The sequence below is a fragment of the Muscardinus avellanarius genome, assembly GCF_963383645.1.
Source record: "Muscardinus avellanarius genome assembly, chromosome: 3".
Classification (NCBI taxonomy): Eukaryota; Metazoa; Chordata; class Mammalia; order Rodentia; family Gliridae; genus Muscardinus; species Muscardinus avellanarius.
Genome location: NC_137788.1, coordinates 61,528,122 through 61,600,210, shown reverse-complemented (window position 1 = coordinate 61,600,210; position 72,089 = coordinate 61,528,122). Strand labels below are relative to the sequence as shown.

Sequence of the window (72,089 nt, the reverse complement as noted above, 5' to 3'; positions counted from 1 at the left end):
TGCCCCTGGATTCCATCCTCAGTACCACAAAAAAAGGCAATTTTTAATTTGTAACATTTTATTTGGTAGTTGTAATTATATTATATTTTGGAGATGTATGTAGAATTTTTCCTGCGCTCCCCTTGTCACAATACTAGAAATCCTCCTTGGCATGCCCTTTTTGATTTGGAACAGAGCCAGTGAAAGAGAAAGATAGGCAAGTCCATTTTATCCCCAAACCATCTTATATTCTGAAGTAAGCAATCAGATGATGCTACAGTCCACTTCAACCAATACAATAAATGCAAACAGCGTATTTTATTGGCATGAAATCTGAGAATGAATGGCTTAATCTCTGAAAACTGACTGTTTATCCATTCACTTATTCTCTTGTAATCAGCAGAGGTGATCCTATTCCTAGTGTCACCTCCCTGAAGATTGGGTTTAAGAAAGGCAAAAGTCCCTGGGTCATGGACAGCTTCTCTCCCTAGTGTGACCCGAGGATGCAGAACTGTCTGCATGAAACATATCAGCAATAACTTTTGTCAATGTCAAATGCTCCAGGTTTATACCAGCACTCAGAGAGCAATTGAAAATCGGTTATCCCCTTATGAAAGACTTTCTCCAAGTGCTACTGCAATTTCCTTCTCATCGACTTTACGGAAATTGAAATGTCACCAGGAACCTCTTTTTCTTTTTTCCACTAACTTTCATGATTGATGAAAGATGAGGCATAAAGTGCACAGTGTTGACTAAAAGCCAGCCCAAGTTACAGAACTTAGTACATCACACATTCAGTAAAAACGTAATTTTTTACCAGATGAAATAAATGCAGTGGTCCAGGTTATCTACTGCAATTCTGTCAAGGTTATTCAACACTTCAGAATACAGAATCTATGCAATGGTGTGGGACTGTGGGACCATAGAAACATATTTAGACTTTGTCCTGGATTCTGATACAAAGCTCCTAAAACTCTAGGATTTTGTGAATGATAAGTTTGATAGGAGCATCTTGTATTCTAATGAAGCAGTTCTTGGCAGGCCCCTAAATAGCTTCAGGATGGGAACTGGTTTCTGGAAAGATAAGACCTTGTTAGAAACTTGGAAGCCAGGCATGGTAGTGCACGTTTGTAATCCCAGCATTTGGGACACTGAAATAGGAGGATTATGGTTTGCAGCAGGCAGCCTCAGCTACTTAAGAGGCCCTTTGCAACTCAGTGAGATCCTGTTTCAAAATAAAGAATAAAAAATAGGGCTGGGGGTGTCACTCAGAGGTAGAATGCCCCTGGGTTTCATCTCCAGGACCACAAAAAAAAAGAAAGAAAGAAAGAAAGAAAGAAAGAAAGAAAGAAAGAAAGAAAGAAAGAAAGAAAGAAAGAAAGAAAGAAAGAAAGAAAGAAAGAAAGGAAGAGAGAGAAAGAAAGAAAGAAAGTTGGAGATTTCAGCTATACCTCTCTCTCATTATGCAGCAGCAAGAGTAGAAAGGCTAGAGATTGAGTTTGTGACCAAAAGCCACTGATTTAGTCAATCGTGCCTAAACAGACAGGCCTGATTTGTGATTTGATTTAATGCTTTGATATTGCAGTAGTACAAACTCATACCCCTACAACCATTCTGTTTTTTACTTTCAGGACAATGTTCAATAAATTACATGAGGCATTTGACAATTGGTTATAAAATAGGTTTGATGTCAGATGATTTTGTCAAACTGTAGGCTAATATAAGTGTTCTGAGCATAAGGTAGGCTGGGCTAATTTATGATGATTCTTAGGTATATTAAATGCACTTTCAATTATAATATTTTCAACCTACAGTGGAATTATTGGGATGTAAAACCATTGTAAGTTGAGATATCCCTGGATAATGAGATTGTAATTTAAAAAAAAAAAACAAAACAACAGAGTTCAGAGAGCTTCCAAACTGATATCAAAGTGTGGGAGGATGGCACCCTGAGAGGGCACAGGAGCTCTCCACCTCCCCCTGTGTGTCCCCCCTCCCTTGCCCTGTACTTCTCTTCCATTAGGTTGTTCCTGAGCTACATCCTTCATAATAAGCCAGCAAGAGTTACATCAGGTGCCCTTCTGAGGTCTATGAGTCATTCTATAAGGTCATCAGACCCCTAGAAGAAGATCAGTGGAAGCTCCAATTTAAAGCTGGACAGTCAGGAGTGCAAATAGCCCAGGATTCATGATGGCATCTGACGTGGGAGCAGCCTGGTGGATCTGAGCCCTCAAACTCAGGTCAGAGATTAAGTCCAGGTAGATTGTATCTGAATTGTTAGACACCCACTTGGTATCCAAAGATTTAGAGAACTGGTTGATGTGAGGAAACATACACTTACACACACACATGCGCGCACACACACCCTCAATCAGTCTTCACTACCGTTCTTCCTTGCTCGTTTCTCTTGTGTCCCCAGCCACCTCTTGCCATTCTTGCATTTATAACTGTGGTCTAGGTTTGGCCCAACCCAATACAAATAAGTCAATTTAGGTAGAGTTCATACACACACACACACACACACACACACACACACACACACACAGAGTCCAAGCACACTTGTGAATATTGTAATTTTTGCACCATTTAAAAGTTTATAATTTTATTAAAAATTGCACTGGAAGGATAACTATATGTCCCAGAGTCTTCAGCCAACTCACCGGTTCTGCCTCTCACTTTCCACTCTTAACCCCCTAAAACCAGGATTTGCTACACACGTTCTTGCCTGCAGCTTGAGATAAAATGTCAACCCTCTTGCCCTAGTTCTGAATCATTTTCTTTGGGGCACAAGTTAGGCTATATTATGTACTATTTCAGCCACTCCTGGAATTAAGAAAACCACATTTTTTTTCTATTTTTTTCGTAGATAAAGCAGATCCAACTACTTAATTTATCAATTTAATGCAATAGGAAATAGCAAACTCACAATTCTCACACTTAGTATTAAATCTCAAAGTACCTTTAGAGCTAACTATCCATTCAGAAAGCTAAAGCACTATTATGCTATAAATTATGCTACTACCTTAACTTTTGAAAATTGAGTATAAAAGCTCAGATGTTGGGAGAAATAACATTTATTGTATAATGTAGGCTGTGTTATACACGTCGATGTGTTTGTTCTAAGTTGACTGCTTTCATGAGAAATGTTCTCTCAGCCCCACTGTTGCTATGGGAACAGACATTCTGGGAGCTGCCTCATATTATCTGATGAAAGCTGATTTTTAGCACCTCTTCCAACTCCACCAGCAGAGATATCACCTTCTTAGCTTGAAATTAGCAATGTTGAGAGTGTATGTACACCACAAAGATCCGCAAACACCTCAAATTGGCACACATGTCCTTCCCACCCCAAGAGCCAATTGTTAGAAATTAGGAGCACAGCACTGCACTTCCTGGGCACACTGTCCCTCTAGCCAGAGTCAGTTCCACTGCCAGACTCCAGCTAAACCAATTCATCCTTTTCCCGTAATTTGTGAAGCAGGAACTGAAAATAAAAACCAATTTATCTCCAGTGACTGAAACAATAGTAATAAAATCTTGGGAAAAGTTGGAGAGAAAGGTGAAATGTTTCACACACACACACACACACACACACACACACACACAGGCCTAGTAAGAGAGAAAGAAAAATAAGATAGATGTACAGAGGTGAGCAGAGATGCTGGTATTACAAGCGTGCACCACCACACTGGCTTATTTTTAAATGATAATTTGTTTTCCAGAGGAAAGCAAAACCAGGAGGAGTTTGAAGGAGAAATAAATAACAGGGAAGGAAAAAAATGTAATGGGCTGAATTACAAATGTGTGCCACCATGCGTGGCTTCAAATAAGATTTCTGAACCTTGCAATCTAAAAGAGTCCTAATTAAGCCAGGCGTGGTGGTACACGCTTGTAATCCCAGTACTTGGGAGGCTGAGACTGGAGGATAGCAATCTGTGGCCAACCTCAGCTACTTAGTATGGCCCTCCACGACTTAGTGAGACCCTGTTTCAAAACAATGAATAAAAAAATAGAGCTGGAGGTGTAGCTCAGAGGTAGAATGCTTCTGATTTCAATCCCCAGTACCACAAAAAAAATTAATAAATAAAATGAGAGACAGAGGAAGAATAGAAGGGAGGGAGGGAGGAAAAGATTGAGAACATGTAATATTAATACTTAGCATTATTTCTGGAGATGTTTAGGAAGTGGCATTTCTGTATTTCATATATATAGCCATGAAAACCTGGTTTGTTATTCTCCCCAAGACAGGCTACAAAACCTAGACTTTTCCTTCAGGCATGTTGTAGAAACTCTAATCATCCCTGTCTTTCTATTTTGGAACTAGCCATAAGGAAATTCTCTGACCGCCCTCATCTGATAGTACAACATAATGCCCTCATGTCAGAAGAGGTTCTGCCCTGTGCCCGGGAGGAAGGAATGCTGCATGGAGAAGCCGGGAAGAATCTGAACAGACAGGCCTCGCTGGGTTTCCCTGCTGAGTCTGTTACACAATCACATTTCTACCTGGTTGTCCATGCCTAATCATGCTTCTGCAATAAGGTCCTTATAAAACCCCAAAAAGACAGGGATTAAAGAGCTTCTCAACAATAGAACATTCGGAGGTTTGCAGGACAGTGAACAAGAACTCATCTGCCAAGCCGGGCGTGGTGGTGCATGCTTATAATCCCAGCGTTTTAGATGCTGAGACAGGAGGATGACGGGTTCAGAGCCACCAGCTACTTAGTGAGGCCCTCTGCAACTTAGTAAGATCCTGTTTCAAAATAAAGAATAAAAAATAAGGCTGGGGTGTAGCTTGAAGGTAGAATACCCCTGGGTTCAATCCCCGGTAACACACACACACACACACACACACACACACACACACACACACACACAGAACTCATCTGCCTACCAAGAAGATAGTGAGCTCAATCCCAACTTCAGGAGGTCAGAAGCTCCTGCACTCAGCACCCTTCCAAACCTCACTTTAGATATCTTTTCCGCTGGAGGTCTAGTTGTATTCTTTAAAATCTTCTTTATAATAAACCAGTAAACATAAGTACAGGACAAAAAAAAAAAAAAGACATTGACCTAATGTCTCTGAATCTCTCTAGCAAATTAATCCAGGCTAAAGAATGAGTTGTGGGAACCCCAAGTTGTAGCCAGTCAGGCAGAGGTTCAGAAGCCTGGACTTGTGACTGGGGTCTGGATTGAGGACATTCTTGTGGGTCTGGGCCCTAGAGCTGAGGGATCTGATGTATTTCCAGGTAGATACTGCCACAAGTGAACTGAATTTGAGGATGCCTGGCTTTGTCCACTGCAGGACTGATTGCTTGCTTGCTGGTGGGGAGAAATATCCACACCTTTTGGAATCACAGAGGCGGTCAGTATTGTGAGCAGATAGTAGAGAAAACTGGGTCTGTTCCCCTCTCTATTTTCAGAGCAGCATTTCTCAGGCTCTTTGAATCAAATATATGATATTTACAAATAAGTTCAGTCCTGGAAGTCAATTGTTCATTTAACTAAACAGAAAAATATATGTATTTCAAAAACAGAATTTTTCAGTAGGAGTAGTGTTGCATGCCAGTAATCTCAGTACTTGGGAGGCTGAGACAAGACAATTGCAAGTATGTAGCCAGTCTCAGCAACTTTACAAGGCCCTCAGCAACTTAGTGAGACCCTGTTTCAAAATAAAAATAAAATAGGGCTGGAGGTGTAACTCAGAGGTTAAATGCCCCTGGATTCAATCCACAATACCTAAAAAAAAATTCACAACAAGCAATAAGCCTTAAAATACCTTTCGAAATAATGTCTCTTAAAGGGCTACAAAAATGTGATTAGCTCTTAAAAGGATACGACACACAGAACTGGATAGGAAGAGGGCAGATGGATTAAACGATCAGTAGCACTAAATTATTGACAATACGTATTTGTTAGTTTGATATGAGAAACTCTTCAGTTAATCCTTGTGTGGCATTAGCTGATAGGTGTGGTAGTAACATACCACAGCAACATGTCACATTTCTATTCTTTTCATGAGTTAGAAAATATCTTTTTTCTCTCTTTTTACAGTTTCACATCTCAACTTTAAATGTGTACTCAGGTGACTATTTGTGAAATTGTATCATATGGGCCAATCTCTTCATTTAAAAGCCAAGGGCCGGAAGAGAAAGAAATAAGAACTGGGGTACCTGGTTTTGTCATTACAATTTGTGTAAATAGTCTACTAGCCCACTGAAAATGTACCTTGACTAAAGAAACTTGGCAAATAAAAATGCATGTCTTATCAGAAAGTCATCACTCTTTTTTGGATTCTGAAGACAAAGGGTAAGAAATAGGACTCTGAAAAAAAGGTTGAGTTTCTGCGTCAGCCCAATCATTTGCCTACTGTGTGATTGTGAAAAGGAGCCTAACCTTTACAAGCTTCCACTTCTTCATCTGTAAAATAAAGACGAAAGTAGCATCAGCCCCACAGGGCTCTAAAGAAGAGTTAGTCTGACAATGCATGGAAAGCTCTTAGCGCAGAGTGCAGGCAGCCAACATTACAAAATTGACGTTATTAGACTTGTAAACTCCATCATCTTCATGACACTTGCAAGCCTTGACTACCCTCCTTGGGTCTAGCTTTGCCACTTCCACTTCCAAAACCCTCCTAAGGACCATTTATAAATTTTTAATCAGTCGTATACCTAACTCTAATGAGTCATTCTTTGACTAAACTGCCAGCCTTTAGCCTGCCATTCATGACCTTCACTAGGAGGCCCTCAACTGCCCCCCAGGACAGTTCGCTAATACCCTGCCTCATCTACATGGGGCCCTTCCCTATCTACCCTTGGTGTCTGGCAGCCACTGCTGTTGCTCATTCTTAACCTTTTCACTAAATATGCCACCATCCCCAGAAACCCTCTTCTGCCCATAAAGCTGGGCATGATGGCACACGTTTATAATCCCAGCATTTGGGAGACTGAGACAGGAGGATCAGGGTTCACAGACAGCCTCAGCTACTTAGTGAGGCCCTTTGCAACTCAGTGAGACCCTGTTTCAAAATAAAGAATAAAACATAGGGCTGAGGGTGCAGCTTGAAGGTAGAATGCTCCTAGGTTCCATCCCTAATACCAAAAAAAAAATTTTTTAAATGCTGCCTATATTCATTTTCTACTACTGCTGAAGTAAATTATCACAAGTTTAGTAGCATAAACAACAAAAACTTATTATCTGCTATCATTTGCTCCAAAAGGTTATGTGCTAGAAGTTTCATCCTCAGTGCAGCAGTGTTGCAGAAGTGAAAACTTTAAGAAGTGAAAGGCAGGTATAGCAGTGCACGCCTGTAATTTCAGTACTTGGAAGGCTAAGACAGGAGGATCACAGGTTCAAGGACAGCCTCAGCAACTTAGTGAGATCCTGATTCAAAATAAATAAAAATGGACTGAGGGTTTAGCTTGGAGGTAGAATGAATGTCTCTGAGTTCAATCCCCTGTATCAAAAAAAAAGAAAAGAAAAGAAGAAAAGGAAGAAAGAAGAAGAAGAAAAAGAAGAAGGAGGAGGAGGAAGAGAAAGAAGGGGGGAGGAGGGAGGGGAGGAGGAGGAGGAGGAGGAGGAGGAGGAGGAGGAGGAGGAGGAAGCAGAGTCTATGGAAAGGTAATTAGATGATAGGGGACCCACCCTCATGAATGGATTAGTGCTGGCCTTGCAGGAGTGGGTCAGTTCTCTCTAGAACAGGTTGTTGCAAAATTATATCACCTCACATGCTTGGCCTCTTCTGCACAAGGCCATTTCCCTTTCTGTTTTCTGTTCCATGTTGTGATATAGACAGAGACCCAGGCCAGGATGTCAGCACCATACTTTTAAAACAATTTTTTATTGGTGCATTGTAGTCATACATTTTGATAGAGTACAAGATGGTAGAGGCATACATGCACACTTCACTCAATTAACCCTTCCCTCATTCCCATCCCATCCTTCCCCCCTCCCTTTTTGGACACTCCAGTCACCAGAATCAGGAGCCAAAGAAACTTCGTGTGTGTGTGTGTGTGTGTGTGTGTGTGTGTGTGTGTGTGTGTGTTACTAAGGGTAGAACCCAGAGGCTTTCTACTTCCGAGCTATACTCCCAGGCCTATTTTATATTTTAGAAACAGGGTCTCACTGAGTTGCTGAGAGCCTCACTAAGTAGCTGAGGCTGGCTTCGAACCTGTGTGTTCCTCCTGTCTCAGCCTCCCAAGCGCAGGGATTACAAGTGTGTGCCACCACACCCAGCTAAGAAACTTCTTTACAAGTTACCCAGTCTTGGATATTAGCCTGTAACAGCATGAAACTTACTAAGACTTCATCATATGATTTTTAGGACAGAAGTCTGACATGGTCTTGCTGGGCTAAAATCAAGGAGCTGAGACATTCTGGAAACTCTGGAGGAAAATCTGCATTCTCTTATCTGGTGTCCAGAGGCCTCCTGCATTCCTTGTCTCATGGTTTTCAGAGCCAGCCACATCATATCTTTCTGACTCTACTCTGTCTTCTGTTATCACTGTCCTCTCTGACCATAGCCTTTCCCCATCTCAAGGTCCTGAACCCTAATCACAACTTCAAAACCCCTTTCACCAAGTCACAGAACACAGTCACATTTTTTAGGACCCAGAATCCATGTGTATTTGGGAAGAGGTCAATATTACGCCTCCCTCATTGCCCATTCACTTGCAGTCTTGGCATTCTACTATGTAATTAGTGGTATTAGAATTGGCAAATTAATTTTAAAAAGTAATTTCAAGCATACAAAAATTAATTTTTATTTTTTTGCAGTACTGTAGATGGAACCCAGGGGCATTATACCTCTGAGCTATACTCCCAGCCCTAGTTTTTAGTTTGTTTATTTTAAAACAGGGTCTCACTAAGTTGTGAAGGGCCTTGTTAAGTAGCTGAGGCTGTCCACAAACTGTGATTCTCTGGTCTCTGTCTCCTGAATGCTGGGATTACAAGCGTGCACCACCACGCCCGACAAAAATTAACTTTTTATAGTACATTTTCTTTAACTACTTGTAACTCTACATCTGTAAAATCTATGCCACAAAATGCATTTATTCATTAAGCAGAATACTGATTGAGAATATGTTACACTCCAGGTATTTTTATAGTTGCTAGGATTGAAGAGAAAACATTTATTCTCAAGGCACAGTTCAAAAAGGAGTTCAAGAAGGCAATGAATAACAAGCAAATATGAATTATACTAAATAGTAATAGCTTTTTTCAGTTGATTGAATCAAATCTTTAGTCTTTCTTGACCCACACCTCATATCTAATTCATCAGCAAATTCTATCGGCTTTATTTTCAAAATATGATGGGATCCAACCATTTCATGAGTATAAATATACATTTACAAAAATGCTTCTTAAGACAAATCAGACAAGCAAGATGTCTACTACCATGTCATATATATGACATGTATCTGGTATAGTCTAGCCAAAAAAATTGCAGTTGCAGCAATACACTGGCATATCATTGATGCTTCATATTTAGCAAGTTTTTATTATTATATAGATATTTTTATACTGTTCCTGAAGACATATTCTACTACCATGATTCCTGGTGGACAGATCAGGAAGCTTAATGAGAAATGGGAAGCCATGTGTGGCAGTATACAAACTGCTAAAAGTGATAATGTTTTAGTATCTCTGTAACGATAATAAAACACTAGCTAGAGTGATAATGTAACATTAATATGGCACCAAGGAAAAAATCTCATATTTACTGAAACACATATAAAACTTTATTTTTAAACATGCAAGCAAATCCAGCCAGGACCATACATACATGTGGATGTGGACAAACTTATCCTATGAATAGCCGGTTGCTAAGTATTTTAATCTTTGCAGGCATAGGCCATTTGGAATCTGTCACACTTGTTCAGCTCTGCCATTATGGCACAAAGGTAGTTAGATGATCCATAAACAACTGAGCATAGTACATTAGGTTAGCTTTTTTATCACTAAAACAAAATAGCTGAGATACTTGTGAGGAAACGTTTACTTTGGCTCACAGTTTGGGAGGTTCCAGTTCATGATTGATCAGCTGTCGCTTTGATGGGAGCATGTGGGGGAGTAAAACTACTTACTTCATGGATGGGAAGTATATAATTTTATTTGTAAAATTTTTAATATGGACTTCCAAAAAATAAGCAATCACATAAGAAAATAGAACTGCATTTGTGGTAGATGGTAGGCCAGGGGCTATAGTGCACTGATCCTTGGCTCTAACCTGTTTTATTCAAATATAATTTTCTGAGGTACTAGGAATGGAACTCAGGGACATTCTCCCTTTGAGCTACAACCCCAGCCCTATATTTTATTCTTTATTCTTGAAACGGGGTCTCACTGAGTTGCAAAGAGCCTCATTAAGTAGCTGAGGCTGTCTGTGAACTGCAATCCATATGTCTCAGCCTCCCAAATGCTGGGATTACAAGTGTGCGCCACCATCAAATGTAATATCTTTTCATCATAAACTATATAGCCCAAGATGAATTAAGTGCAATCTAATCATATTGAGTGTGCCCTAAAACATTCCCCTATTTAAAAGTGTGCTGCCATAGAGTTCAGCCCCACCCCAGCCCCCAAGTGGCCTCTGCATACACAATCTTCCTCCTGAGTACTTGCTGCTATGATTCAGAACAGTAAATGTCATGAGATAGGAGCCAGTTCTAATCCTCAGAATCCATGTTCTTTGCCTTCCTTTCAAAGTAACAAAATTTAATACCCAGATACAATGGATGTTGGGGTTTGGGCGGTAGCTATAGGGCAGGCACACCAGAGCATATGAAAATTATTGGAATAGAAGCTGACTTTTTACCTCACTCAGTAGCTCAGTCTTATTTACTATGATCTACTAATCTTATTCAAACCCTAATGTGACTGCTGAATTTGGGGCTGCAAGATTATTTTTTTTTAGTGACAAGTGAATGGATCAGAAATTTTATTGACCTCCACAGTTTTGACCTAAGAGCCAGTTCAGTAAACAAAGGCACACAAAGCAAATTAGACATTTTAAATCATTACAGAAGTTGGACAAGGATCAAAATTCCCGGAGGGATCTCATATTAATTTCATTTTACCTAAGGTACACTTCAAAGCAAACAGGCATTGAAAGTAAATATCTTGACTGAATAATAGCTATAATTTTCTACAGGGGTCATTGCTAGGCCCTCAGAGACAATTGTTTGTCTTTTTCCAGTAAGATAAATGAGAGAACAAGGGCCCAGGGAGTATCATGTTTGCAAAATTTCTCTCTCTCTCAGCCGGGCGTGGTGGCACATGCTTGTAATCCCCCCACACACACACCGCTTGGGAGGCTGAGACAGAAGGATCGCACAGGTTAAAAGCCAGCCTCAGCTACTTAGTGAGACCCTGTTTCCAAATAAAATATAAAATGGGTCTGGGAGTATAGCCCGGAGGTAGAAAGCCTCTGGGTTCCACCCCCAGTACCACCAAAAAAAAAAAACAAAAAAAAAAACCTCTCTCATTTTGTTTTGTTGTGGAGGAGAAACTGGGGATTGAACCAGGGATGTCCTACCTCTTGAGCTAGACCCCACCCCAGCTCTATTTTATTTTTTCAGTTTAAAATAGGGTCTCACAGGCCGGGCGTGGTAGCACACACTTGTAATCCCCATGCTTGGGAGGTGGAGACAGGATGATCGCCCTGGTTCAGAGCCAGCCTCGCTGGCTTAAGAGACCCTGTTTCCACATAAAAATGTTAAAAACTAGGTCTGGGAGTGTAGCCCGTGGAGTGTAGCCCGGAGGTAGAAGGGCTTCCAGGAGCCCCAGTAACCCCCCCCAAAAAAAATAGGGTCTCACCAAGTTGCTGAGGTTGGCTTTGAACCTGTGATCCTCCTATCTCAGCCTCCAAGTTCTGGGAGTACAGGCATGTAGCATTAATGCCTGGCTAAATTCTCTTTTATCACCCACATTTGAGCATTTTCTATCTTCCTGATAGAAATATCCACATACATTTCTTCAGCTCTTCTTATAGGCATTTGGAGCATTGATGTTGCCTAGGACTCTTACTCCTTGCTTTGCAGAATTAATCAGAAGATAAAGGATTTCCAAAATAATACTGGTGTCTTGAGTACATAGGTTTGTTACCGTGTGTGTGTGTGTGTGTGTGTGTGTGTGTGTGTTATGTGTGGTACCAGGGATTGAGTCCGGGGCATTCAACCTCCAACTACATCCCAACCAACAGGGTCTCCTTAGGTTACTAAGCGTCTCACAGCATCACTCCAGCCTGTGATCCTCCAATCGCAGCCTCTCAAGTGCTGGGATTACATGCATTCACCACTATGCATGACTTTATTATCCTTTTGACACAGTGAATTCCATTTTTAACCACAGGCTTGCAATCCACCCTGGATCCCTACTTCTCTACTCTTTCTGTGCAGTCCTTGGGTTAACCGTTTCATGTCACTAATGTACCCGAGGTCCTCCTGCAATATTACCTCTCATGACCAAGGTGTTTCATCATGGGCAACTCATGTTTATGTCCTTGTTTTCTGCAAAAGAGGAAAAGACAAAGCAGCCAAGCCATCTACATGGCAGCTGAAGGGAAATAGGGGAAATAGATACGGTTACCTAGTAGCAACACACACACACACAAACACTTCAACAGTGTGTTCACCAACTTGACACCAGCATCCAGCCTCTCTCTCTCTCTCTCTCTCTCTCTCTCTCTCTCTCTCTCTCTCTCTCTCTCTCTCTCTCTCTCTCTCTCTCTCTCCTCTCTCTCTCCCCCTCTCTCTCACCTTCTCAACACTAGCATTTTAAAAATACACTTCCGAGATTCTCTAAACCACAAAATCATCCCTATATTTTAATAAATAAGAGTCACCCTCTCTGATCTAAATTTTCTCCTCTCTTCCCCAGTCTCTAAAGGCAGGGGAGCTGCATAGAGATTGTTTCCCACTGATAAGGATCATGTGCCACCCCCTATGTAGTAGAAGCAGCTGGGTGACTGTTTACTTCAAGTTACTTTTTTCCCGTAGGATTATGCATCCTTTCATACTAAGTTAACAACTGGGTTAATGTGCTAGAACTATCTCTCAAGAGATCTTTCTTTTCAAGAGACTATTAGGTTTTCAAAAACAGGAAACAAGCCTTATTGGTTTTTTTGTTTGTTTGTTTGTTTGTTTGTTTGTTTTTACTGTTTATTACAGGAAAGAGCCCTTGGTACCCAGGATGCAGCTTCAATAATTATAAATTTATGGTCAGCCTAGCCACCTATATTCCACTCCTTTATTTCCCCAACACACTTTTTTTTTTCCATACTAGGGATGGAACCCAGAGGAATTCTATCTCCAAGCTATATACCTCCAGCCCTATTTTCTATTCTTAATATTGAAACAGGGTCTCACTGAGTTGGAGAGGGCCTCATTAAATAGCTGAGGCTGCAAACGGTTATCCTCCTGTCCCAGCCTTCCAAATGCTGGGATTACAAGCATGCGCCACCATGCCCAGCACACAAACACACTATTTTTTAAAATCCTAAATGTCATAAAATTTTATCTTTAGCAATTTTGAACAGGTCAGGATGACACATGCCTGTAATTCCAGTACTTTGGTGACTGAGACAGGAGGATCACAGGTTTTGAAGCCAGCCTCAGCAATTTAGTGAGGTTGTCAGCAACTTAGCAAGACCCTGTTTACAAATAAAAAATAAAATAAAATAAAAATAAAATAAAATAGGGCTGGGGGTGCAGCTCAGAGGTACAATACCCCTGGGTTCAATTTCTAGCACCACACACAAAAAAATAAAATTTAGTATGGGAGCTAGAGATTATAGTTTGGCAGCAGAACACTTGCCTAGCATGTGTGAAGCCCTAAATTCAATCCCAGCACTACAAAATAAAACTAATATGGATATCTGAAAGATAAGGACTCCCAAGCCAGCGTGGTGGCACACACTTATAATACCAGCATTTGGGAGGCTGAGACAGGAGGATGGAGATTCATGGACAGCCTCGGCTACTTAGTAAGGCCCTTTGCAACTCAGCGAGACCCTGTTTCAAAAAAATAAAGAATAAAAAAAAATAGGACTGGGGTGTAGCTCAGAGGTAGAATGTCCCTGGGTTCCATCTCTAGTACCACACACACACACACAAAAAGGAACTCACTTAAAAATAATAGCATCCTATAAAAAGCAATAGCACTCTATTAAAAAAAACATTCATTTAATCCTTTGATTTTTTTCTTTTTTTTTTTTTTGAATTGGGGGGATATTGCAAACTGAACTCAGGGGTATTCTACTGAGCTGCACCCCCAGCCCTATTTTATTTCTATTTTGACACAGGTTCTTGCTATGTTGCTGAGGGCCTTGCTAAATTGCTAAAACTGGCCTCAAACTTATGATCCTCTCTCAGCCTCCCAAGTACTGGGATTATAGGTGTGCTCTGCCACACCCAACTATGATTTTCTCCTTAAGTCTCTACTCTTTTATACAGGCCCTGGCATATAAAAGCACCTAATCACTGTCTTAAACTACTGAACTCTCAGGATATTTCTGTTTGAGGATGTGACACTCAATCTTTCTCCTCTTCTCCTAACAAATTCTCCAAACTGTTCAAAATTATGTTAAATTTGACCTACTCTATGAAGAGCCCTTAATTCTCACAAGCACCATTAGTGACTTCCTTGAGGGCTTTTATAATACATCATTCACATCTCTAATATGGACCCAAATAGTAGGTATTGTAATTGTTCATTTAATTATCTTTGTCCTCAAATTGAGGCATTTATAATGCAGCGGTTACTTATGTGTTGTGGTAACCTTGGCTGGCAGGGATCTTGACGATAGGAAGAGTCCTATAACCCATTTTATTCCTGTTGAGTTTATATGGATAGGGAATTTTATTTGTCTCACTTAGTATCTTAATTCTAGACCTAGAATAGTGAATTTAATCAGCACTTACTGAGTAAATGGAGAGAAGGTCTTAGCTCTACCTAAGAGACTGGTGAATTGGATTTGCATTCATAAGTTAAAATGCTTACCATACCATGTCTTTTGTTGTTGTTTTTTTCATTGTTTGTTTGGTACTAGGGATTGAACCCAGAGGCATTCTACCTCTCAGTTATCCCCTGGCCCTTTTTATCCGTTTTAGTTTGAAACAGGATCTGACTAAGTTGCTGCGGCTGACCTCAAATCTGCACCCTGTCTTAGCCTCCCAAGTACTGGGATTACAGGCATGCACCACCCCATCTGGCTCTGTGTCATCATGTTTAGTGGTTACTTGTTTTCTTTTTACAGACTTCTCGGATAAACTAAGCATTTATGTAAGCAGCCAACTTTTGTGTTTCATCCAGAATGCATTTCTCTCAAAAGTATATACTATTTATATTTGCTGCTTTAAAGAAAGGCCTAACTAACTACTAATATTCATATGGGAACTTTGTTTCAGTGCAAAAGCCTCTAATGTGATCTGTGCCTTAAGCTGCCCACTCAAAAGGCATATGGCATATCTGATGGAACTTTGGGCAAATGGTGAATCAAAGGACAGAATTCTTGCTCCTTCTTTCAGGGTCACTGGATCCACTACCAGATCCAGCTGAAGAAGCATGTAGCAGGTAGGCACATACAGATAATTTAATTTACCGAGATGGAAATTACATTCTCCTCCTTATCCTTGGCTCAAGAGCTGAGCTGAGTTTACTCTGGCCTAGAGATATTATTCATGTACTTCTTATGTCAAGGAGCTGTAGGCAATGGAACAGAAGCCTGTAATGAATTCTATTGGTTTCCTTTGTCCAACCTAATAGTCATTAGCTCCAACAGGTACTCAAGGACAAGTCACTGGACCTACCTTTTTAGAAGACAAATATCCATAACTTCCATGATGAAATTGCCAAGTTTCTATTATATCTGGGTATTTGGCCCAGACCTGTCAAGTACTTGACACTTGTGAGTCTGAAATGAGAGAATGTCAGAGTAGTGATAAAATATAGGAATGAAGTAGGTGATGTCCCAGTCCACGTACCTCCTTTACACCTGTCCCTGAAGGCCTACCTTCCTTTCAGGGGCTCTACTTTCCCAGAATGTTCCAAGTTTTGACGATGCTCAGATACTATCCTATCTATTCTGTAGTAAAAACAATCTAATAAGTCTAGCACAGTGGCACACGCCTGTAATCCCAGTACTTAGGAGGCTGAAACAGGAAGATTGAAGGATAGAAGCCAGCCAGAGCAAATAGAGATACTCTCAGCAACCTAGCAAGATCTTGTTTCAAAATAAAAATAAAAAGGGATGAGGGTGCAGCTCAGAGGTAGAATGGCCTTGGGTTCAATCCCCACTACCATACATACTCACACACATACAAAAAAAATACTACTAATAAATTAATTCATGCCAAGACTTTAAAGTCAGTATACTACTTTATTTTATATGTACATACAGGCATGTCCACACACAACTTTTTTTAACCAGGAAAATTCTAATTCATCCTTCAATTCTCTGCTTAGTAATCATTTCTCTGAGTTCCCTTCTATGCAATAAATATTTTGCATCTCTCCCCGCCAAATCCATATATGAACCCCTAATCCCCATTGTGATGGTACTTGGAGATGGGACCTTTGGGAAGTAATTAACAGTTTAGATGAGATAGTGAGGATGGAGCCCTGTTAATGAAATTAGTGCTGTTATAAAAGATGAAGAGATCACATCTCCATCTCTCTCTCTCTCCTTCCCTTCTCTCCCTCCCTCTCTCTCATGTGATTACAACACTAAGAAGGTGATGCTCTGTAAACCAAGAAAGGGACCCTCTTCCAAAGCCCAATCTTGCTGGCAACCTGATCTCAGACTCCTAGTCTTCAGTACTGTAAAAAGAAAATGTTGTTTAAGTCACCTATTGAATGGAATTCTGTTACAGCAGCTGGAATTGACTAAAACTTTTCCTGTGACTGAAAAAAAAATATCCCTTCTCATTAGAATTAAAATTATAGAGATAGAAAATCAGCATATGAAAAATGGCCATCACCTCTAGTCATTAAGAAATGTAAATCAATCTAATATTAGCCAAGAGTGATGCCTCATCCTTTTAATCCCAGTACTTGTGAGGCTGAGACAGGAGGATCACAGATTTGAGGCCTGCTTTGGCTACTTGATGAGGCCCTCTGCAACTTAGTGAGACCCTGTTTCAAAATAAAGAATAAAAAATAGGGCTGGGAGTGTAGCTTGGAGGTAGAATACCTCTGGGTTCCATCCCAAGTACCACAAAAAATAAATAAATAAAAAATAAAAATAAAAAATAAAAAATAAAAAATAGGCTGGGGTGTAGCTTGGAGGTAGAATGCCCCTGGGTTCACTTCTCAGTACTGAAAAAAAAAAAAAAATTAACCCAGTACTGAGATAAAACTAGGAAGCTACTGGGATGCCTACAAACATTCTCCATACTAAATGTTGTTAAGGATATAGAGTGAGTGAAACTCTCATGTACTGAGTTGTAGGAGAGTAACATTCCTTTGAAGACAGTTTTGCAGTGTTTATGCTTGTGTTTTGTTTTGTTTTGTTTTGTTTTGTTTTGTTTTGTTTTGTTTTGTTTTGTACTGGAGTTTGAACCCAGTGGCGTTCTATCACTAAGCGACATCCCTAACCCTTTTTACGTTTTTTATTTGAAACAAGATTTTGCTAGGTTGCTCAAAGTCTCAGCTATGTTGCTGAGGTTGCCCTTGAACCTGTAATCTTCCTGTCTCAGCCTTCCAAGTACTGAGATCACAGGCATATGTCAACATGCCCAACTAACAGTTTCTTAAGACTAAGCACATAGCTACCTGACACAGCCATTCTATGCCTAGGAATTCACCCAAGGAAAATGCCAGTATATATCTACTCAAAGACTTGTGCACGAATTACCATAGATTTATTTGTAACATCCAAAACAGGTATACATTCAAATGTCCACTAACAAGTATGAGGATAAGCAAAGATATCTGTACAACTGAGTACTCCCTGCAGTAAAAAGCAATAAGTACTTATACACGCAAATATACAATAAATGAGTCAAAAAGTAATTACACCAAGTGAAAAAAGTCAGACAAAAAAGTACATACAGTATGCTTGTTAATATAAAAGTTTTTAAAACTGCCAAGTAAACTATAGTGCTAAAACTAATTTCTCCCACTCCAAATTACAAATTACCTATTGAAGACCAAGATTTGTAGTTCAGAAGCCAGTATCCAGGAATTTGAGTACAATTTGAAATATCTTGATTAAAATCACCTCTGGAGAAGTCTGTTTTTCAAAGTTTTGGACAGGCTGGGATGCTGCCTAATTTTATTATTAGATAAATTAAGTAAGGAAAAACAATGACTCATAGAAAGAGAAGAAGTCATGAGACCTCTAATAGTTTTAGAAAGCACAGTCTCAGGACAAAGCATTTATGTAGAAGTTGTTCATGCACCAATAGAAATATTCCTGAGGTTAGGAAATGTCTAAAAGTTTAAAATCATGAATAGGAGATCGCTGGATAAATTAATTCCATTTCACAAACAAATGCAGGTAACCTAACCCTATGTCCCAATTTGCATCTGTTGTTTTCACATAACTACTAATAGTATCCCTTTTGCTCTCAAGCTGTCTTGATTTGGACCATAAATTATATTGGAACATACCCTAGAAATTAAATACATACCATGTGCCTGGTATGCTAAGCAGTAACCAAAAATGTTTTAAATAAATAATTAAAGGCTGGGCTTGGTGGGATGTGCCTGTAATCTTAGTTTTTTTTTATTTGGTGGTACTGGGGTTCCTGGAAGCCCTTCTACCTCCGGGCTAAACTCCCCGACCTATTTTATACATTATTATTATTATTATTATTATTATTATTATTATTATTATTAGAAAAAGGGTCTCTTAAGCCAGTGGCTGGCTTTGAACCTGCAAGTACCTCCTGTCTCCACCTCCCAAGCGTGGGGATTATAAACGTGCGCCACCACGCCTGGCTATTTGGTCTTCTGAGGTACTAGGAGTGATACCCAGGGACTTTCAACCTCTGAGCTACATGCCCAGGCCTATTTTATTTGGAAACAGGGTCTTACTAACTTGCTGAGAACCTCACTAAATTGCTGAGGCTGGCAGCGAACCTAAGATTCTCCTGCCTTAGCCTCCCAAGTACTGGGATTACAAGCATGCACCATTATGCCCAGCTGTAATCCCAGTTCTTTAGAAGCTGAGACAGGAGGATCACAGGCTCAGCAAGACCCTATTTCTTTTCTTTCTTTCTTTCTTTCTTTCTTTCTTTCTTTCTTTCTTTCTTTCTTTCTTTCTTTCTTTCTTTCCAGTGCTAGGGATGAAACCCAGGGGCTTTCTACCTCCAGGCTACACCTTCAGACCTCTCTCTCTCTCTCTCTCTCTCTCTCTCTCTCTCTCTCTCTCTCTGTGGGGGGGGGGTTGGGGATGGAACACAGGGGCATTCGACCCTCAAGCTACACCTCTGCCCTATTTTTTTTTTAATTTTTTACTGGTGCATTGTATTTATACATCATAACGAAGCCAAAAACTTGTGTAGACATAAATGCACACATCACCCAGCCAGCCCCCACCCAGTCCCCACCCCACTCTCTCCCCATCCCTCCCTCTTATGCTTGGTTTAGTGATTTACTATGATATGAGTAAGTACGTTGTGCACTTTAAAGAGTTTCCTTCTCCCCCATCCATCCCCACAGTTAGGTTGCCTTATTTGCTCCTCTATAGGATCTCCTTTTCCACCTGGAGTTCCTCCTATGACCCCTTTCACATATTAGGGAAAGCATCAGATTCCTTACTTTTTGCAACTGACTAATCTCACTTAGCATAATGTCCTTAAGATCCATCCATATCTCTGTAAATGCTGCAATTGTGTTTTTTTTAATGGCTGAGTAAAATTCCATTGTGTACATAGCCCACAGTTTTGCAATCCATTCACCTTTTGATGGACATCTTGGCTGGTTTCATAGTTTGGCAATGGTGAATTGTGCAGCTATGAACATAGATACACATGCATTAGTTTGGTAGTTTGGTTTCCTTTCTTTGGTGTAGATACCCAGAAGTGGTATTGCTAGACCAAATGGTAAATTTGTTCCCATTCTTCTGAGGATTCTCCGTACTGTTTTCCAAAGTGGTTGCACTAATTTGCAATCCCACCAACAATGTTTTAGAGTTCCCACTTTTCCACATCCTCTCCAGCATTTGTTGTTTATGTTTTGAATGGTTGCCATTCTAGTTGGAGTTAGGTGAAATCTGAGTATTTTTGATTTGTATCTCTCTGATTGCCAATGATGTTGAGCATTTTTCATGCATTTATTGACCATTTGAATTACTTCTTTCATGAAGTGTCTATTTAGTTTGCTTGCCCATTTTTTGATTGGATTATTTGTTTTTTTAGAATTGAGTTTTTTGAGTTCTCTGTATATTCTTGATATTAGTCCTCTAACAATTTAAACCCAAAGCCAGTAGAAGACAGGAAATTATTAAAATCAGAGCAGAAATTAATGAAGTAGAGAATAAAAAAATACAGAAAATCAACAAAAACAAAAGCTGGTTTCTCAAAAAAAAATATTAACAAGATATACAAACCACTAGCGAACCTAACTAAAAAAAGAGAGAGAATCAACCCAAATTACAAAGATAAGAGATGAAAAAGGAGATATTACTACTGGCAGTGTAGAAATCCAGAGAATTATCAAAACTACTCTGAAAAACTATACTCCAACAAAATGGAAAATCTAGAGGAAATTGACAACTTTCTAGATAAATACAACCTTCCTAAACTGAGTCAAGAAGATATAGGACACTTCAACCAACCAATAACAATCAAAGAGATTGAAACAGCAATAAGAGCCTACCATCAAAGAAAAGCCCAGGAATTCTATAAAGCCTTTATAGAAGAGCTAATACATATACTCCTCAATCTATTTTGTGAAATAGAAAAAAAATGGAACTCTCCCAAATATATTCTATGAAGCCAGTATCACATTATTCTTTATTTTGAAACAGGGTCTCACTAAGTTGCAGAGGGCCGCACTAAGTACCTGAGGTCTCAATGAGTTGCAAAGGGCCTCACTAAGTAACTGAGGCTGTCCTAGAACTGCAATCCTGCTGTCTCAGCCTCCCAAATGTTGGGATTACAAATGTGTGCCACCATGTCCGGCTTCAAATGCTCATTACAATAGGTTTATTTTTAAGTACCCCCTGCCTTCATTTATAATTGTTTATATTTATTTTGCAGTACTGGGGATGAAACCCAGGGGCACTGGACCTCCAAGCTACACCCCCAGCCCTACATTTTAGTCTTTTTATTTTTGAAACAGGAACTCACTGAGTTGCTAAGGGCCCCACCAAGTAGCTGAGGCTGTCTGTGAACCTCAATCCTCCTGTCTCAGCCTCCCAAATGCTAGTATTACAAGCGTGCACCACCACGCCCAGCTTATTTTTAAATGTTAATGGGAAACCAAACAGGGCCTACTTAGTGAGGCCCTTTGCAACTTAAGGAAACCCTGTTTCAGAATAAAGAATAAAAAGTAGGATTGGGGTGTAGTTTGGAGGTGGAATGCTCCTGGGTTCCATCCCTAGTACGGCAATCAAAATTAAAAATAAGCATTTGATTTTTTAAAACGAAAAACGACTATGTCTGAAACAATCTGAAAACAGTAAAATGTTTCCTTGTTTGTGGTCAATGTTTGGTACAGCAAATAAGTTGCAGAAGAAAGCAAAACAAGGAGAGAAGAAGGGGACTAGAGGAGTTAAAGAAGGAGACGGATAAGCCTGCAAATGGGTAGCCAGATGGCTAACTTAAATTGCTCTATCAGTCTCTGGATAAGAGTGCATTGCAGACATGTAAGTAATGTAAGTATAAAGGTTACATTCGTTGTGAGCCCACATCTGTAATTCCAGTGCTTGGTAGGCAGAGACAGGAAGCTCGAATACAGGATCGTAAATTCGAGGCTAGCAAATCAGAATTTAGCAAGACCCTGTTTCAAAAAAAGGGCTGGGGATGCAGCTCAGTGTAGAGTGCCCCTGGGTTTGATCCCCAGGACCAAAATTCAACAACAAAAATTACAGTCCCCAATGAAATCATACTTTTTAAAAAAACTTTCTTCAGATTAGATCAGATACTACCTCCACACAAAATATGCACCAAATATAAATTAGGACTTTTTCCCCTCTCTTTCAGGCCATGAATGTAACTAATTTTTAATTTTATTTCCCCAAGAACCTTTTAGCTTTAAGAGAAGGATTAGATTTTGGCAATCTAAAACTACCTTGCTCCCAGAACCCTTTCTGTGGCAAGGGGAGCCACCGAGTCCTGCTTTCCACTCATTTGTGTGATGTTGAATTGAGCTGGGGAGTCACAGAGGAGGTAAACACCAACCAGATTGTCAAAAGCTGCTATGCTTTAATCAAATCGGTGCCTTCGGGCGAGGTCTGCTGCCCATGGGGGAAGGGACCGATGAGAGAGCAGCAGAACCATGCAGTCAAGCAGGGTCACGGTCAGTCGGCAGATTCATGTAGCGGAGAGGAAGTCAGGGTATTATAAAGCTGGGTCTTGGGGTGGGGCTAGAATACCGGTCCTCTCGTGATATCTGTAGTCTTGTGACCTCTAGAGCCAGCCTTGCAATGCCTGGAGTCTCAAGGCACCTGGATTCTTGCGATATCTCCACTTCTGGCTTCCAGGGTTCGTCTTCTACCCCCTCTGCGAGGTCCCATGGGGGAATGGAGGAGGACCCAACCTATCAGTTTGTCAGCATTTTTTTTTTGCAGTTACATGCTGCATGCCAGGATGCTAAATTCATTTTGCTCCCCAGTGCCCTCAAGGAATAAACTATGCTAGTTTTCAAGAAAGTAATTCATTTTAACGGATCTTACTTTGGAGTGAAGACTCAGTAGAGCAGTTGGACACAGATAAAAGCAGACTTAATATTCCATGAAAGCTGGTGGCCTTGTCAAAGGAAAACATGATAATTCCATAGGGTTCTTTGTTTACATGATGTACATCCAATTTATTTTTAAATTCAGAAAAGAATTTAAGCACATGACAGGCAGAGAAAAAGACAAGAGGTTTTATTTAGAAAAGTGAGGGATTGAGGGAGAAAGAAGGCCATCTTAAAGTTGGGGGGAGAAGAGTGTCTGAGCAAGAGAGTCTGTTATTGAGTGACCACCAAAGCAGACCACTCAGACTTAGTTCAAGCCAAACAGAAAGTCTTTGTTAGCTGGCTGCTGGTAACTGCACTGCAGGGTGTTTAGTCCTGAGTGCAGCCCCAAGCCATTTTCCAAGGCTCTTTTTATACATCAAAATCACAAGCTCAGGAGTGAAGCATTTAAGTTCCCCCAGAATGGACAATCAACAGTTTCTTTCAGTGGGTGTGCAAGTTAAGCAGAAAGTACAGACACCAGGAACAACATTGTGCAGGAGCTCAACAACCCATGTGGGTCCCTTCTATTGTCCACCTTTCAATTGTTTTAAGGATAGAAAGTTCTGAATGGCCTTTGTTTCTCTGCAGGTACAAGATAAGCAGGAGTTACAGAAGCCAAACAGGAAGTTATGTGTGACTAGCAGGGTACCTGGTGATGAACTTAGTTCTCAGGCTGACCAACATTAGTGCCTTGGGGTCACCTAGGGTAATATCATGACTACTGAAGCTCACCTCATCTCAAGTCTTTGTGGCTTTTTCATTCTTTTATAGACCCCCATAAGGAGGTAGGTGGGGTCACACAGTGGTGACTGGTGTCCTTCTTTGTCCTCTGAGAAGCCTTGGTTTACTAAGATTTCAGGAATCTCAGGTGGGGAGAGGGACGATTGTGATTAAGAATGTGGGTTCTCCAGAGGTTTCTGCCTAAAACAGAACACACCCTATAGGCTGGGTTAGAGATTAAGAACTTTCCAGGTTTTAAAACTTCATTTTCTTTTCCTTCCCAATTTGTCTCCTTTTCTGCTTAGTATTGTATTTCTTCCATCCTACCTCAGCCTTGGAGGGAGATACATTTTGAACATGGCACAGAACTTTCTGTTTCCATCACAGGTCATTGAAATGGGGTTTCTTGAGAAGAAACCTGGTGTTTCCTTACCGGATTCTTGTCTGCGGTGAGCGAAGAGTGACACCCGCAGACCACAGAAAGGGGAGTAAGAAGTTTATTGGAAATGGCAGGGAATAGGGAAAAGTAGCCGAACACCCCTAAGGGCTGTCGGGACTCTGATGTCCAGCAGCAGCCTTCAGGACAATACTTGATGGTAACCCAAGCCAAATGCCTTCAGTTGCAAGCTGCTTTCTCCCAAAGTCCATGTGATCTGCCAGAAAAGAAGTGCAGGTCACCCCTAGGGGCCCTGGTTGGCCTTGATGTCCAGCAGAGGCCTTCAGGTTACTACCCGAGTGTATCCCGGGCCAAGTGCTTTCAATTGCACCCCACCTTCTCTCAAAGCTAAAGTGACCTGCGAGAGAGAAGAAAAGCTCCCCAGTGGGGAGGGGTTCCCAGAGTGGGTAACCATCCTGGTGACTGGTCTAGAAGTTTACATATGTCTGCATGTCTTCTATTGGAGTGTGAGAGGCAATTCTTAAAATTTGCATAGGGTATTTGCATGTCCTTTGAGGGGTCTCCTTTCAGTATGGGTGTCAGACTTGCTCCAGTGATGTCTGCTGGGTTTGTCGATTAGTAAACACATGGTTTTGTGAAGCTTTGGTCATTCTTATCTCTGAACCTTGGAAGAGCTGGTCTCTTTTTTAGGAGCCTTGGAAGTTAATTAGTATTCGTCACCCCTCAGGAAATTAAGTTTTTCTACTGAGGCCTCTTCCCTATCTGCCTACTTCCTTTCTACCTCCTCATCATCATGATGAGTGTTACAGTTTGGGGGTGACTGTTACCATTTGGGGGAACTGTCCCCAGGGACTCCAGTTAGGCTCCGGGAAACATCTTCCTAGGCCATTCCCAATACTGGTTCCAATGAGTCCTAAGGAGTTCCCTGGTTTGGGAAAGGGAAACTTATCCCAGGTCCTCTGAAATTCCTGGCTTTCTTAGCCAAAAGAATTTCAGCAAAACTGGTCAAAGACAAAGACAGAGGTTTATTAAAGAAAAGTGAGAATACATGTTCAAGGGAGAGCACAGGCCACCTCAAGCTTGTGAGAGACCCTTGGAATCTATCTGATCCTTCCTTAATAGGAGTCCTGGAGAGGGTGGATGACAAAGGGCACATGGCTGGTCTTCAAAACATAACAAAAGCTGGGCGTGGTGGCACAGCTTGTAGTCCCCGCGCTTGGGAGGCAGAGATGGGAGGATGGCACTGGTTCGGAGCCAGGCTTGATGGCTTAAGAGACCCTGTTTCCAAATAAAAAAACATATAAAATAGGTCTGGGAGTGTAGCCCGGAGGTATAAGGGCTTCCAGGAATCCCAGTACCACCAAAAAAAAATAAAATAAAATAACAAAAAGATAAATAAAAGATATGCAAGTATATGACAGGTAACAGCTGACTTTCCTAGGATTTCTAGTTTTATTTTTAATCATCCAGTTTATCTTTACATCTAAATTCTAGAGACAAACATTAAAATTTTACCATCTCTTTTAGGTGGAAGTGATTTGAAACCTAGGAATCATCGAAAGATTATATCAGAACCTTTCCCCCAACCAATTGATTTAATTATTCTACTATTTAATCAAAGTATTACATTAGGGACTTCCGGGAAGATGGCGACCGAGAAAAGCGGGGCTTAAGAGTCCCGCTAACAACCAATCTCCATTACCACAAAAAGAGCGCCTTTCATAGCCAGAAAACACCATCACCAGAAAAACAAAAAAAAAACACCAGGCTCCAGAGAGAAAGCGGACTGAGAACAGAGCTCAGGGCCACAGAGGAGACACACGCGCCCGAGGACGCGGCAGCAGCGCCATACTGCCGGCGGCAGCGGCGAACTCAACGGACGGCTACAGCAAGCCAGGTGAGCCGCTGCGGAACAGCCAGGCGGGATCTTTCGGCGCAGACAGCATTTAAAGCTCCCAGTGGCTGAGCTCAGCACACGCTGCAGGGATTCAGAGTGGAAATCAAAACCAGAGAAGAAAAAATACGCCAGCCTCATGGCCGAGGGCGTGGCAGAGGCGCCATATTGCCACCGGCGGCGGCAGCAGCAGTGAATTCACCAGTCCAGTACAGCTACATCTACGTACTCAAGAACAGTGAGTCAAATTGCGGGCCACAGAGGAGAAATCCCAGTATTGTGCCTCCTGGGACTTGACCCAGTGAGGGAGTGGTGGTGGCAGAGATATCACACCATAGGAGAACGTGCAACCTGGCACCCCCCATAGTTTAAAGCAGCCTCTATCGACTCCCTGGGTCGGAGACTCTGTGATACAACCCAGTAAAGGAGTAGTGGGGTCTGAGATAATACAGACTCGAGATCCAGAGCACCTTAAGTGAAGCCATAGTGACCCAAGGGAAGAACCCAGAGAAGGCACAAACCTCCAAAATCATGGGAAAGAGGAATAACACTGGAGTAATGAATGTGCACAACCCCACAACATCAGAACCTGATAAAACAGAAAATCAGAGATTTCTAGAAGATCAAATCAGGAAAATAACTGTAGAAATAATAGAGGTGCTTCGAAAAGAACTCAGAGAGAGCCAAAAAGAGATAAAGGATGCAATTAATGAAGTAAAGGCCTCAATTCAAAGCACAAACAACCGATTAGACCACATGGAGAACAGAATCTCGCTCTTAGAAGATGAGCAATCCAAAAATGAATGCATAGTTTCTAATCTAGAAAAAAATATCCAACAGCAGGAATCTGACATTGAAGAAATATGGGCCCATCTTAAGAGAGCTAACCTAAGAATAATTGGAATAGAGGAGGGAAAAGAAAGTGATACCAAAGGGATCAACAATCTCTTCAAGGAAGTAATAGCAGAAAATTTTCCAAATATAGAGCAAGAGGTTGATACACAGATCCAGGAAACTTATAGAACTCCCTTTAGACAGGATCGGAGAAGAGGATCCCCACGCCATATAATTGTCAAAATGACCAATGTGGAAGCCAAGCAGAGAATCTTAAAGGCAACAAAAACAAAGGGCCAACTGACATTCAGAGGCAAACCAATTAGAATCACTCCAGACTTCCCAAACCAAGTCATGAGAGCCAGAAGGGCTTGGAGTAACATATTCCAAACTCTGAAAGAAAACAACTTCCAGCCAAAAATTTCCTATCCAGCAAAACTTTCTATCAAATTAGATGGAGAAATAAGAAGCTTCCATGACAAACAGAAACTGAAGGAATTTATGTCTTCAAAACCAGCGCTAGAGAAAATACTCAAAGAGATTAACTACAAAGAAGAAATAGGTAACACTCACCAGAACCAGAGAAACAAGAGTTTCCATCCAACAGACAACTAAGATTGGTTATCTGTGGAGATTCATTATTTATGTTAGTCTTTTACCTATCTCTAAGTTGTATTGTTTGCCTTTATTGTTGTTAATTTTTAGGATTTCTAGTTGGAATATTAATATACCTTCAGATATAGCATTTGGAAATATTTTATCCAATTCTATTAGTAACTTTTAACTCTGTTTACATTGTCTTTGGATATACAATATTTTCTTTTATTTTTTAGGGAGTTTGTATATTCTTCTGTTGCCTGTGCCATTGAAATCATAACCAAGAAATCACTGCCAATTTCAATGTTGTGAGGTTTTATGACCCAGATTTTCTTCTAAAAGTTTATAGTCTTAAGATTTATATTTAGGTCTTTTATCTATTTTGAGTTAATACTTGTATGTGGGATTAGGTAAAGGTCCAATTTTATTCTTTTCCATGTAATTATTATTTTTCAACAATATTTAGTTAAAAGATTATTATTTCCACCACCAAATGTTCGTGGAAACCTTGTCAAAAATAACTTGACAATATAGGGAAGAATTTAGCTCTAGGCTTGTATTTAACTCCAATGGTCTATATATCTGCCTTTAGAACAGTACTACACTGTTTCAATTATTGTAGCTTTATATGGTTTGAAATCAGAAAATATATATCTGCTAGCTTTGTTCTTTTTCAAGATCGTTTTGGGTATCTAGAATTCATACTCCATATTAGGATAGATTTTTTTCTGAAAAATAAATATATAAATATATGATAGTTTCACCTAAAAAAACAGAAAAAAAATATGCTCTAGTAAGAAAGAAAGCAAAAAGAAATATTGAAATGCTATCTTTAAATCATCAAACGCTTGGTATCAGACAAATGAAACTGTTATGTGAGATTATCATTTTTAATTTTGGATAAATTGCTATAATACTAGATGTCAACCACTAAGCCAAGCATGGGAAGGAGGGATGGGGAGAGAATGGGGTGGGGATCGGGTGGGGGCTGACTGGGCGATGTGTGCATGTATGTCTACAAAAGTTTGTATCCCACTATGATGTATGAATACAGTGCACCAATAAAATAAAATTAAAAATAAATAAATAAATAAATAAAAACCGAATCAGCAGCATAAAAAAAGTATTACATTAATAAAAATTTTAGGTTTATGCAATGCTAAAAGAATCATAACAAAAAAGAATAATAGTTCCATGTTCTCCTTTGCCTATCACCCTTCTTCTGTTTGCAGTTTTAACAGTTTCTTTAATATTTACTTTCAAAACTGTAAATAGTATATACATATTACTCTTTTCAGCTCATGTTTTAGTTTTTTAACTTTACAATATTATAAATGATTTCACTTGTGCTTTTCCTTTCTATTGTCCAAATATAATATTTTCTTTTCTCTTTCTTCCTCCATCTTTCTCTCTCTCTCCTCCAAATACAGAGGTTTCATTCTTATAATTATGAGAATATTCACCATTGCTGCATCAAGTGGAGTATCATGACTACAATTACTTTTTGTACAATTCTTATTTGCTTCATTTCCCATACACTCCTACATCTCTATAACTTGAAATACAATTTTTATTTTACTTGCACCTGCCAGATAACACCTCAATTCCATATATTTTGTTAGAGATGGCCTTACTGCTGACCCTGACTTCCCACTCCAATTCAAATTTACTGCCCCTAAGCCCAGCCATCATCCTGAAAATTTCCTTTACTAGCACCTGGAAATTTTCCTTCAACTCCTTTTCTTTTTCCAAACCTGCTATCTTCTAAATCTAAAATGTTATTTTCTCTTAGTTTATTCCCCTAAAAAATGTCAACTATATGACTAAGAACTGTCTTATGCTTTAAAATTACTGTTCTGAAGAGGCCAACTCTGAATCAATAAATTCTGTGATACAAAGGCTTCCTAGAAATGAAGTCATTGTTTACTGCAGACCAAAAACTGTAGAGATGAGTTGGGATAGAGACAAAAGAATTAGAAATAACCAGAAAGACAACAGCTGGAAGCCATATTGCTGATCTTACCCAGGCAGTAATTAGATGTTTAAAGACCTTTGAGAACTCTAGGAACACATTTTTCTACCACTGAAGCAAAGGCATAATAACCACATTTTGAGTAGCCCAGAGTATGTCCAGAGGAATAATTTTCTAGATAAGACAAGACCTTTTGAGTTTTCATATTAAACTACACTAATAGTAGAGAGGCTACACTGGTAAAAAAAAAAATCTTTGAAAATACTATATGTGAAATATTTACTCTAATCCTGCAAATTCTGATGTACACATTAAAAATCCCATGTTCTACTATAAAAACCACCCTGGCCAGACATTTTATTCTTTATGCAAAATAAAGAATAAAAAATAGGGCTGGGGATGTCACTCGGAGGTAGAATGCCCCTGGACTCCATCCCAAGCCCCCCCCCCCAAAAAAAAAAAAAGAATAAAAAGAATATAGAGCCAGGTGTGAGCGCATGCTTATAATCCCAGTACTTGGGAGGCTGAAATGGGAAGATGGCAGGTTCGTGGCCAATTCTTGCTGAGGCTGTCCTAACCCGTATTTTCATGGCTCAGCTCCCCACATACTGGTATTACAAATGTGTACCACTGCACCTGAACTCTTGCTAAGTTATTAAGGAAGGGAAGAGGTTGTGATTTCTTTTTTTGACAATAAACACATTATAGACATGGTTACTTTTTTAGGATAACTTCAAGGTCCTTAGATATAAGTGGACAAGATGTAACATGTTACCTGTAGAATGTCAATCTGAACCCCTCTACCAGATTGATAAGGTAGAATAGAAAAAATAAAATTTTAGGTAGAAAGGAGATGCATTGGGAAGAAAAAAATAATGGTTTTAAAATCTGAAATCTTCAATAAACAGAGCTTGGTTATTTTTTTAAAGTCCAGGCCTATACTTTTAAATCATAATGGGCTAGCTCAAGAAATTCCTGAGGCAATTCTTCACCTTTTGTCTACCACCAGGAAGATGCCCCAAAGAAAGGTCACATCTTTTGTTAAAAAGCCCTGTACCCAGGCTTCAAGTCTCTGTTCCCTGGAATTCTTTTTTTTTTTTTTTTAACCATTAACTGTCTTTACTTAAAACCAATGTTCCACTCAAGAAAGATGGACTCAAAATGCACCTGCCTGTACTGAAAATGTAACTAAGTACAAATGAAGTCAATAGCATGCTCCGTTGTATGTCAATAAAACAAGCCCACCCCCACCCCGAGCCCTGGCCCCTGGCAAACATAGATAAATGATTGTGCACTGTGTGATGATACCATTAGATGAGAACTTTGGTTCATCCAGTCAGCTGGCACAGAGGTTTCACCCAAGACCCGCCAGCCCCTGTACCCAGAGTCAGTCAGCGGTGGTGGATGGTGGCATCAGCTGTGCTCCTTCCACAACACCAGGTGAATACTGTGTTCAGGCATGCTGGTGGCAAAGACCAAGCCCATGTCATTGTGCCCATCCAGTCCATTCAGCCAGGATGCCTCGCCTGCCAGGAAGCTTGAGCCCCTCTTGATTTCCTGTACTCTGGCAGAGGCCAGCAGCTGATCAGGCTCTCTGTCCACAAGTCCATGATATACAGGTAGCGGTTGTCAAACAACAGGGCAAAGACGTCTCCAAAGCCAAGCAAGGCCAAGTTCGCTTTCTCAGGAGTCTTGATGACTCTGAGAATGTCATAACTGGCAAAGTCCCACTGGCAGAGACCGACTGCTGAACTACAGGCAGTGTATTTACTATCAAAATGAAGTCTTGACTGCAGGCAGATACTTCTATCCTCAGATACAGACAATGTTTTTAAGCACTTGAAGTTGATTTCTCTCCCAATTGGCCAAATCTTGATCTCACACTTGTCCGTTCTTAAGAGGATATAGTCCAGGGCTATGCAAGAAAGACTTGACTGCACTTCTATAAAACCATCTTGGTCACCCACTCCGTGTGCCTGGTGAGAGTGCTCAGGCATGTTCTAGCAGATAAAGCCCATACTTTCACAGTGAAGTCTGCAGAGCCACTCACCAAGATCTCCAGTTCATCATTGTAGTCCACACTAAACACCACCTCTGTGTGCCCCTGGAAGTGCTGGGTCCTGGCTCCGGAGCTCCACTCCCAGCAGGCCACAGTGTTGTCAGAGGAGCCGGTCACAAGCTTCTGCTCATCGAACTTCACCGCTGCACAAATGTGGGTCTGGATGCCATAATGCACTGGCCTGTGCTCACATCCCACAGCTTTGCAGACAAGTCATCTGACCCTGTACCAGGAAGTCCATCTTTGTGGTTAAGTGCATATGCTCTGGAACTATGTCCAATTAATTATGAGGTCTCAAAGGCTTCATGGTCCTCCAGTTGCTTCATTCTCAAAAATAGCCTCCAAATAAACCTTCTTCCTGAACAGAATCATCTATCTGCCAGCTCAGTTTTTTACACGCAGTCTGCCACACCTCTGTACAGGCACTTAGCACCTTATTCCACTGTTTAGAGATGAGGCAACGTGTGAGTAATATCTGAGGATCGAGCCATTTTAACAAATAAAAACTGAGCTTCAGGGGAAGGAGTTTGAGGAAGTCCCGCTTGAGAAGAGTCCCCAGGTTATTGGAGAGATTCCTGAGCTGGACTGCCCCACTCAAACTCATCAGGAGATCCAGAGTTTCATTTTTCTGCAAGTCCATCAGAGAAAGAAATGTAACAGAAATGTTATCAAACCCTGTCTCAAAGTTCTTTCTCTCCATAAGGTTATGGAAAATTTTACCTGAGCGAGCGCCCGGGGCCCAGGACCTCGTGCCAGGCTCACACCGACTAGGTGCGCTCGGGCCTCCAGAGCCTCGCAGCAGCCGGGTCCAATCCACAGCCATTGCGCCGGGACCTGTGCCACCACTTGGGGTCCGCAGCCCCATTGGGGAGCGGGCCCTGGAATTCTTATCTAAAAGAAATTCCCACCTTTTGTGATCCAGGAAGTTTCAAAGAGAAGATGCCACCATTCCATATGCCATGGGCCACCACCTCTCTAGAGGGCTCATGTACTGTAAGAAGTGTACTTCTGAAGAGCTCTTGGCCATTTTGAGCCACTTTGGGCCATTTTCGGCAGTTTTTGCAGCTCTTGCCCTCTCTTCCTGTAGTGGCTCTCATGCTCTGGAGATGGCCATGTTTCCCCTGAACATGTATCTTTACTTTACTTAAATTAAAATCTCTGCCTTTATCTCTGAGTGGTGCGTGTTGAATTTTTTTTTTTTTTTTTTTGTGCCATGGAAGCCAAGAACCCATAGAAGTTATTGTGCTTTCCTATGACAAGATCAACTATTCAAAAGACTAGGAATGTCTTCAGTATCTGACAGGTCTTTCTGGAACAAATTTAAGTTTATATTGTGAGCAATAAATAAACACCAAAAGTGTTTATTGAAACAAATAACATGCCTTTTCACAAATAATCTTTAACAATTCAAAAGCAATTTTTTTTGGTAGTACTGGGGGTAGAACCACCCAGGGGCTTTCTACCTCTGGCCTATACTCTCAGACCTATTTTTTAATATTTTGTTTGGAAACAGGGTCTCACTAAGTAGCTGAGGCTGGCTTCAAACCTGAGCGATCCTCCTGTATCAACCTCTCAAGAGCAGGGATTACAAGCATGCACCACCACGCCTGACTGCAATTCATTTCTTATATACTTATTTCTTAGTAAGTTTGTAGTTGTAGCATTGCAATGCAAATAGAGTTTCTTTTGTTGTGGAAATTGAGATTTTTTTTTCTTAATCTCCTTTGGATAGTCCCTTAGAGAAATTTCCTTATTTTAATAATAATGTTCTTTGTGTTACTTTGATAGCTTTTGGTTTAATCATGTTTATCACCTTTTGCTATTTCTTTTTATTGGCATCACAAGAAATTCGTTATGAAACATTTGTATTTTCTTTTATGTTTTTCTAAAATGTATTGCAAGCTTCATTTTTTTCCTCTGAAATTTTCTTCAGGTCCACCTGAGTAAATAAGTGATCTATTATTTTCACTTTTAAAAAATACTATTAACAATTTCATCTATGTACAAAATAAATTTGTATTTCCAAGCTGTTTCCTGGCTCCTCCAAGGAATTAGGTCTCAAAGACTGTTCTTGTTTAAAAAAATTTCTTTTTTTTTTTTTCGGCGGGTCTAGGACTGGAACCCAGAAGCATTTGACCTCCAAGCTATACCCACCTGCCCAATTTTTTATTCTTTATTTTGAAACAGGGTTTCACTGAGTTGCGAAGGGCCTCACTAAGTAGCTGAGGCTGTCCTCAAACCGCGATCCTCCGGTCTCAGCCCCCCAAATGATGGGATTACAAGCATGCGCCACCACACCAAACAAGTCCTAACTTTTTAAAAAAAATATATAGATATCATTGTTACTTTATTTATTCCTCATATCTCAAAGTAATCAGTCTTTGGCACAAAATATTTTTTAAAATGAATCATTTAATGCACCCTTTCATAATAGAATTCACTGAAAAACTTAAAGAAAACATTCGAGCACACTAAGAGTAAGTTCTATCTCTTTTATTATGTAAATTGGAAGTAACCAGAAGTCAGCTATGAATAAACTCTCAGGTACAAATACAGGAGCCTGTTGAGTCACAAGCAGAATACATAAGTTTGTTACTGATAGGTCAGGTTACTCCCTTTCCACACGGGATCCTGCAGCAGGTCAGGAGGCAGAACCCAGGACGCCAGGAACAGAGACATCGCGAGTCTTCAGACATTGCAAGACTCCAATCATCGCAGGGCAGACTCCAGATGTCACAGGACTCCAGATGTCGCCAGAGGACCACCATTCCCATGCCACTATCTCCACCCCAAGACCCCGGTTACATAAACACCCTTACTTCCTCTCTGCCACGTGACTCTGCTGACGGCGTGACTCTGCTGACCGTAACTCTGCTGCTTGGTCATCGGTCCCTTCCTCCATGCTTGGCAGACCTCACCCAAAGATACCAGTTTAATTAAAGGGGCCTTTAATAACTTGGCTGGTGTTTGCCTCCTTTGCAATCCCCAACTCAATTTTTTTTTTTTCTGGTACTGAGGGGTGGAACCCAGGGGCTGTCTACCTCTGGGCTACACCCCTAGCCCTATTTTATAATGTACTTGGAAACAAGGTCTCACTAAGTTGCTGAGAGCCTCACTAAGTAACTGAGGCTGTCTTTGAACCTGTAAGATCCTCTGTCTCAGCTTCCCAAGCACTGGGATTACAAGCATGTGCCACCATGCTTGGCTCTGCCCCAACTCAATTTTAACATTACATCTGGTACCAAAACCCTCTGAACCCAAAAAGACTTATTTTTTTCTCTCGTTTTTAATCCTCCCTGAGCCCCTGTGACTCCCCTCAGGAGCCCTCCTCTTTACTCCCAGGAACCTAGACTCTCTGACTCTTAATTGGACTGACCACTTTTGCTTTCAGACAGGGTAAGTTCCTTCCTTCCTCTGGTCAGTAGGTCCAGCTTCTTGCCTTCTAGTTTCTTGCCTCTGGCTTCTCTGTTATCAAAATGCACAGACATATCAGAGTTGCCTCCGGATGACCAGGTCGTCCTCCGGTCTTGATAAGGGAGTAGAGATGTCTCCCCTGCCCTCTTGGTCCCTATTTCCAGACACTGACCAGGATAATTAGGGATGTCTGTTTCCTGTTCTTGGTTCTCACCCGCGAACCAGACATGGGAAGCCAGAATTCCAAAAGAATAGATCACTGTGGCCCAAAAACAGAGGTCTGTATTTTAATATCCTGACTGATCTCAGCAACATTTGTAAGCAGTCTGGTAAATGATAAGAAGTCCTTTATGTCCAGGCCTTCTTTTTTCTGCACTCTAGTCCCTCTGACTACTCTCCCCCATCAGCTGCTATTTTCCCATCAGTCACTATTTTGTGTTGGCAAGCAGTTGTGGCCTGGTGACATCACAAGATCGCCATCTTGGTCACCCCATTGTGGTGGCACGTGGTCACCAGCTTGTGACCTTGCTGGGTTACAGGCCTTGCTTTCTGAGGACCCTAATCCCCAGGCTCTCTACTCACCACCTCGACCACCAACCTACCCTAGAATGGCCTCTCACTCTAACCCACTCCTTCCCTGCGCTCCTCTCTTAAGGAAGCAACCCTTACATCCCCCTTGCCTTCCCCTGTAAGTTACCATACCCGCTCCAAGGACCCACCTTCTCTCTTGGCCCTTCTCCACAAGGTGGCCAATGCAAAAGGTATAGTCTGCATCCATGTCCCTTTTCCCCCTCCCAGACCTTGCTTGAATTGAAAGAAAACTGGGTTCTTTTACAGCCAATCCATCGGTTTTATTAAAGAATACCAGTACATTATGAAAGCATACAATCTCACATGACAGGATCTTCATGTTATTTTAACCTCTGTTTTAACTCTGGATGAATGGGATTGTATTGTAAATGCCACCCGAGAATGAGCCAACCGGGCTCATTTAACCCAGCCCTCCCTACGGGAGCAGCTGTGGTACCTTCTGAAGATCCCCACTGGGATTATCAGCCAGCCCCAAATGGTGGGAATGAGGGATTAAAAATAAGAGACCATATAATACTATGCCTTCTTGAGGGCATGCGAGCTGCTTCCCGTAAAGCAGTTAATTATTATAAACTTAAAGAAATTACCCAAGTTCCAGATGAAAACCCAGCCATTTTTCTTAATCTGCTTCAGGAGGCTTTTACCCTCTAAACCCACTTAGATCCACAAACTGAGGCAGGATCTATGTTGTTGGTGATCTATTTCATTGGGCAATCATCCCCTGATATTCGGAAAAATATTAAGAAAGACTGAGGCTGGCCCTCAGAACTCTATCCGATATTTGGTGACCACGGCATTTAAAGTCTTTCATTCCTAAGAGGAGCAGACTGAAACGGAGTGTACACTCTGATGTCGCCGAAAGGCAGATCCCTGAGAGCTGCCCTGTGGCTGGCAGTGGAGGCTCAGCTCTCTGGAGTGCCACCTAGGGGTGAAGGACAGCAATGACAACTACCTCCAGGAGCCTGCTTCAAGTGGGCAAGGCACGCCCACCAACCAGAGAATGCCTGGCGTGCGGCCAGAAGGGCCACTGGAACAGTGCCCTTGGAAAAGCGGTGAGCCCCAGGTGCCTCAACACAGTGGGGCCATCCTTCCAGACCAGGCCCTACTTGGCCTGGCCAAAGACTGAAGGCTCCCAGACTCAACCTTGATCCCCCTTGCCATGCCCAGGTTAACTCTCAAGGTAGCAGGTAAGCCAGTCTCCTTTTTGGTTGCCTTTTCAGTCTGTCCTTCCTTTTTGGGTCCCAGGTTTCCTTTACCTATCTCAGTACAGGGGATTTATGGTAAGCCTTCCTTCCCATGCACTACCGGTTCTCTTTTACAGGACAAAATTAACTCGCCTATGGCTCAGGTCGAAGCAGTTGTTAACCTAATACATAATTCCCTACACGTTGCGCCTATGGTGCTTAAACATTTTCTAAACCCCTTGTTTTATTCTTCCCCCCGAAACAGCTGATTAGTAAAGTCAATGTCTCCTGCTCTACTTGTGCCACCATTTCTCCCCAAGGAGGCCTACACCCCACTTTTCCTACACACCAAATAAGAGGACATCTGCCAGTACAGGACTGGCAAGTTGACTTCGCCTATATTTCTTCTCACAAGAAAATAAAATATCTTTTTACCATGTTTGACATCCTAACAGGCTGGGTAGAGGTTTTCCCCTCAGGACAAAACAGCCAGCATGCTGGCCAATGCTCTATACTCAGACATCATCCCTTGGTTTGGACTCCTTGATTCCTTATAGTCTGATAATGGAACAGCATTTATTTCTACAGTTATTCAACAGGTTGTTAGGTTTTGGCACAGTAAAAAGGCAAGAGAAACCAGGTTTGCCTAAAAGAATTTTAATGTGGTCTTCTCTTGGGGATAGGGGCTGGACATGTCCTGAGCTCCTGGAGACCTCCGAGCTCCTCCGCCTCTGGAAAGGAAATGCCCTTCCTTTTAAGGTTTACATCTTGTGGGTGGGGCTACGTGTGGAAACGCCGCCCCTCTCGCGACATTGCCTGCCTTGTGATATCACCCAGCAGAGTCTCCTCCTCTTCTTTTTTTTTTCTTTCTTTTTTTTTTTGTGGTACTGGGGATGGAACCCAGAGGCTTTCTACCTCCGGGCTCTACTCCCAAACCTTTTTTATATTTTATTTGGAAACAGGGTCTCACTAAGTTGCTGAAAGCCTCACTAAGTAGCTGAGGCTGGCTTCGAACCTGCGCAATCCTCCTGTCTCAGCCTCCCAAGCGCAGGGATTACAAGCGTGCGCCACCATGCCCGGCTGAGTCTCCTCCTTTTCTAGGGTCCCGCCCCTGTGGGGAGGGATCCAACCTGTTACAGGTGACACAGGCCCTTGGTATTTCTTAGAAGCTCCACATCCCACATCAACTGCAGTCATCAGGAAAGGCACCTCCTTAGGGAACACACTCACCTATATCTTCCCCAACATGGGACGGAAGAAGCAGCTCCACACCCAGCAGCCAAGGCCCTTAAGCCAGGAGACCAAGTCCTCCTCAAGTCCCTTCAACCAAAGCATCTCCAACCACAGTGGTCTGTGCCTTTTACAGAGATCCTTACCATACCTACTGAAGCCAAACTGCTGGGGATCCCCAACTGGTATCACCTTACTTGACTAAAAAGGTCTCGTTTACAACAGCCCCATGACAAATTCTCCTGTACAATATCGGGGCCCACTAAGCTCTGTTTTTCTCAGCATAATTCTCTTTAATGTTTCTATTTCAGCAGGCCGGCCCAGCTGTTTTATGTCTGAAAATTTACTATGCAAACGACCTATTTCCTCCCTTCTGTAAAACGTTGGCCTGACCACAAGTTGGGATCAGTGCAGTGCTCTCCCTCTCTGGATGCCAGACAGCCATAAGTATTAAACTCTCTAAAACCTGTTAATGATGCTCCTGACCCAATAGCACGTTTTCCATTTGACCAGACTGACCCATACTTACTCATTGCTGAAAAGGGTGGTGTGTATCTATCTCTTTCTCAGGGAAAAATGCTATTATATTAATGAATCTGGTCTAAATTCTGACCAGGTTAAGCAAAAATCTAAAAACATAATATTGACAGTCTATCTCATATCTGGAAGGGTTCCAAGGGCCAGTAGCTGTTGGGCTCCTTCCTTTCCTGGGACCTGTTTTCACGATTTGCCTTTTCTTTTAATAGCCCCTTGTCTACTAAAGTTCATTCAAATGTGCATTATCGAGCTGTTCAGGTAACCTCCAAACAACTCCCACTGCAGCTATACTCCCACCTGCCCACTTTCAAATGACCCGACCTCTCCTGACCAGGAGGCCCCCTACAATGCCCCCTGACAGCAGGAAGTAGTTATTGACTTGGTCATTGCCCAATATCACCAAAAGGCCAGGATGATAAGTTGGGTCCCTCTCTTCTCCCATGGGACCCCTGCAGTGAGGAAAGGAGGCAGAACCCCAGAAGCCAGAAACAGAGACGTCATGAGACTCCAGACTTTGCAAGACTCCGGATGTCATGAGAGGAACAGCATTCCCATGCTGGTAGCTCCACCCCAAGACCCTGGCTACATAAATACCCTCACTTCCTCTCTGCCACATGACTCTGCTGACCATGACTCTGCTGCTTGGTCATTGGTCCCTTCCTTCACGGTTGACAGACCTCACCCAAAGGTACCAGTTTAATTAAAAAGGCCTTTAATAACTTGGCTGCTGTTTGCCTCCTTTGTGACCCCCAACTCAATTTCAATGTTACAGTTACACTTTACAGTCCCCATTATAAGATATTTTTCAATGCCTGGCTAATTATTTTTAAAACAGTGCTATGTGCCAACTTAAGATTCTGGCATGGGAGAAGGGAAGAAGGTTGATTCCACAAAGCATTCAAGGATCGGTGAACAGTAGAGAAAGAAGGGAACACAACTCAGGATCAGTGGTGTCCTTGATTTGTATGACAGAAAAGAATTTCAGCCCATACCAGAAACATAGACAAAGGTTTACTTAAGAAAGTAAGAAATAAGCCTGGCATGGTGATGCATGCAGGGGGCTGAGACAGGAGGATCGTGGTTCTCTGACAGCCTCAGCTACTTAGTGAGGCCCTTTGCAACACAGTGCGATCCTGTTTCAAAATAAAGAACAAAAACTAGGGATGAGGGTGTAGCTCAGAGGTAGAATGCCCCTGGGTTTCATCCCCAGTACTGAAAATCAAGAGAGAAAGAAAGAAAGAAAGAAAGAAAGAAAGAAAGAAAGAAAGAAAGAAAGAAAAAAGAAAGCAAGCCACCCACATTTAAGGGAGAATGTGCACCCCTCCAAAAGTAAGAGAGGCTTGTTTGAGAATGCAAGACCCTTCTTATGTAGGGCACATTATCTATGGGTATGCAGGAGGAGGTATATGAGGATGATACCAGTCAGGTAATCCCAAGACAGTTTAGAGTGTCCCTCATCTTCCAGGTCCTGATCTTTACTCTCTCCTCATTAGGTATCCATTTTATTTAAGTTGTTCAAGGACAGCCAGCAGGACCCAAGGAAGTAGCTATTTCTCTTTCTTTTATTTACAGGTAGAATGCTAACCATACCCCCAGGAGATTGCTTTTTTTGTAACCTCTATTGTCCAACAGAAACCTTCCTGAGGACAATCAATAGCGCTCTGGGTACTAAGTACTTGTAAATTCCACAGAAACTTTGGGTCTCATAGGCTTGGCTGAGGAGTAGAATATGGAGTACTTTTGTCACAGGCTTCCATATTAAAATTATGCTTCCCTTATCTTCCCTTTATAGCTCCTTTCTATCTATTTATTTTATTTCTTCCATCTGAACTTACTACCCACAGGCTCAGATCTGATGCTACCCTCACAGTAGAATTTCGATGGTGGATGCAATGACCACAAAGTTAGGCTGGAATTTTGCCTAATGTGCTCTTTAAAAGAGCTCACTGAAAGGGTGTCCTAGAAGTCGGCCCTCAGCTGACCTGCACAGAATGTGCTGTTCAAGATGTTCCCCTCTACAAAACCAGAAGTATCACAGGGGACAGGGGGGAGGTGGGTGCAGAGTTGAAACACTGAATCAAATTTCAGTGTGAACATTAATGGAGGGAGACTTGGTTACAGATATCCAAAGCCACAGATGAACTTCATAAGCCCTAACAATGTCATCCTGCCATCTTAGGCTGTGGGGAGCAGTGCCTAGAATATGGTTGTAATAGATAACTTCATGTGGCAATTGTGACCAGTTGTGTTTTTTTCTTGTGTTATGTGTGTACATGGGAAAGAGTGCTAGAGATTGAGCCCAGGGGTGTTCTGCACCAAAGCCGCAACCCCAGCCCTTTTATTTTTAATTATTCTTTTTTTGTTTGTTTTGAAATAGAGTCTCACTAGGCTGCTAAGTCTCACTACATAGCTGAGGTTGTCCTTGAACCTGTGATCCTTTTTTTTTTTTGGTGGTACTGGGGATGGAAACTTTCTACCTCCTGGCTACACTCCCAAACCTATTTTATATATTTTTTATTTGGAAACAGGGTCTCTTAAGCCAGCGAGGCTGGCTTCAAACCTGCGCAATCCTCCTGTCTCCGCCTCCCAAGCGCAGGGATTACAAGCGTGCGCCACCACACCCAGCACCTGTGATCCTCTTATCTCGGCCTCCCAAGTACTGGGATTACAAGTATGCACCACCATACCCGGCTCATGACCAGTTGTTTGGTCAAACACTAGCCTAGATGTTGCTATAAAAATAATTTCTAGCTGGGTATGGTAGTACGCGTTTGCAATCCCAGTACTTGAGAGGCTGAGACAGGAAGATCACAGGTTTGCGGCCAGCCTCAGCTACTTAGTGAGACACTGCAACTTTGTGAGACCCTGTTTCAAAATAAAGAATAGCCAGGTGTGGTGTCGCACGCTTGTAATCCCAGTACTTGAGAGGTTGAGACAGAAGGATCGCAGGTTCAAAGACAGCCTCAGTTACCTAGTGAGGCTCTCAGCAATTTTGTGAGACCCTGTTTCCAAATAAAATATAAAATAGGTCTGGGAGGTAGAAAGCCCCTGGTTTACAGGCCGGGCATGGTGGCGCACGCTTGTAATCCCTGTGCTTGGGAGGCGGAGACAGGAGGATCGCGCTGGTTCGGAGCCAGCCTTGCTGGCTTAAGAGACCCTGTTTCAAAAAATATGTAAAATAGGTCTGAGAGTGTAGCCCAGAGGTAGAAGGGCTTCCAGGAACCCCAGTACCACCAAAAAAGAAAAAAGAAAAAGAAAGCCCCTGGTTTACATCCCAAGTATCGCAAAAAAATAAATAAGTATAAAAATAAATAAAGAATAAAAAATAAGGCTGAGGGTATAGCTTGCACGTAGAATGTCCCTGGGTTCTATCCTCAGTACCAAATACACACACCACACACAAAAGATTATATATATATATATATATATATATATATATATATATTAGGAACTGAGGGTAGAACCCAGGGGCATTCTACCTCTAAGCAACACCCCCAGCCTTATATTTTTATTCTTTATTTTGAAACAGGGTCTCACTGAGTTAGTTGCAAGGGCCTCACTAAGTAGCTGAGACTGGCCACGAACTCAGATCCTCCTGTCTCAGCCTCCCAAATGCTGGGATTACAAGCGTGCGCCCTCACACCGGGCTCACAAAAGATGCCCACAAGCAAGCAAGAAGACACTTCCAAAATATAAGAGAACTGTTTCTTAGGCAACCCAGAGTCATGGTCCAGGATCTTTCCCTAATGTAAACAAGAGAGCGCCAGTTAAAAGACCTGCGAGAGCTGGAGGATGGTGTGTAACTTAAGCACCTTGCTAGGTAGGTATAATACACCTTGTGCTTACCCCTCCCCTCTCCACAGTGAGAGATGAAGAGTAAGAATCCTGGGAACCCTTTGTTTGAGGCTCAGTTCTGTGAGTTTTTCAACTAGGCCATTTACTGCTAAATAAAGAAATCTGTCTCTGCTTTCAGCTTCTGGAAATCCTATCTCAGAATCAGGGGGAAACTGTGTCTCCTGCAACATTTATACACACACCCTATTGGTTATGTTAATCTGGAGAATTCATAACAAAATGGTAGTTACTCAGCACTCCCAGAGTCCTTAGACACTGAATAAGCAGACAATGGCCTGTTAATATGTAGAAAATAGAACTTTAACCTGCCAGGGAAATCAACCCTGTTGTGTATAATAAACCACCCAGAAAGTCAGCCTTCAATATATCAGACTTGCAGGAAGCCAGATTACTACCTCTAGTGACAATCCAGAAGGCTAAACAATTTAGTTAACAATTCATTCTAAATAGCCAAGTCTTAATTAATAATCGGCAGCTTCCCTAATTTAAGTCCCACATTCCAACCTAATGCCGACCAGAGAAAGCCATAAATGCAGCCCCAGCCAATCGTTCAGGGTGCTGGGTTCCTAGGTAGCCTTCCCTCAGCTTGCCCAGGCCAGCAGCCTCCAAATCCTAAGCTTTCCCACACTCCACCTGCCTTTGAGGTTCAGACAAAACACAAGTGATAGTGGTTGACACCCCTAGTTATCACAGCTCTGAATAAAAATGTCCTGGTGGCAGTTCTGGTGGCAAGATCTGAATAAAAATGTCCTTGCTTTGGGCATGGTGGTACAGGCCTAGAAGACAGGAAGATCACAAGTTTTAGGCCACCTGCAGCAACTTAGCAAGACCCTGTTTCAAAATAAAAAATAGAATAGGACTGTGGTGTGGCTCAGAGGTAGAATGCCCCTGGGTTCAATCCCCAGTACCTCCAAAAAAATGCCTTTACCTTTTTAAAATCATTATTTTGAGCCCTAAGGACCTCATATAGCAAGAAATCAAGTCTTCCAGAAACCAGAGTAATAGAACCTGCCTTAAAATACTGCTGCATCTAGAGACCAAATTTACAGACTGTCAAGAAAGTAATCCAGAATGCAGATGATACATAAGAATGTGTGTTCTAGGAGCCTGATGTGGTGCACGCTTGTAATCCCAGCACTCGAGAGGCTGAGACAGAAGAAACGTGGTTCAAGGACAGCCTCAGCTACTTAGTGAGGCCCTTTGCAACTCAGTGAGACCCTGTTTCAAAATAAAGAATAAAAAATATGGCTGGGGGTGTAGCTCAGAGGTAGAATGCCCCTGGGTTCCATCCCCAATACCACAAAAAAGAAAGAAAAAGAACATGTGCTATTAAACATTTTCCTCCTACCCAGCACTATTATACTTTCTACCTGAAACAAATGGTGATGTAATATATGCTATGAGATAAAAACTGTTTTAGTATAAAATAATTTTACTGATCTAATGGTTTTTACTTGTGGCTTACTGACCATACCTTGCTGACTATGCAACTCCACTATAAAATATTCTGTTTTTAAATGTATTTTCACATTCATATTACATGAATATTTTATATTCAATAAATTTACTATCTCACATAAAAGTACAAAAAGGATAAACGTGGCCTTTAACCTACCTTGTGTAGAATTTATAACTAATCTGCAAACACTAAGATTTGAGAATGACAGTTACTTAATGAGGCTTAGAAAACTTAATGTAAGAAGCTGAAACCTCTAAGAGCAGTTAGGAATCAAAAGGACTCAGAAACACAAGTTCATGTCACAACAGAATGCATTTACTCATTAGATTTATTTTAAAAAATAATGAGTAATGAGTACAATCTTCAATCAGTAGAATTTCACAGTAGACTTCAAGTATTTGATTTTTGGCTATGATAATTAAATGTAAACCATTGCTTCGAATAGCCTTTTCAGCAATATGTAAAAAAATCACACTTGACTTAAGAACACTCATTTAATAATTTAACTTCTGCAAAAATGAACTGCCCTGTAAACATGATCAAAATAAATCTGAGGCTATGAAAAAAAGAACATGATCCTCCAAAGCAGCACAAATCTCCCCTCCTTCTGAGGCATGGGTACAGCAAGATTAATAAAAAGATATCAATAAAGTTGGCCTGTCACTTGCAAGAAGATATACAGAAAATTGTGATTAACAGGAAAAACCCCTAGAAAGTTACAGCCATGAAAGGAAATAAGGAGCGTTAAAATTTTTCATTTGAAAATTCGGCCAAGGCTCATGAATGGTCCCTTGCATCATTCCGAAGATTTGATCTTCTCAGGAAGCAACTTCTCACAGCGGTTCTGGGATGCTAGTTGCGGCTTCCACTTGCAGGGTGCTATCATCAACGGTGTACAAGAAAAAAATGAAAAAGAAAAAAGTTATTAAACCCATGGGCCACCCTTTAAATCTGCACTTTGCGTTTCTCACACAGTCATCTACCCTATGCGTTATAGAAAGATAAAGCCTTTGCAGTTCACAGTGAGGCCATTCTGTAAAGTTAACGCCCTCCTCCAGGATTAAACACACATACACAATAATAAAACTTACTGCTGCTTTCAAAGCTTGATCAAGATCTTCTAGCAGGTCTTTTTCATCCTCTAAGCCCACAGAGAGTCTAATCAGTGTGTCACTAATTCCGAGGATGTCTCTGTCACCCTTAGGCACTGATGCATGGGTCATGATTGCCCTGGAAGAAACCATGACAAAAATTTTGATCACTGGATTGTGTCAGCGGGAGCAAATTTCTGTCTTATATATTCTAATCACCTTTAAATTCTTTTCTGCTCCAAACGTCAACATTTTTGTACCCTTACAGTTTTTTACAGGAAAAAAAGAAAACCATCAAACTCATCTCTAATCATGATGTTAAGTGAAAACTAGAAGTTTTAAATCCTGCTCATACCACTGGGAAAACAGACAACAATGAAAGTAGCTGTTAAGTCTCTTATCCAGGAGGAAAAGGAAAGCCCCCAGCACGTAGATTTTATTTATTTATTTATTTATTTATTTATTTAGTATCAGAGACTGACCCCAGGGACAGTCTACCTCCAAGTTACACCCCTAACCCTTTTTTCTTTTTCTTTTATTGGGGTTGGTACTGGTGATTGAACTCAGAGGCAGTTCAATCTACCTTCAAGCTACACCCCTCAACCCTATTTTATTTTTTTATTTTAGAAATAAGTTCTCACTAAGTTGCTGAGAGCCTCACTAAGTTGCTGAGGCTGGCCTTGAACCTACTATACTCCTGCTCAGCCTCCTAAGTACTGGGACCATAGGCATGTACCACCACACTTGGCTCAGCATGTAGATTTGAACACCCGCCTGAACGAGGCTTTAGCCACAAGTCATATAATCCATGACCAACTTGTTGGACTTTTAAGAGGTCCCTTGGAACAAGAGCCTATAGAATTAATTCCTTCTGGATCAATAGATTAATCTAGAACTAGTCGTTCTGAAGCAGATCATGAAAACATAACTGAGGATCATAATAGCAACCACAAAGCTTCAGAAATTTCACCACAACTCATGACATAAAGGCCTGGAGTATTTTTTCAGACTGAGAAATCATCATTATCAATACATGTGGAATGTGGAATGTGGCAGGCACTATAATTAGAACTGGGAAACCAAGAACAATGAGAAATTTTCTTTACCTTAAACAACAAAGCAAGAGTTAAAACTATGACAATTCAGCTGGGTGTGGTGGTGCATACCTGTAATCCCAGTATCTGAGAAGCTGAGACAGGAGGATGACAGGTTCAAGGACAGCCTCAGCAAGTAGTGAAACTCATCAACTTAGTGAGACCTCATTTCAAAAGAAAAATAAAATAGGGCTGAGGGTGTAGCTTGAAGATAGAATGTCCTTGGGTTCAGACCCTAGTACCAAAAAAACAAAAAACAAAAACAAAAATTACACTATGACAATTCACTAAACAGAATAACCTACAGAGAACATCAAAGACTAATGAACAAAGGGGCTGCCAAAGTCCAGAGGAGGGAGAAATTCTTGTGGATTAGGCACCAAGGAGGAGAATTTGTTTTGGTACTAGAGACTCAACCCAGGGGCATTCATTCTACCTCCAAGCTACGCCTCCAGCCCTATTCTATTTTTTATTTTGAAAAAGAGTCCCACTAAATTTCTGTTTGCCTTGCTAAGTTGCTGAGGCTGTCCTTGAACTTGCGATCCTCCTGTCTCAGCCTCTCTAGTACTAGGATTATAAGCGTGCACCATGTCTGGCTTCTTAGAGTCTTAACCTATTTATTGTCACCAAAACCTTTCCTTTTGCTGTAAACCACCAGCAAAATCAACCCTAAGGTAGTTTCTCCTACCTTACTTCAGATCCATAGAAAACCAATTACTGAGTAAATGGATGTTCTCTTTCATTATTCCAATAAAGTTTTTATACACAAACATCCTCCTTAAAATGTTCCATCCTAGCAGGCTCTTAGTGCACATGTATAAGTGAGAACTTGTGCCTCAGAGACCAATAAACTTCAATATGAATTTTATGCCCTCTACACACTGTCTTGTCACTTTGGAAGTTACTTATACCTCAGTGCTTTTTCTTTTAATCTGAAGTAATAATAGACTGTACCTATTGTATGCTTTCTATGGGGCAGATATTCATGGTAACTCTTTTTTTTTAATGGATAAAATTTGGATATAATACCTATCTCAAAAGTTTGTCCCAGGCATTAACTAAAGGGACACATATAGAATGCTTATAGAAATGTAGGAGATGCTTAGTTAGAAAATTCATAGTAGTAGTGAACACTCACGTAGTGGTGTGTGTGTGTGTGTGTGTGTGTGTGTGTGTGTGTGTGTGTGTTACCAAGGACTGAGCCCAGGAGCATTCTACCTCCAACCTACACCCCTAACCCTATATTATATATATATTTTCTGAAACAGAGTCTCTCTAAATTGCTAAGAGCTAAGTTGCTGAGGCTGGCTTTGAACCTGCAATCCTCCTGTCTCAACTTTCCTAATACTGGGATTACAGGTGTATGCCACCATGCCCAGTACTTATTGGGTACTTCATATGAATGAAGGTTAAGGATTATGAGCATTCATTGGGTACTTAATGTGAATTAGCTTAGAGGGTTTTTTCCCCCATATTCTCACACAACCCTAAGAGTTAGGAAACAGACTTGCAGAGGATGGGTAACTTTTCTAAGGTCAGAGTTAATACAAGCATTGAGGCTGGAGACTAACCCAGCACACCTTGACTCCACCTCCGGCCTCCCTATTGCAACACCGCTGTAGTCACAGCAGAACTGAACGAAGGGTGTCAGTACAGACAAGCCCTGACCTAAATTCACTTGTCCACTGGCACTGGGCTGTAGCCTAAGCTGCAGTGTTGGAGGGCCAAGCAACTTTAAACCAAATCCCTAAATAAATCAGGAGGCATCTACTTTTAAGAAGGGAGCCTTAGAGTAATAACACATTTCATTACTGTGAAAAATAAACCAACTTCATATGCTGAGTGTGCCCTCTTGTGCATCCAGACTTATTAGCAGGCATCTTCTTGAAAGGCTAACAAAAGCTGGTTATCTGAATTATTTCAAATCCTTATTTGGGCTTTTTTTTTTAACTTTGTGAGACTGTCTGACTCCACAACCATGAACTACTGTAAGAAGGCAGGAATTATGCCCACACTTTGGTAATCCTGACAGTCCTCAGTACAATGCTTCCAGGATATATAGTTATTCCACAAATGTGTCTGAAAATTGAAACACAAAAATAAATCTTGTATAGTGAGAGCACCTGACAATTACTAGGTGTTCTACTTTACAAGGTGACTTACCCTTGTAAAAATAATCCTATATGGCTAAAACAAGATATAGTAATGGCAAGATAGAGTTCAGCAATGCTTGGTGGGACAGGTAATCAATAAATGATAATCAGCATTTCAATTTTTTTTTTTTTTTTTTTGCAGGGCTGGGGCTGGAACCCAGAGGCATTTGACCTCCGAGCTACACCCCCTGCCCTATTTTTTATTCTTTATTTTGAAAAAGGGTCTCACTGGGTTGTGAAGGGCCTCACTAAGTAACTGAGGCTGTACATGAACTGTGATCCTCTGGTCTCAGCCTCCCGAATGCTGGGATTAAAAGTGTGCACCACCATGCCGGCTAACATTTCAATTCTTAATCTCATTTTCAGTCATTAATCCAATAACTGTTTGGTCCCATGGACCCCCAAAAAAGTGAAGCTCAATGGTTAAGTAGATGGTGGAAATACATTTCGAATCCAGATCTGACCTCCTTTCACCTCCGCTCACTAATGTTGAGCCCTGTGCTCTTTTTTATAGTACTGGGGATTGAATCCAGCAGTGTCCTACCTCCAAATAAACCTCCAGCCCTTTATTTTTTGTTCTGAAACAGGGTCCCACTAGGTTGCTGACAGTCTTGCTATAATGTTAAGGATATCCTCAAATTCGTAATCCTCCTGTCTCAGCTTCCCAAGGACTGGCAATACACATGTGGGAAACCATGCCTGGCTCTATGCTTCTATATTTGATGCAAAACATTCCTATATGACTATGTAGGAATATATATATACACACACAAACATCTGACTCTCTGTCTCTGTCTCTCTCTCTCTCTCTCCCCAGGAGAGATCAAATTTTCTGTGTGGTCCTGGGATTGAACCCAGGGGCATTCTACATCGGAACTACATCCCCAGCCTTATTTCTTATTCTTTATTTTGAAACATTCTCACTAAGTTGCAGAGTACCCCACTAAATAGCTGAGACTAGCCATGAACCTTCGATCCTCCTTTCTCAGCCTCCCAAGTACTGGTATTACAAGCATGCACCACCACGCCCGACCCTGAGTGATATTTAAGTAAATCAGTGAAATTCTCTGGATCTTTGTTTCCTTAACTATAAAACAAGCTATTGCTGCATGATCTCAGTTTATTTCCTATTCTAATATCCTCTGGTGCTTGGAACAAAATGAATTGACTGGGTCAGATGGTGAAAAGCCTAGAATATACCAGGATAGAGTTTGGATGTTTTTCAGGCAACATGGAGCCATTAAAGGTTTGCCCTTGGAAAAAAGAAAATAAATGGACTTGGTATTAGGGCAAATAAGGCTCTTCTCTGATGACAAAGGTGTGGAGGAGTTTCATTAGAAACACATTCTCTTTCCCAAGGAGCCTTGATAACAGCTTTTCCAGGACAAAGTCTTCAAACCCCCAAGGCAGGTGGGGTAAACAAGTGGCCCTGGGTCAGAGGTCAGAGGCAGGTGGGGTAAACAAGTGGCCCTGGGTCAGAGGTCAGAGATCCTAGAATACAATTATTGCAGAACAGGGAGGGGAAAGCATTTGGCAGGACACAGCTCACTGATAAAGAGCCTGCCATTAGATTTTATCAGGGTCTCCATCTTGATTGGGGTACACTCCATTCTGATTAGTGGAGCTATTCTTTCTCTTAAATGTCTTGAACTATATATTCCTGATTTTGTCATACTCCATTTCCAGACAATCATTAAAGCTGACATCAAATTTAAAATACTTAACCCTGGTATGGTGGCACATGGCTGTTATCCCAGTTCTTGGGAGGCTAAGACAGGAGGATCAAAGGTTCTAGGACAGTCTCAGCAACTTGGCAAGGCCATGAGCAACTTTGTGAGACCCTATTTCAAAATAAAAAATAAGATTGGGTTGGGTGTAGACTGCTCTTGAGTTCAATCCCTAATACCAAAAATTAAGTAATCAGCTAATTAATTGATTTAGTTTAATGCTGAGAGCTGGTCACAGTGACATATGCCTATAGTCTCAGCACTTGGGAGGCTGGGGTGGGGGAATCACTTGAGCCCTGGAGTTTAAGACTAGTCTGGGTAACGGAGCAATACACTGTCTCAAACACTTAAAAATACTGAGAAAAGGAGATATATACTTACGGAAGCTCAGCGAGACTCTCATATCCTCCCAAGCTCTCAGCCAGAGTAAATAACTATGGCAAAAAAGGAAAAGAAAAAAGAAAATTTAAATTTTCATCATTTTCAGCCGAATGCCTTTCATGATGAAGAAGTTTCATGGGTATGATCTACAGGTATGAAACCTAAAGAGAGATAAGGAACTACTGTAAGATAGTCTTATCTCTACCATTTTGAAAGTTTACCTTTAGGTTCTTGAGGAAAATCTCAGCATGTTGAAGATTACCCTTAATATAAAAGGTGATCATCCCTGGGCAACCTGTGCATTGGCGCTTTGCCAACTCGTGCTGCGGGTGAGAGGGCAGCCCTGTAATCATAGGCATAATAAAAGACTTATTTAAGAGTCACACATATAATTTCAAGGGGAAAAAATTCATTGTGAATGCAAGTAAACTGCAAATAAGCCTAATAATAAGGTTAATGCCACGTTCATATCTGACTGTTGTACTGGCCCCTGTCCACCTCTCTACTGCATACTGACTAGGCTTATCAGCCCTGTTCAAGCAATAGTTCTAACTTTAATCTGATAGACTAATGAGTTTAGAAACAAATCAACTAAAAAAAATACAATATCTTGATTTTGGAATAAGCATACACAAGCTTTAAAACTAAAGATCAAAACAAGAAGTTCTAATGTATATATATATATTGGTGTGGTGGTACTGGGGATTGAACCCAGGGACATTCTACCTCTGAGCTGCATCCCCAGCCCTATTTTATCTTTTACATTTTATTTTGAAACAGGACCTCACTAAGTTGAGGAGAGCCTCACTAAGTTGCTGAGGTTGGCCACAAACCTGCAACCCTCCTGTCTCAACTTCCCACATACTAGGATTACAAGCATGTGCCACCATTCCCAACTTAGATTATAATTTCTAATTCTAGTATATAAATTCTAATTCTAATCTGGTATATACTTTCTAAGACTAATTTCATTGCCAGATGTGGTGGCATACACTTGTAATCCCAGTACTTAGGAAGCTGAGACAGGATGATCACAGGTTCGAGGACAATCTCAAAAAATAGTGAGACTTTCATCAACCTGAGAACCTGTTTCAAAATAAAAATAAAATATGGCTGGAAGTATACCTCAGAGGTAGAATCTCCTTGAGTTCAATCTCTAGTGCCACACACACACAAAAAAAAGACTAATTGCTTAACACCCAAGCATCCATTAGAGTATAGGTAGCACAAGGCCAGAGAATATATTTATCTATTTTTACCAATCCACCACAGAGCTTAACACAGCAGTGCTCAATAACAAATAAACAGCACAGAAATATATTAAAGCACCTAAGTTACAAATAAATATGACATAAACATGATCCCCAAGAGAACCTTTAAAGTCCTAGTATAATCATATCACTTTGAAATCAGATTAACATACCAGGATAAATAACCTTTTCAACCAGAGGATTAGATTCTAAAAACTGGGCGACTGCCATCCCATTTTTGAAATGCTTCTCCATTCGGATTTGTAGGGTCTTCAGACCTCGGTTGCACAGGTAACAGTCAACAGGAGACGGAACTGATCCGAGGGCTAAAAATGAACACATCTTAGATCAGTCTGAAGGAGGCTGGAGCCCACACAATCCTCTGGGCCCTCCTTTTCACCACAGTGCCTCTGAGAAGGTAGCTACAAGGTTCAATGTCTGTATTTTAGGAAGGAAATTGCTATATCAAATCAGAAGCACGAAAATGAAGCAGAAAATATACTTGGGGAAATGTGCTTTAAAATGAGAGGGGACACAACTTTTCAAATATGGCGGTAAACAGTCCATTCTCTGATTTTAATGACATTACATATCGTTTAACCTTACATTTATTTTAAAAAATTATTACAACACAAGAGAAAAACTGTTCAGTTACAGTCATTACTGAACATTCTACTAGTACTATTATACTAAAATACTACTAATATAGTACTTAGCTTTCATGAACAATAGCCTATGATTTTACCTACATCCAGAACACCACCTCATTTCTATTTTTTATAATTGAAAGGCCATTTATCAAGTAATAAATTGGCTTTTCCTCCTCGATGACCCTTTTGTTACTTTAATAACTATTTCCTAAAAGGATTTTTTTTCAAATTCCTAACTACGTTTATATCTGTCAAATTGAAATGGTTACATCCTAACCCATACTTGAGATAAGCTTAACCCTATTAAACAAAAACTAGTGTTTCGACATCTGTTGAAAAATACAAGTTTATACATGAGTGCTATTTGAAATTGACCAACATTTCAGATACACAAGAGATATAGTATATGAAAGCCAACATTTAAAATTTTTTTAAAAAAAGAAAAGAAAATCCATCAAGTCTTGAAACTAAAAATCCATTGGACTTTAAAAAATTTTGACTAAAATGAACATGTATACAAAAATAACAAAATTCATTCCTTGTGTCATGTTATAAAGTATTATTAAATTTCTATACTACCATTTTCTACTTTCACTAAAATCAAAAATTTTCCTTATGTTTCAAAACAATTCATGGAAATGCAAAAAATATCAAGTAAAGTAACTGATGTAAGAGGAAATCTGGGGTTTTTAATACTTACAATTTTGTAAGAAACGAAGCCTATTATGAATATCTTCAGAATTTACAGATACTAAGCCCATTACAACATCACTGTGGCCTAAAATGAAGCAAAACATTTATGTTAGGAACAATTTATGACCCAGGCATGGTGGTGCATCCCTGTACTCCCAGCATTCTAGAGGCTGAGACAGAAGGACCTCAGTTCATGGCACAGCCTCAGCTACTTAGTGAGGCCCTGTGCAACTCATTGAGACTGTTTCAAATAAAGAATAAAAAGTAGGGCTGGGGTGTATTTTGGACATAGACTGCTCCTAGGATCTATCCCGAGTACCGCAGAAAATAAATAAATAAATAAATAAATAAATAAATAAATAAATAGAACAATTTATGTCTAGGTATGGTGGTTCATGCTTGTAGTCCCAGTGCTTGGGAGGCTAAAACAAGAGGATTGCAGCTTCAAGGCCAGCCTCAGCAACTTAGTGAGGCCCTCCTCAACTTAATAAATCCCTTTTTCAAAATAAAGAATTAAAAATGAATTTAAAAAATAAGGCATGCCGGGCGTGGTGGCGCACGCTTGTAATCCCCGCGCTTGGGAGGCAGAGACAGGAGGATCGCGCAGGTTCGAAGCCAGCCGCGCGCGCTGGCTTAGGAGACCCTGTTTCCAAAATGAAAATGTAAAAAAATAGGTCTGGGAGTGTAGCCCGGAGGCGGAAGGGCTTCCAGGAACTCCAGTACCACCCAAAAAAAAAAAAAAAAATAAGGCTAAGGGTGTAGCTCAGAGGTAGAGAGCCCCTGGGTCCAATCGCCAGTGCCTCAAGAAAAAGAAAAATTTATGTCTATTTTTCACTTAATAATTTCCAAAATTTAACTTTTCCTTGAAAAATTCTTAAGGAAAAAGTCCTATAAAGCAAGTTTAAATAAACCTTATTTAAGTTGATAGGAGCAAAACTATACTTAAGACAATAAAATAAGCCAGGCGTGGTGGCGCAGGCTTGTAATCCCTGCACTTGGGAGGCTGAGACAGGAGGATGACAAGGATTCGAAGCCAGCCTCAGCTACTTAGTGAGGCTCTCAGCAACCTAGTTAGACCCTGTTTCCAAATAAAATATAAAAAAAGGTCTGGGAGTATAGCCCGGAGGTAGAAAGCCTCTGGGTTCCACCCCCAGTACCACCACCAAAAAAAAAGACAATAAAATAGATATCATATATAAACTAAGTATTTATTTTTCAAGTTTCAGCAGGATAAAATTGTGTGTGTGTGTGTGTGTGTGTGTGTGTGTGTGTGTGTGTGTGAAGAAAATTAAACTATCCAGAAGCATTCTACCTCTGAACTACACCCCATCCCTTTTTATTTATTTATTTATTTATTTATTTATTTATTTATTTATTTGTGGGTCTGGGGATGGAACCCAGGGACCTTTGACCTCTGAGCTACACCTCCTGACCTATTTTTTATTCTTTATTTTGAAACAGAGTCTCACTAAGTTGCAGAGGGCCTAAGTAGCTGAGGCTGTCCATGAATCGAAATCCTCTGGTCTCAGCCTCCCATATGCTGGGATTACAAGTGTGTGCCACCATGCCCGGCCCCCCCTATTTTTTTGTTGTTGTGAAACAGAGTCTAAGTTACTGAGAGTCTCACTAACTTGCTGAGGCTGGCCTCAGCAATCCTATTCTCTCATTATCCCAAGTATTAGGATTATAGGTATGTGCCACCACATATGGCTATAATTATCTGGGAGTTTTGTTTTGTTTTATTTTTGGTGCCAAGGATTGAACACAAGGGTCTTCTACCTCTGAGCTACACGCTCAGCCTTTATTTTTTATTTATTTCTGGGTGCAGGGTTACTAGAGATTGAACCCAGAGGCATTCCACCTCCAAGCTATACCTCCAGTTTTTTTTGTATGGGGGGGGGGTCTGGGGGTGGAACCCAGGGGCATTTGATCCCCAAGCTACACCCCCTGTCCTATTTTTATTCTTTATTTTGAAACAGATTCTCACTAAGTTGTGGAGGGCATCACTAAGTAGCTGGGGCTGTCCGCGATCCTCTGGTCTCAGCCTCCCAAATGCTGGAATTACAAGCATATGCCACCACGCCCGGCTTTCTGTTGTAAAACAGGGTCTTGCTAGGTTACTGAGCATCTCAAACCTGTGATTCTCCTGTCTCAGCCTCCCAAGTATTGGGATTATAGGTGTATCCCACCACGCCCAGTTTAATGATAATCTTTTATAGTAGATCTCAATCCTTTCCTCATGAATCATAGCATAGTTTCGCCTACTATCTAAATAAAATCCTATATCTAATTAAAGCATATTTTTTATTTTCTACATGAGTCACAGATAAAACCTGCCTAAGTGTAGAAAAAAATGGATCAATAGCCCTATGCTATTTTCATCTATCAATGGAAAAGAACAATCAAAGCGTAAAGTGTGCATATCTTACCATTCATGTATTTTGTTGCAGAATACATACAAATATCAGCTCCTAGAGATAGAGGTCGCTGAAAGAAATAAAAGTTTTTTTTTAATTTTAAATGAGAAACCATTTGAAAATATGCTCCATCACCTATAACTGTTAATTCCATCCCCTTCCCAATGAACATTAACTTTATAAAAATACATACATCATATAACTTTCCAGGATCTCTGATATTATCTTCTCTTTTACTCCCTCTCATCAAATAAACATAAAAATAAAAATCTTGGGCCCCAGTATGGAGTATGGAATTTAAAGGCACAGTTTCGTCAGGGCGTGGTGGTGCACACCTATAATTCCAGTGCTTGGGAGGCTAAAACAGGAGGATTGCAGGTTTGAGGACACCCTCAGCAATTTAGTGAGACTCTCAGCAAGTAGTCTCAAAATATAAAAATAGGGCTGAGGGTGCAACTCAGAGATAGAATGTGCCTGGGTTTAATCTCCAGCACACCCCCCCCCCCCCGCCACACACACACACAAGTTTCATGAACCTCTTTCTTTATAGCAATTGCTGACTGGCCCCTACATTTATTACTTATAGTAGAGACATTGACATTTTATGACTCATTAAACACATAAAATAGTTTACATAAGCACTCAGCAATGTTTATGTCAGGTATAAACTAACCTGCTTAGATTTTTAATCATTAAAACCTTATGAAGTACGCTGTGGTTACTGACACTTGGTTCATCATAGTCTTGACTCCTAATTATTCTTTTATTACTCTAGTTTTTCCAAATATGAAGTCACTTATAAAGAAATTTATTTGAGGCTGGGCATGGTGGCACATGCCTGTAATCCCAGTGACATGGGAGAGTGAGGCAAGAGAATCACAAATTGGAAGCCAGCCTGGCTGATTTGGTGAGACCCTGTCTCAAAATAAAAAATAAAAAAGGGCTGGGGGTGTAGCTCAGTGTAGAGCACCTCTATGTTTAATCCTCGGTACTGAAAAAAAGAAATTTGTTTGGATTTTCTCTGGCCTAATTTTGATGCAAATAAATCCTTTAGTCTTAAAATGTCTTTGTTGAGTGTGGTGGTACTCAGAAGGCTGAGACAGGAGAGTCACAGTTTCAAGGCCAGCCTCAGCAATCTTGTGAGGACCTCTGCAACTTAGTGAGAACCTGTTTCAAACTAAAATTTAGCCGGGCGTGGTGGTGCAAGCTTGTAATTTCAGCACTTGGGAGGCTGAGACAGGAGGATCTGGGTTCGCGGACAGCCTCAGCTACTTAGTGAGGCCCTTTGCAACTCAGTGAGGCCCTGTTTCAAAATAAAGAATAAAATATAGGGCTGGGGCATAGTTCGGAGGTAGAGTGACCCTGGGTTCCAACCCCAGGACTATAAAAAATAATAATAATAACGCTGGGCGTGGTGGCGCACGCTTGTAATCCCTGAGCTTGGGAGGCGGAGACAGGAGGATTGTGCTGGTTCGAAGCCAGCCTTGCTGGCTTAAGAGACCCTGTTTCCAAATAAAAATATAAAATAGGTCTGGGAGTGTATCCCAGAGGTAGAAGGGTTCCATCCTCAGTACCACCAAAAAAAAATAAATAAATCATCATCATCATCATCATCATCATCATCATCATCATCATCATCCCAGCATTCGGGAGGCTGAGACCTGGAGGACCACGGTTCGCGGACAGCCTCAGCTACTTAGTGAGGCCCTCTGCAACTCAGTGAGACCCGGTTTCAAAATAAAGAATAAAAAATAGGGCAAGGGGTGTAGCTCAAATGCCCCTGGGTTCCATCCCCAGACCTGGGAAAAAAAAACAAAAAAACTAAAACTAAAATAGAGTTGGGGGTATAGCTTGGAGGAGTATGACCCTAGGCTCAATCCCCAGTAACACACACACACACACACACACACACACACACACACACACACACACCAGCAGAAAAGAAAAATGAGATCAATCACAAGAATCAAAGAGCTAGGACTTACAGCCAGAATGCACAACTCCAGTGGTATTATTCTGAAGTTCCACTGGTCTGTTCATTTTGTCTTTTGTGAGATTTAGAGAAGATTTAAAAGACAAAATGTAGAGAAGAAACAGAATATATTCAATTTTTGTGAGGGATAGACAACAGAGGACCTTTTCAAGAGTAGCCTTGTCTTATGAAACCTGCTCCTATGGCTACTTGGGATGGTACAGTGCTGATTAATTCAACTAGAATAAATAAAAACTGAAAGGAAGCAAATGCCCATGCTTGGTGAGAGAAATGGGATGTGAGCTTGACAAAAGTAGACAAACTGAATTTGAGAGTGGTGGTACACGCCTGTAATCCCAGTACTTGGGAGGCTGAGACAGGAGGATCGCAGGTTCATGGCCAGCCTCAGCAGCTTAGCAAGGCACTCCGCAATTTAGTGAGACTGTGTTTTAAAATAAAGAATAAAAATAGGGCTGGGGGTGTAGCTCAGAGGTAGAATGCCCCTGGGTTTAATCCATAAGGGAAATTTTAAAAAGTGAGACCTTGTTTCAAAATAAAGAATAAAAAAATAGGGCTGGGAGTAGATCTTGGAGGTAGAATGTCCAAGTTCAATTCACAGTACTAGGGGGAGGGGAAAGAGACAAACTGGAACCACTTTAGTGACAGTAACAAGAGGAAGAGAGCCAGGCTTCATGAGTAACTTGGGCAGGACTGGTCTAAAAATTTCATGTAATCTCTTTGAAAACATTCAGGACTCCCTATGACTTAGCTGCAGTGATCCTAGACTGTACCAAATGGCCTAAGGGAAGTGGCACATGGCTTGTGTTCAGTAAATCCAAGACTGAAAATCACCTGGGACAAATGAATGATGCCAGGATATTTTTACTTGGAAACAAAGAGTTTACCTGATACAAGAAGCAGGGAGAGATCTATCACAGGCCAAAGGCAGATGGCCTATGGAACTGTCTGAAGGCAATGTAACCAAGAAATGTGCTTCAGGAAAGAAAAAATAAAACATGGTAGCTCCTTCAAAGGAAAGGGGTAGAAAATGGAGACCAGGTTTTATACAAAGTGCGCAGGCAGTCAGCCAAGCACAGGGAGGCAGCAGCCCAAGTCAACGTGAGGACCCAGAACAGATGGAGGAAATGTAAACACTGAACTTAGAAGCATCTGCCTAATTGAACAGCTGGGGGAAATGAGCTGGGGTTTCAGGGACTCTGCAGGTTAAAGAACTACAGGAAGTGTACTAAGTACGGTGAGGTACAAGCAGGAAGAAAAGAGCAGAGCAAGGAAGTAAACAGTAGGGTCACTCAGAGGAAGGAGAGGGAGAAGGCGTGGGGAGATGAGTCGATGACAGAGAGCCCCATGACCAGCTACCAAAAGGAATAAAATAGAAGCTAGGGGCGCAGCCCAGTGGTAAGCGCTTGCCTAGCATGTGCGAGCCCCTGGGTTCAATCACCAGCACAGACCAAACTAAAAGGAATGGGGGATGTATGGAGGCCTGCACTGAGGGAAGATGAACACAGGGGGGTATGTAGGAAAAACAGTGATTTAAAGGGAGCTGCTATGGTCTGAACATGTGCCCTTCCAAAATTCTTCTGCTGAAACCTAATCACCTGTGTGAGGGTATCAGGAGGGGGTGCCGTTGGGAGGTGAGTTGTTCGTAAGGGCAGACTCCTCAGGAATGGATTAGTGCTGTTACAGGAGAGGCCCAAGGAACTGCCTGGGTTTGTCCCCCCTGAGGACACAGGGGGCCAGGAAGTGGGCCCTAACCAGGTAGGGTTGCTGTCTTGACCTAGAACTCCCTGGCCTTCCAAACTATGAGAAAGAAATTTCTGAGTTGTTGTTTGAGTGTGTGTGTGTGTGTGTGTGTGTGTGTGTGTGTGTGTGTGTGTGTGTGTGTGTGTTACTGAAGGCGGAACCCACAGGCCTTCCACCTCCAGGCTACATCCCCAGCCCTTCTTTATTTTTTATTTGGAACCAGGGTCTAAGTTGCTGAGAGCCTCGCTAAATTGCTGAGGCTGTACTCAAACCTGCAATCCTCCTGTTTCAGCCTCCCAAGTACTGGGATTACAAGCCTGCGCCACCATGCCCAGCTGAAATTTCTGTTTTAAAGCCTTCCAGTTTACAATATTTTGTCATAGCAGCCCAAGCACAAAAGCACTATAAAACTTATATTTACAATGTAAAGCAAATGAAATAGAAATTACTAACACAAATAGGTTAAAGATACAGAGGGCCAGGCATAGTCTCTGGGGTGCTGTGGGAAGAAAAACTAGAAAGAAAGGAAAGAAATAGAGAAATAATATATGTTGCATATACTGAGATGTCATTGAATACAGCTTTCCTTTTATTTTGTTTTTATCTATCAAATCTATAATACAAATAAAAGTACATGAAGTATGAATGAAAATAATATAACTATTTTAAGGCCAACATGTAAATATTCAAGTGCCTAATCTATGTAGGGCATTAGCAGATACAATCACATATATTTAGAGTTTACACCTTCTGTACTGAGCATGCAGCTCAGTGGTACAGTCCTCACCTAGTATGGGTTCAATCCCTGGCACTCTAAGAAAAATAATAATAATAATTGAATTTACGTATCCTAAGAGAACCAGAAAGCTTTACTCTAACAATATTTTAAAGACACAAGTATCATGTAAATTTGGTTTTTTGTTTTGTTTTTGCTTTTTTATAACAAGGATCGAACCCAAGGGCATTCTATCTCTAAGCCATATTCTAGACCTTATTTTATTTCTTATTTGGAAACAGGGCTTCACTAAGTTGCTGAGGCTGACCTCAAACCTGAAATCCTCCTGTCTCAGCCTTCCAAGTACTGGGATTAGAGCGTGTGCCACCATAATAGGCTTCATATAAGATATTAACACAGGGTTGAAATACATTAACAAGGGGGGAAATTATTTATTTGCCTAATCAATAATTGTGATTAGATTTCATGCATTTGATGAGTTTAACATAAACTAGTTATTTTGTCTTAATTAAGAGTATCTGTGTGGTCTGTTAATCATGCCAAAAAAAAAATGTATTTTTACTTACCTGGAAATACGCCGACATAAAAGTGTTATCCACGACCAAAATAATGTCTCCATGCTTATGGACAGTATGCGCACAGGCTTCGATGTCAACCACCTTCAAATTAGGATTGGTGGGGGTTTCAATCCAAACAAGCTAAGAGAATTTGATAAATAACAATAATTGGTAAAAATACACGCATCTTACATATTATAACAATCAAGGAGGCTACATTCTTAAGGAAAACACACAAATAATGAAGTTAGAAGTGCAAAGCTGAATCTTAGCCTCTCCTACAAGTTTCTGAAAGGCCATAGCTAAGTAACTCACCATCTATCTTCCTCCAATTCCGCATCTGCATAATGAGACTGGTAATATTTATCTTACAAAGTTATTGTAATGATCAAATGAGATAACATACACCTAAGCAGAAAAATGCTAATTATTGTAATTATTTTCCATAAAGACACTTTCCAAAGACATAATTCACAGTCTAGAAATTTTGTTCTCAATGATAATAGCAGAGATTATATAAGAATGCATTCTAAATCCAAACGTAGTAGCCGGGCGTGGTGGCACATGCTTGTAATCCCAGCATTTGGGAGGCTGAGACAGGAGGATCGTGGTTCAAGGACAGTCTCGGCTCCTTAGTGAGGCCCTTTGCAACTCAGTGAGACCCTGTTTCAAAATAAAGAATAAAAAATAGAGCTGGGGTATAGCTTGGAGGAAGAATGCCCCTGGGTTACATCCCCAGTACTGCAAAAAGATCAAAGAAAAGAAGAAAATTCTGTTTGTTAAATAAGGTACCACTGTGTTGAATTACTTTATCTATAGCTTTTTTTTTGTAAAGGACTAATAATTCTTTTTTTATTACTTATACAAATGGGATAGAGGTCTGGTTTAATGTAATTTCTACTCTATAATTTCACTATGGAAAACATAAGGTAGCTAAAATAATGAATATTCTATAAAAATTTTCATTTACTTAAACAACTATAAAAATCTTTTCTTGACATGAATTTCTTCTATAGATAATAACCAAAAAAATGAAAATGAAAAATAAATACAAAATGGGGTTTACATGGACTTAAAAATTCCACTTTAAATGATAAGTCTGATATTTCAGAAGGGGATATTAATTTATTCAAGTCAGTAAAGAGCCACTATATTAGGTTCTATGGACAAAACTTAATATTTTCATAATTTGCTTTCCTTCCTTAGACTCAAGCCAGCTGTTTAAATATGTCTTTTCTCTCAAGTAAGATTTTTTTTTAAAGTTATTTTTAATTAGCAAAATCTCACCCCTTTGATTATCTGCAAATAAATCTTCTGTATGAGAAAACATTCTTTTTTTGTTGTTTGTTTTTTGTCACAGCCACTGTAACATAATCTTGGGTACAATTCTAACCTTTTAATCCTTGGCAAAAGGTTGGAAAAGGCTGACTTATAAAGGACACTAGTCTTTTTTTTACACAGGCAGAATTTAAATGAGGCCCCAAGAATGAATATCACATCTGCCATTCACTCAGTCACAAAACACCTTCCGGTGGCATACAAGCTTCCCAGGATGGAGCTAAAGATTGCCTGTGGCCCATTCTCTACTTCTTTATTTGTTCCAGTAGCCTTTAAAATCCTGAAGAAAAATCACTGTACTTAGGGTTTTGCAGTTTGGCAAACTTCCTTTCTATAATCCAAATTCAATGATGATTTGTTACCAATATTCCATTGGTATTGTAGTTAAGAATTGTATGCTCTTGCATTGGGAAAAAATTTTTTTCTTAGTGCTGGGAATGGAACTCAAGGTCTCACATATGCTAGGCAAGTGCTCTATGACTGTCCTGTTTCTATGCACAGATGCATAGAAAATTTTTAACAATGACCACATTTCCAGGTTCTATACTAAGCATCTCATGTGCCTTATCTCATTTAATTTTCACAACTATCTTTCCATAAAGCCAGCAAAGTTATCTTCATTTTACAAATAAAGAAAATAAATAAGATTTTGGTTAGATAATTTACCCCAAATAGTATACTGCCTATGATTCAGAATCAGAATGTGAATTCCATTCAAAAATTAATGTATGAATTCCCAATCATTATTTTATAATGCCTAGAAGATGCCAGTCTATGTGAATCTTGTAACTATTTCCAATGGATTCTAATAAAATATTTTATTCATATTTAAGTTATATCCTCTAGTAAACAGGAAGGAAAAAACAAGATATTATCACAGAAAAAACAGAACTGATAACTAGCCAAGTTACCTTGGTTTCTGGCGTGATTGCTGCCTCTAGCAATTTGGTTTTGGAACAATCAACAAAAGAAATCTTTAACCCAAATTCAGCTGCCACCTTCCTGAAGTACCTGTTCGTACCTGAGGCAGAAAAGAATCAGAAAAATGGAAAAAAATATTTTATGAAGAAATGTTTATTCCATGCAAATATAAACACTTAAAAATAGAAGGAGCACTCAATCACCAATAAAAATGCAACAAAAACTATTTTATTTAATTATTTGGACTGTTCTCTATAGCACAGAATAAGCTTGGACTTTGGAGATTTAACAGTCAAAGTAGACTTAATATCCACAATAAGTTCATGAAGAAGAAAATGCCGAATCTCTATCTTTTAAACATTAAGTGACATTCTTCCTAAAACATCAATGTCCTTTATAATAATTTCTTAGTACTCAAATCTAAAATAAATGAACCAATGACAATAAAATGTTCAAATTTTTTTTCAATCTGATTACAGTGTGCTAGTGGAAAATAAATGGTTATTATGCTTTGTACTTTTCACTGCATTTGTTACGTGTTTCTGAAATCTTTACTAGATAAAACAATGTAAGTCAAACTACTATGTTTTTATAGTGCAAGAAGATAAATCATTCAACTTAGAGTAATTCTCTTTTTGTGTGTGTGTGTGGTGCTGAGGATTGAACCTAGGATCATTCTACCTCCAAGCTACACACCCAGTCCTATTTTTTATTGTTTATTTTGAAACAGGTTCTCACTGAGTTGCAAAGGGCCTCACTAGCTGAGGCTGTCCACGAACCGTGATCCTACTGTCTCAGCCTCCTAAATGCTGGGCATGCACCACAAAAAAAAAAGAGACAAAGATATTCTTTTTTGTTTGTTTGCGCTATTAGGGATGGAACCCAGGAGCATTCTACTCTGAGCTACATCCCCCATCCCCAGCCCTATTTGATCAACTCCTACATCCTTATTCTAGCAGCTTAAATATAATTCTTATTAAGCAATCTCTCATATCATTCTTATGTATCTTTTTGTGTGTGTGTATGGTACCGGGGATGGAATCCAGGAGCCTTCTACCTCCAGGCTACACCCCTGACCTATTTTATATTTTTATTTGGAAACAGGGTCTCACTAAGTTTCTGAGGCTGGCCACAAACCTGCAATCCTCCTGTCTCAGCCTCTGAAGTACTGGGATTACACGCCTGCACCACCATGCCTGGCTTTATTATTGTGAATCTAAATAATATATATCGTTATTATTAAATGATCTTTAATATCAGTTGATACAATATGAATGAGAGAGAATGCCTACCTCCATACACATCATCCATGCAAATAATGTGGTCTCCTGCTTTTAAAAGATGAGTAATAGTCACGGTGGCTGCTAAACCTGAAGCAAAGGCCAAACCTAAGACAAAAACCAAGTTAGAGTAAACCAAAAAGAAAGATCGACAGATTTAAACACCTACAGAATTACTTTCACTGTTCTACACCTCTCTCTTTGGGCTGCTAGGCAAATCACTACTGTTGAATCTCCTGGCTAACGCCATTATGAGCCTCCTTGCTAGTACAAAAACAAATATCTTTAAAATTATACGTTATACAATTTTAATACAATAACATGTATTATATATAATTTTAAAGATATCCTAAATATTTCTAAATATATAAAAACACCTTTGTGTATATGTATGTGTGTGTATATATGTGTTTGTACATATATATATATATATATATATATATATATATACACATACACACACACACAGATATATTTTTGTCTTACATCAGTTCTGTCTTGGTTATAACTTACTTCTGAATTGTTTCAAAGAATTCTTTACAAAAACTTGAATTAAAAGACCCAAAAATAGACAGTTTTGTTTTTGTTTTTGTTTTTGTTTTTTGGTGGTACTGGGGATGGAACCCAGGGGCCTTCTACTTCCGGGCTACACTCCCAGACCTATTTTATATTTTATTTGGAAACAGGGTCTCTTAAGTCAGCTGAGGCTGGCTTCGAACCTGCACGATCCTCCTGTCTCAGCCTCCCAAGCGCGGGGATTACAAGTGTGCACCACCACACCCAGCTTTAAATAGACAGTTAAAAAATATCAAACTAAGTAAACATTACACTTGAGGAATACAGCTATGATTTGTTCATTAACTATATGAATATACAATTGAAAAAATATTTTAACAAAACCCAAACTTAGATGTGAGATGCACCTGATAACTTTAATGACACATAAGATTCTTATTTTCTATTCACTAGTTTGCCCTTATTTAGTATAACTTATATGAAGAATACAAAGATGACTAACAGCAATTCACTCCCCTCATGAGAAAAAAAGAAAGTTCAAGGAGTACATCTCTAGTCTCTGAAAGCATACTATCAAGGGTTATTGATTACCATAAATGAACCTTGGTGCCGCTCTCAGGCACAAATTATCAGGTGAATAAAATAGAGTAGAATTTTATAGCTTTGTCGATCTAGTTCTAAAACTAAATTTTTATTAATTTATTTTATTTTATTTATTTTATTTTATTTTATTTATTTATTTATTTTTATTTTTTTTTTTTTTGGTGGTACTGCGGGTGGAACCCAGAGGCTTTCTACCTCCGGGCTATACTCTCAGACCTTTTTTTTTTTTAAATTTGGAAACAGGGTCTCACTAAGTTGCTGAAAGCCTCACTAAGTAGCTGAGGCTGGCTTCGAACCCGTGCGATCCTTCTGTCTCAGCCTCCCAAGCGCGGGGATTACAAGTGTGTGCCACCACGCCCGGCTAATTTTTATTAATTTCTACTGATAGCTCCAGATGAAATATGTATTCTCATGAATACCAAGTAATACATGCTTGCATTTTGCCTCTATACATATTTATTGCTACCTAATGATTACACATATGTACATTATACCAATGAAGGAACTTTGGACAAAGAATTCCCTGTCTTAGTGACACAAGTATTTTGAGCATGAAAATTCTCATTTCTTTCCAGTTCTACATTCTGAACCTCTGGGCTGCTATCTGTACCTTTTAAATGAACTCGAGACTCTGAAAGGTAAGCCACTTACTGTACTTGGCCCCATCCAGTGCTGCTACTGCTTTTTCCAAACAGTTTCTTGTGGGGTTTCCAGAACGGCTGTATTCAAACCCCTGAAGAAAAGAAAATGTTCATCCAAAGAGCCTGAAGTTCACCATGAGAGTTTAATGTAGGCATCTCCACAACTGTGGGTCTGTCTACCATGATGACATTATATTATTTAGTTACATGTATTGACAATAGACAGAAGATAACAGCGCCATCGCTGTGATGGAAGGTGAGGAGGCTCTGAAGATGGCCACTCTGGGTTCAAACTGTGTACCTGCCACTTATGAACTAGATGCCAACAGGCAAATAACTCAACATTTCCAAGCATCAATCTAAGTATCTGTAGAATGGAGGAAAATACAGATATCTAGTTCATATAACTGTAGGGAGGATGAAATAAGATACATGTTCACAGCACATTTCCTGGCATATCTGGCCTATGTGAATCACTAGGTAACTGACAATTTTTTTTGTTTTTTGGGTTTTTTTTTTTTTTTTTTTTTTTTTTTGCAGGTTTGAGGATAGAACCCAGGGGCATTTAACCAACGAGCTACACCCCCTGCCCTATTTTTTATTCTTTATTTTGAAACAGGGTCTCACTAAGTTGCAAAGGGCCTCACTAAGTAGCTAAGGCTGTCCACGAACCGCAATCCTTCTGTCTCAGCCTCCAGAATGCTGAGATTACAAGTGTGCGCCACCATGCCCGGCAACATTTTTTTAATATTAGTAGTGTTATTATGTTAAATTTGCCTTACCTATTAATCCGGAGATATAAGAAAAAAGGGAATTACAAAAGCCAACAGAGTAAAACTAATTCTAACCTGTATTTCATTTCCTAAGAAACAAGTGATGAGCCAGGTATGATGGTACACATCTGAGTTCCCAGCTGCTGGGGAGGCTGAGGCAGGAGGATCACAAATTTGAGGCCAGCCTAAGATACTCAGCAAGACTTCCTCTCAAAATAAAATAAAAAGGGCTGGGAGTGTAACTGTGGTAGAGTGCTTACCTAACGTGTGAGGCCCTAGGTTCAATCCCAAGCACCACACACAGAGAGAAAAAGAGAGGAAGAAAGGGAAGGCTGCAAGTTCTATTCAGCACACAAGAAGATTTGAAGAGCTGGGCATGCTGGCCCATACCTGTAATCACAGTACTTAGGAGACTGAGACAGGATCATAGGTTCAAGACCAACCTCAGATACTTAATGAGACTCTCGGCAAACTAGCAAGGGCCCTCCTTCAAACCAAAAACTAAAAAGGGCTGGGTGGTGTAGCTCAGAGGTAGAAAGTCCCTGGATTCAGGCCCAAGTACCCCCCCCACACACACACACACACAAAGAAGTATGAATAGAACCTACAAGTACTCAGAGATCAGATGGTGGCTCAACAAAAGTGACTCCAAAAATAGGTAGTAATGTGTGTGTGGGGGGGGGTGGTTCTGGGGATGGAACCTAGGAGCATTCTACCTCTGAGCTACACCCCCACCCTATTTATTATTCTTTATTTTGAAACAGGGTTTCACTGAGTTGCAAAGGGCCTCACTAAGTAACTGAGGCTGTCTGTGAACCACTAAGCTCCTGTCTCAGCCTCCCAAATGCTGAGATTACAAGCGTGGGCCACCACACCCAGCTTAATAGGTAATAACTGTTGCTAAAGCACCCCATACAATACTTTTTAACATTTTGCAATATGTTCCTTTTCATTAGTCATTTAATTTAATCCTCATGACATCTTTGAGGAAAGTGAAGCCTAATTTTATAGGACTTAGGGCGTGTCAGGGCCAATTCAAACTTGGGATTTGAATGTTGATAAAAGATCTATAATTTTTCCCTCTGGCTCATGTAACACATAACAAAATATAAGCTGGGTGTGGTGGTGCATGCCTCTAATCCCAGTACTTAGGAGGCTGAGAAAGGAGGATCTCAGCCTCAGCAACCGAGCAAGATTCTCAGCAACTTAGAGAGATCCTGTTTCCAAAATATATATATATTTTTTAACCTATATACATTTGTGTGTATATATATACATGTGTGTGTGTGTGCGTGCGTGTGTGTGTGTGTGTGTGTGTGTGTGTGTGTTAAAAAAGAGCTGGGAGTATAGCACAGAAGTAGAACGGCCCCGAGTTCAATCCCCATGCCAAAAACCATGCAGCCAGTCTTCACACATTTGTTTCTGCTTCAGAAGCTCCCAGTGCTAGTAATAATACATTTTTAACATTTGTGTTGTATTGTTTCCTTGTTGTTGACAAACTAAGCAACCCTGAAGGGCCTCAGGATACCCTCACCATGCCCTACCATCAGTCACCTCTTTTACCATGATCTACAGCTGCACCCACCAGACAGAAAATAAATGATTGGATTCATGTTGCTACAGACACATAAAGGAACCCCACACTTCTGTTACTATTCACTACAGATATTTACTTTTGTGGGGAAAAAAGAAGTGTGTGTCAGTGGCAAATTGCCGTACCCATTCAATGACTTTCAAATAAAACTAAAGAATTAGTTCTCACCTAGGTCTTCAAATTCTTTAGTACTCTTAACCGATTTTTTTTTTAATTAGGTATGAAACAAAATCCTGGGGATTTACTCATCCCTGTTGGCTTTCTGAGAACATTTAATTACTATCATACCTGAATGATTAACTTTTGTACTATGTTCCAAAGCTTGAGCAGCCAGCCATTCACTACGTAAACCTACACAAGAAACTGCATCTCGGGTGAGAAGCTGAGTACACAGTCCAAAATACAGTAGCTAGGAGTATCCTAAACCGGTTGTAGAAGTGTCTTTGGAATTCTACCTCACAAAACAAGTCTCTAAGGATTTTCCTTGACTTACACACTACAGTAGCTTACAAAGCATCATCAAGGTTTGAGACAAAGTTCACTTCACTAGTTACTTCTGAACTTCAGCAGCTTTGGGGCATGTTGGTACACAACTGTAATCCCAGTACTTGGGAGGCTGAGACGGGAGGATTTAAAGTTTGATGGCAGCCTCAGCAATGCAGTGAAACTCTCAGCAACCTAGTGAGACCCTGTTTCAAAACAAAAAATAAAAAGGGCTAGGGATGTAGCTTGGAGGTAGAATGCCTCTGGGTTCAATACCTAGGAACACACACACACACACACACACACACACACACACATTCACACCTCCAAAACCCATTTAGTATGCCACCAAAAGGGAAAAAAGCTATGTGATTAACAAAGAAAGCTTTACCAGTGATTTATGTGTGAGTCTGGTTCAGTTCCTTTTCTATAAAAAGTACATAATACTTGTCCAGCCCTCTGAACTGGTTGTTGTGATGATCAAAATGAAAATGGTGTAAATGTGCACACAGTGATGCCAAAGTATCAGAGTAATTATTATGCGCCATACAGCTCTACAAACATCAACAATTTATGTGGTGGGCACTATTATTATCCCCATTTACGCAGGATCAATATGAGGCTTGGATAGGTTAAGCAACTTCCTCAACGTTACCCAGCTCAGAAGAGGTGATGTAAGAACACAGGCCTATGTCCTTTGACTATATGACTTGCATGCTTAATCACTAAACCACACTGCTTCAGTGATGCAAGGGATTAAGTTATTGCTAGCACCGTCAGAGTATACCACAGTGTAGCCTAGTGCCTAAGCATGGGGTTTTAGAGCAGGTTTGAATTCCAGCTCCACCCTTCAGACCCTTAAGAGAGTTGCTCATCATCCCTAAATCTCATCTATTTCATCGGAAAAGTGAGAATCTGGTTCAGATTAGGGTTGTTAGTATTAGATGAATGCCAAATTTATACACATGACATATATATGTACTTGGCACATTTAGGTAATAACCATTAGATTAATATTCTTAATGTTAGGTGCTCTATCACTCAGGTTTTTTTCTTATTTATTTATTTATTTATTTATTGCAGTATTGGGTATAGAACCCAGAGGCATTCTACCTCCAAGCTACACCCCCAGCCCTGTTTTTTATTTTTTATTTTGAAACAGGGTCTCACTGAGTTGCAAAAGGCCTCACTAAGTAGCTGAGACTGGCCGAGAACCACGATCCTCTTGTCTCAGCCTCCCCTCTGGGATTATAAGCTTGTGCCACCATCCCTGGCTTTAAATTTTTATTCTAAGACAGGGTCTCGCTAAATTGTCCAGCTGATCCTTCTGCCTCAGCCTCCTGAGTAGCTGGGAGTACAAGCAGATACCACTGCAATCGTCCAGATGCTTAATTTTTTTTTTTTTAAGGCTGCCCCCTCAGTGTATCTTTAAAAGTTTTGCGGCTAAAGGTAATTTAAAGAAATTATGGCCGGGTGTGGTGGCGCACGCTTGTAAACCTAGTACTTGGGAGGCTGAGACAGAAGGATCGCAGTGTGGCGGTCACCCTCAGCTAACTTAGTGAGGTCCTCTGCAACTTGGTGAGACTTTGTTTCAAAATAAATAATAAGAAATAAGGTTGGGGATATAGCTCGGAGATAGAATGCCCCTGGGTTCAATCCTCAGTGCAGCAAAAAAAAAAAAAAAAAGAAATTATGAACCTCATTTTCCACTTGCAAATTGGCCCAAATCACATGAATTTCAGTTCAAACCTATAAGGCAAGTTGGACACAGCGTTCCTTGCAGTCCTGCTTATCAAAGGAAATCTGATCAGTGGACCAGCTAACAGCTTACTTGCAATGATTGCAATGTAGAAACACTTTAAATTTATAAGCCATCCTTCTTGCCGCCCGGCCCTGCAGGTACCGCCCCCAGACAGGCCCTGCTCACCGCGTGCTGGCCGGGCGCCCCTTGCTTGAAGGTGGTGGACAGTGAGATGGGAGGCACCACAGCCTGGGAGTTCCATTGCTCTGGTTCCTGGCCCACATGGATGGCCTGCGTGGCGAAATGTTGGAAGTTGGGCAGGAAACCATGTGGGGAGGCGTCTTTCTTCTGCATGCTGAACTGCGAAGGAGAAAGGGAAAAAAATCGAGAAAGGTGTAACTAGGAAACTGGGCGGCGGGGCTGGAGAGAGACTGGAGAAATCAGGTGGCGGGAAGCAAGAGATCGCTGGAGGAGCCAACCCCGAGCGCACAAAAGCCAGACGCGGCGACTCTGCGGGAAACACTTTATTAGCCGGGCTGAGGCTGGCAATCGCCGCGGGGCGGGGCCAGCCCGGGCCAATGAACGAAGGCCCTGAGGCGGTGCCCGCTCCTCATTGGCTGGCAGCAGAGGCGTTGCCCTGAGCGTCTCCGCCGCCGCCCTCCCGGGTGCTGAAAGTGAGGTGGTGCGGGAGCGCGGGGTCCGGGCGGTGACATTCCTCCGCACCTGCCCGGGAAGCTGCCCGCTGGCTCCCGTGAGCCAGCCGGCGTTTGTTTGACCTCAGGCCGGAGGTTCGCCCAAGACGTAAGGAAAGGGTGTCTAGGGGTTGAAACCCAGTAACCTGTAAACATCCTCCCCCACCGCGGTGCCCTGACCCCCAGCCTTTGTCCTGAGGGCGGTGTCCAAAGACGCAAGCTAGAGATAGCGTGAAGGTCCGTTAGGAAACTGGTGGCCCAAGCCTCCAAATTCGCAACTTAGATTCTCATTAATCGCAAACAGTCTTTGAAGGTACACTGAACGCTGCAATGACCCCATGCTGACCGTGATTCAAATAGGAATTAGGGTCAACTTTTTAAGTATTATCGAAGCTACGGTAGCGAGGATGCTTACGCACAAGTCTGGCAGCTTCCTGAAAGCTACTCAAACTTGAGCTTTTCAAGCATCATTGTGGCTTTGAAAAAGGTCTTGGAACCTCAGATCCTTACACAAAATGCTTTCGTTGTTAACAATTAACAGTAGCAGCTTGTAGGGAGAAAAAAAAAAAGAAAGCCGTCAGTGTCAGAATGTACTCCTCACCTGAACCCAGAGCCCTGCTCTCCCTACCGTCAGTCCTTTAAAACAAACAAAAATCTCCTTGTTCCCCAAACAATACAGACTTGACCTACTTAGTATTGTGAGTCTTTTCTGGGACTAGGGAATTTAGGACAGGTCTGACACTTTATCAAACTAAGGAAGAAGAATATAAGGAATAACAAATAACTCTAAAAAATTTGCAGTTCCAGAGAAAAATGTAAAGAGTAGGAATGAAGTAATTTGCTCTTCAATTTAGCCTCAGGGATGCTTACCCACTAAACACTTGAAGAGTAGTGCTTGAGAGCATATGAGCTTTTTGAGGCCTGCCTAAATGTTTATGCCAGAGGGAAAATGAAATAAAGAGCGGTTCATATTTAATTAGTATTACTCTTTTAAAAATATATTATTATGTCAACTTTAATGCATTTCAACAGTTACACCTAAGTATACAGACCAATATATTTTATATGCTATAACATGGCACTAGAGGGCCAGGAGGGTCTAAAACAGGCAAAATTAGTTTTACCTCCTAGTACTTGTTGACAATCCCTAAATTGTATAAATATGGGCATTTCGTTTAGTGTAATAAAGGATTCTCTTGTTTGGATTTTATTTTGTTTTGTTTTTGTTTCAATCCTTTAGTTTTTTGTTGTTATGTTTCTTTGTTTATTTGTTTGAGATGGGGTCTCACTATATTGTCCAAGCTGGTCAGTTCTCCCTACTCAGTCAGCCTAGTAGATAGGACTATAGGCATGCACCATTTACGCCCACAAAAAGAATTTTTTAAAAGAAGGCACCAGTACAAATGCTGTAAATTA

The 72,089-nt window shown here is 40.8% G+C and overlaps 1 protein-coding gene and 1 pseudogene across 2 annotated transcripts; both read right to left on the bottom strand.

Annotated features, from left to right (window-relative positions):
• Positions 1 to 30,693: 30,693 nt before the first annotated feature.
• On the bottom strand, positions 30,694 to 32,083 carry LOC308260115 (F-box/WD repeat-containing protein 2-like; annotated as a pseudogene). The gene has a single exon. The product of its transcript is annotated as an F-box/WD repeat-containing protein 2-like (transcript).
• A 5,578-nt stretch (positions 32,084 to 37,661) lies between these two features.
• CTH (cystathionine gamma-lyase) lies at positions 37,662 to 70,335 on the bottom strand (the record flags this gene model as incomplete). Its single annotated transcript, XM_080691441.1, has 11 exons — positions 37,662 to 37,715; positions 44,701 to 44,839; positions 50,056 to 50,108; positions 50,277 to 50,398; positions 51,479 to 51,631; positions 52,656 to 52,733; positions 55,078 to 55,135; positions 60,101 to 60,232; positions 62,341 to 62,450; positions 65,401 to 65,482; positions 70,168 to 70,335. The coding sequence occupies 11 exons, from the start codon at positions 70,333 to 70,335 to the stop codon at positions 37,662 to 37,664; spliced, it is 1,149 nt and encodes a 382-aa protein (XP_080547567.1).
• Positions 70,336 to 72,089: the final 1,754 nt, after the last annotated feature.